This window comes from Aristolochia californica, unplaced genomic scaffold (genome assembly GCF_029961685.1).
Source record: "Aristolochia californica isolate CCGP_79_NKW_82.1479 unplaced genomic scaffold, dmAriCali1.0.hap1 SCAF_8, whole genome shotgun sequence".
NCBI classification, from domain to species: Eukaryota; Viridiplantae; Streptophyta; class Magnoliopsida; order Piperales; family Aristolochiaceae; genus Aristolochia; species Aristolochia californica.
In genome coordinates this window covers 18,972,651-19,044,739 of record NW_027182279.1, presented here as the reverse complement: position 1 = coordinate 19,044,739, position 72,089 = coordinate 18,972,651, and the positions used below count along the sequence as shown (strand labels likewise).

General features: G+C 36.5%; 1 pseudogene; it reads right to left on the bottom strand.

The window, feature by feature from the left end:
* Nucleotides 1-47,512: 47,512 nt before the first annotated feature.
* Nucleotides 47,513-48,521, bottom strand: LOC137938336 (E3 ubiquitin-protein ligase AIP2-like; annotated as a pseudogene).
* Nucleotides 48,522-72,089: the final 23,568 nt, after the last annotated feature.

Genomic DNA, 72,089 nt, shown 5'->3' with positions numbered 1-72,089 from the left:
TTATCGTTAGCTCAACTTTTTGTAAATAGGCAAAACAATGGCTTGTTTGACTATGGTAAATATCCCACCACACGTTCACTGGAGAATTTAATGTTATTCTCTTTAAAAGTTTTTGATCCAAAGGGCATTTGCATCTTTAACATGTTTCAAGCATGGATATCGATTTTTTAAAACATGTGTAGAAAAATCACTTTCTTATAAAATTCCAAGCTTTTAGGGTTGAACTAGTGGAATTTCCCAAACATGGATAACAAAACTTTTGTGTTCATTTTTGGTGTGTGAATAAATTTTCTTTACTTACATTTGTTATTGCTTGAAATGTTTTCCATACATAAACTCTAAAATTTTCATTTTGTTGTAATCTATTTGCCTTTTATCTCTTTTTTTGTTTACGAGATGAACGAAAAGTGAAAACTCAAGTTTTGATTTAAGAAAAAAAGTACACATCTAAAATGGAAATTCAAAATGCACAAATGTAGAGAGTCATAATGCCAAAAAGAATCTGTAATTTTTAGAGATTGTAAACTCTTTTTAGTTTTTATACATCAGGTTTTACGATCGTCAGGAAAAGGGGGAGGCGGGGGATTTTTAACCGAGTGTTGACTCCAAATCCACCGGTCATTCCTGTAAAAATATATCCCATTAAGCATGATAAATCACTTTACAATCATCAATGATCGTTTGGTCAGATTTTTCTAAATGGACAAACTAATGACTTCTTTGACTCGAGTAAATTTCCTACAACACGTTCACTTGAAAATTTAATGTTATTCGCTATAAAAGGTTTGGGTCCATAGGTCATTTGCATCTTTAACCTGTTTCAAGCATGCATTTCCATTTTTTAAAACATGTGTAGAAAATCTCTTTCTTATAAAATTTCAAGTTATTAGGGTTGAAGTAGTGGAATTTCCTAAACTTTGATAACAAAACTTTTGTGTTCATTTGTGGTGTGTGAATAAATTTTCATTACTTACATTTGTTATTGGTTTAAATTTTTTCCATACCTAAACTCTAAAATTTTCTTTTTGTTGTGATCAATTTTCCTTTTATCTTTTTTTTTGTGTGTTTATGAGATGAAGGGAAAGTGAAAACTCAAGTTTTGATTTAAGAAATAAGTATACATCTAAAATGGAAATGCATGATGCCCAAATGTAGAGAGTGATAATTCCAAAAAGTGTCAGTAATTTTTAGGGATTGTAAACTCTTTTTAGTTTTTATATATTAGGTTTCACAATCGAAGGGAAAAGGAGGAGGCAGGGGATTTTTAACCGAGTGTTGACTCCCAATCCATAAGTCATTCCTTACAAAAACATAGCCTGTTTCACACGATAAATCACTTTACAATTATCTATGATCGTTGGGTCAGCTTTTTGTAAATAGGAAAAATAATGGCTTGTTTTACTTGGGTAAATATCCCACCGCACGTTCACTTGAGAATTAAATATTATTCTCTTTAAAAGGTTTAAATCCACAGGACAATTGCATCTTTAACATGTTTCGAGCATGCATATCCATTTTTAAAAACATGTGTAGAAAAGTCTCTTTCTTATAAAATTCAAGCTATTAGGGTTGAACTAGTGGACTTTCCCAAACTTGGATAACAAAACTTTTGTAATCATTTGTGGTGTGTAAATAAATTTTCTTTACATACATTTGTTATTGCTTTAATTTTTTTCCATACATAAACACTAAAATTTTCATTTTGTTGTGATCTATTTGGCTTTTATCTCTTTTTTTGTTTATGAGATGAAGGGAAAGTGAAAACACAAGTTTTTATTTAAGAAAAAAAAGTAAACATCTAAAATAGACATGCACAACGTACAAATGTAGGGAGTGATAATTCCAAAAAGTGTCTGTAATTTTTAGGGATTGTAAACTCTTTTTAGTTTTTATATATTAGGTTTTGCAATCATCGGGAAAAGGGGGAGGTGGGGGATTTTTGACCTAGTGTTGACTCCCTTTACTTAAATCATTCCTTAAAAAAATATATCCCGTTACGCATGATTAATCACTTTACAACCATCTATGATCGTTTGGTCAGCTTTTGTGAATGGGCAAAATAATGGCTTGTTTGACTTGGGTAAATATCCCACCGCACGTTCACTTAAGAATTTAATGTTATTCACTTTAAAAGGTTTGGATCCATATGCCATTTGCATATTTAACCTGTTTCAAGCAAGCATTTCCATATTTTAAAACATGTATAGAAAAATCTCTCTTATAAAATTCCAAGCTATTAGGGTTGAACTAGTGGAATTTCCGAAACTTGGATAAAATTTTTTTTTTGTTCATTTTTGTTGTGTGAATAAATTTTCATTACTTACATTTTTTATTGGTTTAAATTTTTTCCATACCTAAACTCTAAAATTTTCTGTTTGCCTTTTATCTTTTTTTTTTTTGTTTACAAGATGAAGGGAAAGTGAAAACTCAAGTTCTGATTTAAGAAAAAAGTATACATCTAAAATGGAAATGCACGATGGACAAATGTAGAGAGTGATAATTCCAAAATCAAGTCTATATTTTTTAGGGATTGTAAACTCTTTTTAGTTTTTATATGTCAGCTTTTGCAATCAAAGGGAAAAGGGTGAGGCGGGGGATTTTTAACCGAGTGTTGACTCCCTATCCATAAGTCGTTCTTCATAAAATATATCCTGTTACACATGATAAATCACTTTATAATAATCTATGATCGTTAGGTCACTTTTTGTTAATGGGCAAAATAATCGCTTGTTTGACACGGGTAAATATCCGACCGCACGTTCAGTTGAGAATTTAATGTTAGTCTGTTTAAAAGGTTTGGATCCATTGGTCATTTGCATCTTTAACATGTTTCAAGCATGCATTTCCATTTTTTAAAACATGTGTAGAAAAGTTTCTTTCTTAACAAATTCCAAACTGTTAGGGTTGAACTAGTGGAATTTCCCGAACTAGGATAACAAAACTTTTGTGTTCATTTGTGATGTGTCAATAAATTTTCTTTACTTACATTTTTTATTTCTTTAAATTTTTTCCATACATAAACTCTAAAATTTTCATTTTTTTTTATCTATTTGCCTTTTATCTCTTTTTTTGTTGACAAGATGAAGGGAAAGTGAAAACTCAAGTTTTGATTTAAGAAAAAAAAGTACACATCTAAAATGGAAATGCACGATGCACAAATCTAGAGAGTGATAATTCCAAAAAGTGCCTGTAATTTTGAGGGATTATATACTCTTTTTAGTGTTTATATATCAGTTTTTGCAATCATCGGGAAAAGGGGGAGGCAGGGGATTTTTAATCGAGTGTTGACTCCCAATCCATAGGTCACTCCTTACAAAAATATAGCCCGTTACACATGATAAATCACTTACAATCATCTATGATCGTTAGGTCAGTCTTTTGTAAAGGGGTAAAATAATGGCTTGTTTGACTATGGTAAATATCCCACCACATGTTCACTTAAGAATTTAATGTTATTCTCTTTAAATGGCTTGGATCCATAGGTCATTCGCATCTTTAACATGTTTCAAGCATGCATTTCCATTTTTTAAAACATGTGTAGAAAAATCTTTTTTTTATAAAATTCAAAGCTATTAGAGTTGAACTAGTGGAATTTCCAAAAATATGATAAAAAAACTTTAGTGTTCATTTGTGGTGTGTCAATAAATTTTCTTTACTTACATTTGTTATTACTTTAAATATTTTCCATACATAAACTCTAAAATTTTCATTTTTTTGTGATCTATTAGCCTTTTATCTCTTTTTTTTGTTTATGAGATGAAGGGAACGTGAATACTCAAGTTTTGATTTAAGAAAAAAAAGTACAAATCTAAAATGGAAATGCAAAACGCACAAATGTAGGGAGTGATAATTCCAAAGAGTGTCTGTAATTTTTAGGGATTGTAAACTCTTTTTAGTTTTAAAATATTAGGTTTTGCAATCATCAGGAAAAAGGGGAGGCAGGGGATTTTTAACCGAGTGTTGACTCCCAATCCAAAAGTCATTCCTTACAAAAATATAGCCCTTAACGCATGATAAATCACTTTATAATCGTCTGTGATCGTTAGTTCAGCTTTTTGCAAATAGGCAAAATAATGGCTTGTTTGACTCGAATAAATATCACACGTTCTCTTTAGAATTTAAAGTTATTCTCTTTAAAAGGTTTGGATCCATAGTCATTTTCATCTTTTACATGTTTCATGCATGCATATCCATTTTTTTAAACATGTGTAGAAAAATCTTTTTCTTATAAAATCCCAAGCTATTAGGGTTGAACTAGTGGAATTTCCCAAACTTGGATAACAAAACTTTTGTGTTCATTTTTGGTGTGTGAATAAATTTTATTTACTTACATTTGTTATTAATTTAAAATTTTTCCATACATAAACTCCAAAATTTTCATTTTGTTGTGATCTTTTTGCCTTTTATCTCTTTTTTTGTTTACGAGATGAATGGAAAGTGAAAACTCAAGTTCTGATTTAAGAAAAAAAGTACTCATAAAAAATTCAAATACACAACGCACAAATTTAGAGAGTGATAATTCCAAAAATTGTCTATATTTTTTATGGATTGTAAACTATTTTTTGTTTTTATATATCAGGTTTTGCAATTGTCGGGAAAAGGGGGTGGCGGGGGATTTTTAACCGACTGTTGACTCCCAAACCATTGGTCATTCCTTACAAAAATATAGACCATTGCGCAAGGTAAATTACTTTAGAATAATCTATGATCGTTAGGTCAGCCTTTTGTAAATGGAAAAAATAATGGCTTGTTTGATTCTGGTAAATATCCCACTGCACGTTCTCTTGAGAATTTAATGTTATTCTCTTTAAAAGGTTTGGATCCATTGGTCATTTGCATCTTTAACATGTGTCAAGTTTGCATATCCATTTTTTAAAACATGTGTAGAAATGTCTTTTTCTTATAAATTCAAAGCTATTAGGGTTGAACTAGTGGAATTTCCCAAACTTGGATATTAAAACTTTTGTAATCATTTGTGGTGTGTCAATAAATTTTCTTAACTTACATTCGTTATTGCTTTAAATTTGTTCCATACATAAACTCTAAAATTTTCATTTTGTTGTGATATATTTGCCTTTTATATCTTTTTTTTTTTTATGAGATGAAGGGAAAGTGAAAACTCAAGTTTTCATTTAAGGAAAAAAAGTAAACATCTAAAATGGAAATGCACAACGTACAAATGTAGGGAGTGATAATTCCAAAAAAGTGTCTGTATTTTGTAGGGATTGTAAACTATTTTTTGTTTTTATATATTAGGTTTTGCAATCGTCGGGAAAAGGGGGAGGCGGGGGATTTTTTACTGAGAGTTGACTTCCAATCCATAAGTCATTCCTTACAAAAATATAGCTCGTTACGCATGATAAATCACTTGAACTAGTGGAATTTCCCAAACTAGGATAACAAAAAATTTGTGTTCATTTGTAGTGTGTCAATAAATTTTCTTTACTTACATTTTTTATTGCTTTAAATTTTTTCCATACATAAACTCTAAAATTTTCATTTTGTTGTCATCTATTTGCCTTTTATCTCTTTTTTTGTTTACGAGATGAAGGGAAAGTGAAAAGTCAAGTTTATATCTAAGAAAAAAAAGTGCACATCTAAAATGGAAGTGCACAACGCACAAATGTAGAGAGTGATAATTCAAAAAAGTGTCTGTAATTTTTAGGTAATGTAAACTCTTTTTAGTTCTTACAAATCAGATTTTGCAATCGTCGGGAAAAAGGGGAGGCGAGAGATTTTTAATTGACTACTGACTCCCAATCCATAATTCATTCCTTACAAAAATGTATCTCTTCACACATGATAAATCTCTTTACAATCATCTATGATCGTTAGGTCAGCTTTTTGTAAATAGGCAAAATAATGGCTTGTTTGACTCGGGTAAATATCCCACCGCACGTTCACTTGAGAATTTAATGTTATTCTAGTTAAAAGTTTTGGATCCATAGGTCATTTGCATCTTTAACATATTTCAAGCATGCATATCCATTTTTTAAAACATGTGTAGAAAAATATCTTTCTTATAAAATTCCAAGCTATTAGGGTTGAACTAGAGGAATTTCCCAAACTTGGATAACAAAACTTTTGTGTTCATTTGTGGTGTGTGAATAAATTTTCTTTACTAACATTTGTTATTGCTTTAAATTTTTTCCATACATAAAGTCAAAATTTTCATTTTTTTGTGATCTATTTCCCTTTTATCTCTTTTTTTTTTTTTACGAGATGAAGTGAAAGTGAAAACTCAAGTTTTGATATAAGAAAAAAAAGTACTCTTCTAAAATGGAAATGCACAATGCACAAATGTCAAGAGTGATAATTCCAAAAATTTTCTATAATTTTTAGGGATTGTAAACTCCTTTTAGTTTTAATATATCAGGTTTTACAATCGTCGGGAAAAGGGAGAGGTGGGGGATTTTCTTAGGACATTTCTTATAAAAATATAGCCCGTTACACATGATAAATCACTTTACAATCATCTATGATCGTAAGGTCAGCCTTTTTTAAAGGGAAAAATAATGGCTTGTTTGACTATGGTAAGTATCCCACCGCACGTTCACTTGAGAATTTAATGTTATTCTCTTTATATGGTTTGGATCCATAGGTCATTTGCATCTTTAACATGTTTCCAGCCTGCATTTCAATTTTTTAAAACATGTCTAGAAAAATCTCTTTCTTATAAAATTCCAAGCTATTAGGGTTGAACTAGTGGAATTTCCCAAACTCTTATAACAAAACTCTTGTGTTGATTTGTGGTGTGTCAATAAATTTTCTTTACTTATATTTGTTATTGCTTGAAATTTTTTCCATACATAAACTTGAAAATTTTCATTTTGTTGAGATCTATTTGCCTTTTATCTCCTTTTTTTTATGAGATGAAGGGAAAGTGAAAACTCAAGTTTTGATATAAGAAAAAAAAAGTTTACATCTAAAATGGAATTGCACAATGCCCAAATGTAGAGAGTGATAATTCAAAAAAGTGTATGTAATTATTAGGGATTTTAAAAAATTTTAGTTCTTATATATAGATTTTTGCAATCGTAGGGAAAAGGGGGAGGCGAGGGATTTTTAACAAACTGTTGACTCCCAATCCATAAGTCATTCCATAAAAAAATGTAGCACATTTTGCAAGATAAATCTCTTTACAATCATCTATGATCGTAAGGTCAGCTTTTTGTAAATGGGAAAAATAATGGCTTTTTTCACTCGGGTAAATATTCGACCGCACATTCACTTGAGAATTTAATGTTATTCACTTTAAAAGGTTTGGATCGAAAGGTCATTTGCATCTTTAACCAGTTTCAAGCATGCATTTCCATTTTTTAAAACATGTGTAGAAAAATCGCTTTCCCAAACTAGGATAACAAAAATTTTGTGTTCATTTGTGGTGTGTGAATAAATTTTCATTACTTACATTTGTTATTGGTTTAAATTTTTTCCATACCTAAACACTAAAATTTTCTTTGTGTTGTGATCTATTTGCCTTTTATCTCTTTTTTTTTATGAGATGAAGGGAAAGTGAAAACTCTAGTTTTGATTTAAGAAAAAAAAGTACACATCTAAAATGGAAATACACGATGCACAAATGTAGAGAGTGATAATTCCAAAAAGTGTCAGTAATTTGTAAGGATTGTAAACTCTTTTTAGTTTTTATATATCAGATTTTGCAATCGAAGGGAAAAGGGGGAGGAGGGGGATTTTTAACCGAGTGTTGACTCCCAATCCATAAGTCATTCCTAACAAAAATATAGCCCGTTATGCTTGATAAATCACTTTATAATCATCTATGATCGTTAGGTCTGCTTTTTCTAAATGGGCAAAAAAATGGCTTGTTTGACTCGGGTAAATATCCGACCGCACGTTCACTTGATAATTTAATGATATTCTCTTTAAAAGGTTTTGATCCATAGGTCATTTCCATCTTTAACAAGTTTCAAGCTTGCATATCCATTTTTTAAAACATGTGTAGAAAAGTCTCTTTCATATAAAATTCAAAGTTATTAGGGATGAACTAGTGGAATTTCACAAACTTGGATAAAAAAACTTTTGTAATCATTTGTGGTGTATGAATAAATTTTCTTTACTTACATTTGTTATTGTTTTAAAATTTTTCCATACATAAACTCTAAAATTTTTATTTTTTTGCAATCTATTTGCCTTTTATCTCTGTTTTTGTTTTTGAGATGAAGGGAACGTGAAAACTCAAGTTTTGATTTAAGAAAAAAAAGTACACATCTAAAATGGAAATGTACAATGCACAAATATTGAGATTGATAATTCCAAAAAGTGTCTGTAATTTTTAGGTATTGTGAACTCTTTTTAGTTTTTAAATATTAGGTTTTGCAATCATAGGAAAAAGGGGGAGGTGGGGGATTTTTAACCGAGTGTTGACTCCCAATCCATAAGTCATTCCTTATAAAAATATAGCCCGTTGCGCATGATAAATAAATTTACAGTCATCTATGATCATTAGGTCAGCTTTTTGTAAATGGGCAAAATAAAGGCTTGTTTGACTCGGGTAAATATCCTGTTGTACGTTCACTTGAGAATTTAATGTTATTCTCTTCAAAAGGTTTGGATTCATAGGTCATTTTCATCTTTAACATGTTTTTAGCATGCATATCCATTTTTTAAAACATGTGTCGAAAAAAAATTCTTACAAAATTCAAAGCTATTAGGGTGTAACTTCTGGAATATCCCAAACTTGGATAACAAATCTTTTGTGTTCATTTGTAGTGTGTGAATAAATTTTCTTTACTTACTTTTGTTATTGCTTTAATTTTTTCCATAAATAAACTTTAAAATTTTCATTTTGTTGTGATCTTTTTTCCTTTTATCTCTTTTTTTATTTACGAGATGAAGGGAAAGTGAAAACTCAAGTTTCTATTTAAGAAAAAAAAGTACTCGTCTAAAAGGGAAATGCACAACGCACAAATGTAGAGAGTGATAATTCCAAAAAGTGTATGTAATTTTTAGGGATTGTAAACTCTTTTTAGTTTTTATATATGAGGTTCTGGAATCGTTGGGAAAAGGGGGAGGTGGGGGATTTTTAACCGAGTGTTGACTCCCCATCCATAAGTCATTCCTTACAAAAATATAGCCCGTTACACATGATAAATAACAATACAATCATCCATGATCTTTTGGTCAGCTTTTTGTAAATGGGAAAAACAATGGCTTGTTTGACTCAGGTAAATATCCCAACGCACGTTCACTTGAGAATTAAATGTAATTCTCTTTAAAATGTTTGGATCCATAGGTCATTTGCATCTTTAACATGTTTCAAGAAATCATTTTCATTTTCTCAGACAAGTGCAGAAAAATCTCTTTCTTATAAAATTCCAAGCTATTAGGGTTGAACTAGTGGAATTTCCAAAATTTTGATAAAAAAACTTTTGTGTTCATTTGTGGTGTGTGAATAAATTTTCTAAATTTTTTTTTTGTCGTGATCTATTTGCCTTTTATCTTTTTTTTTTTTTTGTTTACGAGATGAAGGGAAAGTGAAAACTCATGTTTTGATTTAAGAAAAAAATTACACATCTAAAATGGTAATGCACAATGCACAAATGTAGAGAGTGATAATTCCAAAAAGTGTCTGTAATTTTTAGGGATTGTAAACGCTTTTTACTTTTTATGTCTGAGGTTTTGCAATCGTCGGGAAAAGGGGGAGGCAGGGGATTTTTAATGGAGTGTTGACTCCCAATACATAAATCATTTCTTACAAAAAATAGACCCCGTTACGCATGATAATCATTTTACAATCATCTATGATTGTTAGGTCAGCTTTTAGAAAATGGGGAAAATAAAGGCTTGTTTGACTCGGGTAAATATCCCACCAAACGTTCACTTGACAATTTAATGTTATTCTTTTTAAAAGGTTTTGATCCATAGGTCATTTGCATCTTTAACATGTTTCAAGCATGCATATGCCTTTTTTAAAACATGTGTAGAAAAGTCTCTTTCTTAAAAAATTCCATGCTATAAGGGCTGAACTGGTGGAATTTCCCAAACTTGGATAAGAAAACTTTTGTTTTCATTTGTGGTGTGTGAATAAATTTTCTTTACTTACATTTGTTATTGGATTAAATTTTTTCCATACATAAACTCTAAAATTTTCATTTTGTTCTGATCTATTTGCCTTTTATCCCTTTTTTTTGTTTACAAGATGAAGGAAACGTAATAACTCAAGTTTTGATTTATGTAAACAAAATACTCGTCTAAAATGGAAATGCAGAACACACAAATGTAGAGATTGATTATTCCAAAAAAGTGTCTGTAATTTTTAGGGATTGTAAACTCTTTTTAGTTTTTATCTATCCAGTTTTGCAATCGTTGGGAAAAGGGGGAGGCGGGGGATTTTTAACCGAGTGTTGACTCCCAATTCATAGGTCATTCCTTAAAAAATTATAGCCTGTTAAACACGATAAATCACTTTACAATCATCTATGATCGTTAGGTCAGCCTTTTGTAAATGGGCAAAATAATATCTTGTTTGACTCGGGTAATTATCCCACCGCACGTTCACTTGAGAATTTAATGTTATTCTCTCTAAATGGTTAGGATCCAAAGGTCATTTCCATCTTTAACATGTTTCTAGCATGCATTTCCAATTTTTAAAACATGTGTAGAAAAATCTCTTTCTTATAAAATTCCAAGCTATTAGGGTTGAACTAGTGGAATTTCCAAAACTATGATAACAAAACTTTTGTGTTCATTTGTGGTGCATCAATAAAAAATTTTTACTTACATTTGTTATTGCTTTAAATTTATTCCATACATAAACTCTAAAATATTCATCTTGTTGTGATCTATTTGCCTTTTATCTTTTGTTTTTGTTTACGAGATAAAGGGAAAGTGAAAACTCAAGTTTTGATTTAAGAAAAAAAAAGTACCCAACTATAATGGAAATACACAACACACAAATGTAGAGAGTGATAATTCGAAAAAGTGTCAGTAATTTTTAGGGATTGTAAACTCTTTTTAGTTCCTGTATCGGGTTTTGCAATTGTCGGGAAAAGGGGGAGGTGGGGGACTTTTAACCGAGTGTTGACTCGTAATCCATAAGTCATTCCTTAGAAAAATAAAGCCCATGACGCATGATAAATCACTTTACAATCATCTATGAATGTTAGGTCAACTTTTTGTAAATATGCAAAATAATGGCTTGTTTGACTCGGGTAAATATCCCACCGCACGTTCACTTGTGAATTTAATGTTATTCTTTTTAAAAGGTTTGGATCCATAGGTCATTTGCATCTTTAACATGTTTCAAGCATGCATATCCATTTTTTAAAACATGTGTAGAAAAATATCTTTCTTATAAAATTCCAAGCTATTAGGGTGTAACTAGAGGAATTTCCCAAAATTGGATAACAAAATTTTGGGTACATTAGTGGTGTGTTAATAAATTTTCTTTACTTACATTTTTTATTGCTTTAAATTTTTTCTTTCCTAAAATCAAAAATTTTCTTTTTGTTGTGATCTATTTGCCTTTTTCCCTTTTTTTTTTTTGTTAACGAGATGAAGGGAAAGTGAAAACTCAAGTTTTTATTTAAGAAAAAAAAAGTTCATATCTAAAATGGAAATTCACAATGCACAATTGTAGAGAGTGATAATTCCAAAAAGTGACTGTAATTTTTAGGGATTGTAAACTTATTTTTGTTTTAATATATCAGGTTTTGTAATCGTCGGGAAAAGGGGGAGGTGGGGAATTTTTAACCGAGTGTTGACTCCCAATCCATAAGTCATTCCTTACAAAAATATAACCTGTTACACATGATAAATCACTTTACAATCATCTATGATCGTTTGGTCAGCTTTTTGTAAATGGGCAAAATAATGGCTAGTTTGACTAGGGTAAATATCCCACTATACGTCACCTGAGAATTTAATGTTATTCTCTTTAAATGGTTTGGATCCATAGGTCATTTCATCTTTAACATGTTTCAAGCATGCATTTCCAATTTTTAAAACATGTGTGGAAAAATATCTTTCTTATAAAATTCGAAGCTATTAGGGTTGAACTAGTGGAATATCCAAAACTTGGATAACAAAAGTTTTGTGTTCATTTGTGGTGTGTGAATAAATTTTCTATACTTACATTTGTTGTTGCTTTAAATTTTTCCCATACATAAACTCTAAAATTTTCATTTTGTTCTGATCTGTTTGCCTTTTATCTCGTTTTTTGTTTACAAGATAAAGGGAAAGTGAACACTCAAGTTTGGATTTAAGAAAAAAAGTACACATCTTAAATGGAAATGCACTATGCACAAATGTGGAAATTGATAATTCCAAAAAGTGACCGTAATTTTTAAGGATTGTAAACTCTTTTTTTTTTTATATATCTGGTTTTGGAATCGTCGGGAAAATGGGGAGGCGGGGGATTTTCAACCGAGTGTTGACTTCCAATCCATAAGTCATTCCATACAAAAATATAGCCCGATACGCTTGATAAATCACTTTACAATCATCTATGATCGTTTGGTCAGCTTTTTGTAAATGGGCAAAATAAGGGCTTGTTTGACTCGGGTAAATATCCGACCGCACGTTCACTTGAGAATTTAATGTTATTCACTTTAAAAGGTTTGGATCGAAAGGTCATTTGCATCTTTAACCTGTTTCAAGCATGCATTTCCATTTTTTAAAACAAGTGTGGAAAAATCTTTTTCTGATAAAATTCGAAGCTATTAGGGTTGAACTAGTGGAATTTCCCAAACTTGGATAACAAAAATTTTGTGTTCATTTGTGGTGTGTGAATAAATTTTCATTATTTACATTTGTTATTGGTTTAATTTTTTCCATACCTAAACACTAAATTTTTCTTTGTGTTGTGATCTATTTGCCTTTTATCTCTCTTTTTTTTTACAAAATGAAGGGAAAGTGAAAACCCTAGTTTAAGAAAAAAAGTACACATCTAAAATGGAAATGCACAATGCACGAATGTAGAGAGTGATAATTCCAAGAAGTGTCTGTAATTTTCAGGGATTGTAAACTCTTTTTAGTTTTTATATATCAGGTTTTGCAATCGAAGGGAAAAGGGGGAGGAGGGGGATTTTTAACCGAGTGTTGACTCCCAATCCATAAGTCATTCCTAAAAAAAATATAGCCCGTTATGCTTGATAAATCACTTTATAATCATCTATGATCGTTTGGTAATTTTTTTGTAAATAGGCAAAATAATGGCTTGTTTGAGGTGGGTAAATATCCCACAACGCGTTCACTTGAGAATTTAATGTTATTCTCTTTAAAAGGTTTGGATCCATAGGTCATTTGCATCTTTAACATGTTTCAAGCATGCATTTTCGTTTTTTAAAACATGTGTAGAAAAATCTCTTTCTTATAAAATTCCAAGCTATTAGGGTTGAACTAGTGGAATTTCGAAATTTTGGATAATAAAACTTTTGTGTTCATTTGTGGTGTTTGAATAAATTTTCTTTAACTACATATGTTATTGCTTTAAATTTTTTCCATACATAAAGTCTAAAATTTTCATTTTGTTGTGATCTATTTGCCTTTTGTCTCTTTTTTTTTATGAGATGAAGGGAAAGTGAAAATTCAAGCTTTGAGTTAAGAAAAAAAGTACACATATAAAATGGAAGTGGACAATGCACAAATGTAGAGAGTGATGATTCCAAAAAGTATCTATAATTTTTATGGATTGTAAACTCTTTTTTAGTTTTTATATATCATGTTTTGCAATCGTCGGGAAAAGGGGGAGGCAGGGGATTTTTAACCGAGTGTTGACTCCCAATCCATAACTCATTCCTCAAAAAAATATAGGCCGTTGCACATGAGAAATCACTTTACTATCATCTATGATCGTTAGGTCAGCATTTTGTAAATGGGCAAAATAATGGCTTGTTTGACTCGGGTAAATATCCCACTGCATGTTCACTTAAGCATTTAATGGTATTCTCTATAAAAAGTTTGGATCCATAAGTCATTTGCATCTTTAAAAAGTTTCAAACTTGCCTATCCATATTTTAAAACATGTGCAGAAAAATCTCTTTCTTATAAAATTCCAAGTTATTAGGGTTGAACTAGAGGAATTTCCCTAACTTGGATAACAAAGCTTTTGTGTTCATTAGAGGTGTGTGAAAAAAAATTTACTTATTTTTTTATTGATTGAAATTTTTTCCATACCTAAACTCTAAAATTTTCTTTTTGTTGTGGTCAATTTGCCTTTTATCTCTTTTTTTCTGTTTACGAGATGAAGGGAAAGTGAAAACTCAAGTTCTGATTAAAGAAAAAAAAGTACACATCTACAATAGAAATTCACAATACAAAAATGTAGAGAGTGATAATTCCAAAAAGTGTCTGTATTTTTTAGGGATTGTAAACTCTTTTTAGTTTTTATATATGAGGTTTTACAATCGTCGGGAAAAGGGGAAGGCGGGGAATTTTTAACCAAGTGTTGACTCCCAATCCATAAGTTATTCCTCACAAAAATATAGCCCGTTACGCATGATAAATCACTTTACAATCATCTATGATTGTTAGGTCAGCTTTTTGTAAATGGGCAAAATAATGGCTAGTTTGACTCGGGTAAATATCCCATCGCACGTTCACTTGAGAATTTAATGTTATTCTCTTTAAAAGGTTTGGATCCATAGGTCATTTGCATCTTGAACATGTTTCAAGCATGCATTTCCAATTTTTAAAATTCGTGTAGAAAAATCTCTTTCTTATAAAATTCCAAGCTATTAGGGTTGAACTAGTGGAATTTCCCAAACTAGGATAACAAAAATTTTGTGTTAGTTTGTGGTGTGTGAATAAATTTTCTTTACTAACATTTATTATTGATTTAAATGTTTTCCATACATAAACTCTAAAATTTTCATTTTGTTGTGATCTGTTTGCCTTTTATCTCTTGTTTTGTTTACGAGATAAAGGGAAAGTGAACATTCAAGTTTTTATTTAGGAAAAAAAATTACACATCTTAAATGGAAATGCACGATGCACAAATCTAGAGATTGATAATTCCAAAAAGTGTCTATAATTTTTTGGGATAGTAAACTCTTTTTATTTTTTATATATCTGGTTTCGCAATCGTCGGGAAAAGGAGGAGGCGGTGAATTTTTAACCGAGTGTTTATTCTCAATCCATGAGTCATTCCTTACAAAAATATAGACCGTTACGCATGATAAATCACTTTACAATCATCTATGATCATCAGGTCAGCTTTTTGTCATTGGGCAAATTAATGGCTTGTTCGACTCGAGTAAATATCTCATCGCATGTTTACATGAGAATTTAATGTTATTCTCTTTAAAAGGTTTGGATCCATTGGTCATTTGCATCTTTAACATGTTTCAAGCATGCATTTCCGTTTTTGAAAACATGTGTAGAAAAATCTCTTTCTTATAAAATTCCAAGCAATTAGGGTTGAACTACTGGAATTTCCCAAATTTGGATAAGAAAACTTTTGTGCTCATTTGTGGAGTGTGAAGAAATTTTCTTTACTTACATATTTTATTGCTTTAATTTTTTTCCAAACATAAACTCGAAAATTTTTATTTTGTTGTAATCTATTTGCCTTTTATCTCTTTTTTTGTTTACGAGATGAAGGGAAAGTGAAAATTCAAGTTTTGATTTAAGAAAAAAAGTACACATCTAAAATGGAAATGCGAAATGCATAAATGTAGAGAGTGATAATTCCAACAAGTGCCTGTAATTTTTAGGGATTGTATACTCTTTCTTAGTTTTTATATATTTGGTTTTGCAATCATCGGAAAAAGGGGGAGGCGGGGGATTTTTAACCGAGTGTTGAATCCCAATCGATAAGACATTCCTTACAAAAATATAGCTCATTGAGCATGATAAATCACTTTACAATCATCTATGATCGTTAGGCAGCTTTTTGTAAATCGGCAAAATAATGGCTAGTTCGACTCAGATAAATATCCCACCGCACGTTCACTTGAGAATTTAATGTCATTCTCTTTAAAAGGTTGGGATCCATATGTCATTTGCATCTTTAACATGTTTCAAGCATGCATTTCCATTTTTTAAAACATGTGTAGAAAAATCTTTTTCTTATAAAATTCCAAGCTATTAGGGTTGAACAAGTGGAATTTCCCAAATTTGGATAGCAAAATTTTTGTGTTCATTTGTGGTGTGTGAATAAATTTTCTTTACTTACATATGTTATTTCTTTAAATTTTTGCATACATAAACTCTAAATTTTTCATTTTGTTGTGATCTATTTGCCCTTTATTTCTTTTTTTGTTTACATGATGAAAGGAAAGATAAAATTCAGGTTTTGATTTAAGAAAAAAAGTTCAAATCTAAAATGGAAATGCAGAATGCCCAAATGTAGAGAGTGGTAATTTCAAAAAGTGTATGTAATTATTAGGGATTGTAAACTCTTTTTTAGTTTTTATATATCAGGTTTTGTAATCGTTGGGAAATGGGGGAGGCAGGGGATTTTAATCCAAGTGTTGACTCCCAATCCATAAGTCATTCCTTATAGAAATATAGCCCGTTATGCATGATAAATCACTTGATCCATGGCAAGGGAAGAACCTAACATATTCACGCCTTCCATCACAGCATGCTAAAATTTTTGTGCGTATTTCTACCAATGCTAAAAACCTTGCACTTATTTCTCCCAATAGATTGAGTATGGCTAGACATTTTTCTCGGGATGAAGAATCACTCATTGTGTTCCCGCTCTGATATCAAATGTTAAGCACCTAGCCAATACTTACCAAAAGACCGATCTATTTGGTAGCAAAAAGCCAAGTACTTAACCCCAGGATCATAACAATAGTCCCACCATTATGAGCCAACATCCTCAGTGGCCCACTCTAGCAACACTGGTCCGACCCACTTTTTGAGCCTACCAGTAATTTTAATCTGGCATCTAGGTCGCCCCCTCTGGGATTCGAACTTGCAACAACGGTATATCTCTAATACAAAGTTGTTATGGTCCCTTGCTTTGGTAACTCGGTGTGGGATTGGTGAATCCAGAGTTGTAAGAGAGTTGCTGCTCTCAATTGGAAGGAAAAGAGCTTCCTTTTTTCAGCTATGCTGCTGTTCTTGGTAAGAGGATGGGAAGCCCTTGCTGCTCTCGGACAGGAGGGGAATGGCCCCTTGCTGCTCACGACTGAGAGGGTTAGGACCCTTCCAGCTGCTGTCCGGGTTAGGGGCTGAAAAGACTCTAACTTGGGCAGTCCACGGATGAGAGGTTAAGAGTCCCTAACCTTGCTGCTCTCTAGTTTAGTGGTTGAAGAACCTCTAGCCTTTGCTGCTCTCGGTATAGTGGCTGGAAAATGTCTATCTTGGCTCAAAAAGAGAGAGGGAGAGAGATCCTCTCTTGCTTTTGCGCACTGATTAGAGGCTAAAGGCCTCTTGTTGAGCTCGGAAAAGAGGAAGAAATCTCTCCTTGTTTTTGGTGAAGAGGAAGGTAAAACAAAAAATCAAAGAGAGAAGAAAGAAATTCATATTCAAGAGGGAACTTGATTCTAGAGCTCGTCAAGGAGAACTCTGAACTCTGTTTAACCTAATTCAAGACTTGCCTTTTCTCATTCTCCTTCCCCTCTAAGTAGGGTTGAAGGCAACATAATTTTAGGGTTTAATTTTAAAATTCTGCCCCTATGGCAATTTAACTTAAATAATGCATAAAAACGAATTTAAAACAATATGGAAATAAAGCAATTAACTCAGTGACTCAATGAGCCTCCTTTGGATGACTCGGTTAGTTTTAAAAAGGATAGTCCCACATACATTAGTAAGTATAAAGATCTTGCATTTATTAGTTGACAGAAGAGGTTTCCTAAGTGGCTAGTCATTTTGAGATAGGGCCTTCAATCCAATTTAACATGGTATCAGAGCAAGGTTCTCATATGTGGGCATCCACCCAAATTATCCACGTGCCGCCACATGAGGGCCTCTTCCCAAAATATCCATTTGCCTACACGTGAGGGGGAGATTTCAAAAGGATAGTCCCACATACATTAGTGAGTATAAAGATCTGGCATTTATTAGTTGGCAGAAGATGTTTCATAAGTGGCTAGTCATTTTGGGATAGGGCCTTCAACCCAATTTATCAGTTAGCTATTGAGTCCTCAACATTTTCTTGATGAAAATTCTTTCCAAGAAAAATTTTTGGTATAAATTTTTTTGTTGAAACTAATTACTTTCTACAATCATAAGGCTTTGTTAGTGCATTTTTTCAAAAAACGCTAGAAATTATTTCTTGTAAAAATATATCTTCAGGGTCCATTAGTGCCTCATTTATCTCTCAAACACTTTTACAATTGAGAATTTTTATCAGGAAAATTTTGAAGAAACATTAAAATTTTGAAATTACTTTCTACAACTATAAGGCCTTCTTTGTGCATCTTTTGAGGAAACATTGGAAAAATATTTCTGGGAAAATTTTTTACTAGATAGTGTATGTTTACAAAAAATGTGAAAATTTTCTAGATACACTTTTTAAGTTGAAAATTTTACTAGGAAAATTTTGCTGAAATAAATCACTTTCTACAACAATCAGGTCTTGTTAGTGCATGTTTTACAGAAAATTTTGAATAATATTTCTTTCTAAAATATATCTCATGGGACCATTAATACCTCATGTTCCCTAGAAACACTTTTCTAGCTGAAAATTCTTACCAAGAAAACTTTTTGGTTAGGCAATTTTTTGTCGAAACAAATTGGTTTCTAGAACTATAAGTCCTTGTTAGTGCATTTTTAGGAATTTTTGTTAAAGTATTTCAAGTAAAAATATGTCTCTGAGGAACATTAGTGCCTAATGTTTCCTAGAAACACTTTTCAAGACGAAAATTCTTACTAGGAAAATTTTGTGGTAAAAAAATTTTTGCATAAACAAATTACATTTTACAACTATAAGGCCTTGTTAGTGCCTTTTGTTTCAAAAAAGGTTGGAAACATATTTCTTGTAAAAATTCATCTCGTGGGATCATTAGTGTTTCATGTTTCCTGGAAACATTTTCCAGCTAAAAATTCTTACCTAGAAAGTATTGAGTTAAGGCAATTGTTGCTGAAACAAATTAATTTTTAGAAATGTAAGTTCTAGTTAGTACCTTTTTTTTAGGAAACATTGGAAATGTATTTCTCATAAAAATAGCTCTCCAAAGACCATTAGCGACTCATGTTTCTTGGAAACACTTTTCTAGCTTAAAATTCTTACCAAGTAAATTTTGAGTTAAGGTAATTTTTGTAGAAACAAACTACTTTGTATAACTATAAGGACTTGTTTGTGCATTTTTTAGGAAACATTAGAAAACTATTTCTAGTAAAAATATGTCTCCAATGACCGTAGTGTCTGAGGTTTCTAGGAAACACTTTTCTAGCAGAAATTTTTTACATGAAAAATTTTGAGGTAAGGGAATTTTTGCTTAAACAAAATACATTTTACAACTATATGGCCTTTTTATGCCTTTTTTCATGAAACGTTGGAAAAACATATCTAGTAAAAATACATATGTAAGGACCATTAGTGCCTTATGTTTCCTAGAATAATTTTTCTAGCAGAAAATTCTTACAATAAAACTTTTCTGCTTAGGCATTTTTTTAAACAAATTACTTTTTATAACCGTGATCCCTCAATAATGACTTTTTTCAGGAAACATTGGAAATAGTATTTCTAGTAAAAATATGTCTCCAGAGACCTTTAGTGCCTCATGTTTCCTAGCATTTCTTACTTAGACAAATTACTTCTTAAAACTATAAGGTCTTGTTAGTGAATTTTTTTTTGGAAACATTGAAAAAACGTTTCTAGGAAAAAAAAATGTCTCTAGGGCCCATTAGTGAATCATGTTTCCTGGAAACACTTTTCAACTTGGAAATTCTTACCAGGAAATTTTTGTGGAAATCCTATTTTTTATGAAACAAACTACTTTTTACAACTATAAGGCATTGTTAGTGCTTTTTTTAAGGAAATGTTGGAAAAGTATTTCTAGGAAAAATCCATCTCCAGGGAACATTAGTGCCTCAGGTTTCCTTGAAACCCTTTTAAAACTAAACATTCTTACCAATTGTAAGGCTTCGTTACTAAAAAGTTTGCGGTAACGATTTTTTTGCAGAAAAAATTACTTTCAACAATTGTAAGGCCTTGATAGTCCTTTTTTCAGGAAACGTAGGAAAAGTATTTCCAATAAAAATATGTCACCAAGGACTATTAGTGCCTCAAGTTTCTAGGAAACACTTTTCGAGATAAAAAATTTTACCAAGAAAATTTTCTGGTTTTGCAATTTTTTCTAAAACAAATTACTTTCAGCAATTATAAGGCCTTGTTATTGCATTTTTTTAGGAAACGTTGGAATAATAATACTAGTAATAATACATATCCATGGGCCATTAGTGACTCATGTTTCTTGGAAACACTTTTCTTGCAGAAAATTCTTCCCAGTAAAATTCTGTGGTATGGCAATTCTTTTCTAAAACAACTTATTTCAATAACTAAAAGGCCTCGGTAGTTGCTTTTTTTAGGAAACATTGTCCAAGTATTTCTAGAAAAAAAATGTTTTCAAGGTCCACTAATGCCTCATGTTTCCTAGAAACACTTTTCTAGCAGACAATTCTTACCACGAAAATTTTGTGGTAAGACAATTATTTCCAAAACAAATTACTTTCTAAAATTATAAGGCCTTGCTAGTTTTTTTTTTTCAAGCAACGTTCGCAAAGTATTTTTTTTTAAAAAAATACATCTCCTAGGACTATTATTGCCTCATGTTTCCTGGATACACTTTTCTAGCTGAAAATTCTTACCAAGAAATTTTTTTGTAATGCGTTTTTTGCTTAAACAAATTATTTAGTAAAACTATAAGGCCTTGTTAGTTCTTATTTTTTTTCTAAAAACATTGGAAAATTATTTTTAGGAAAAATACGTCTTATAGGACCATTAGTGCCTCATGTTTCCTGGAAACACTTTTCAACCTAAAAATTCTTACCAGGAAAGCTTTGAGGTTAGGCAATATTTGTTGAAACAATCTACTTTCAACAACTATATGGTTTCATTAGTGCATTTTTTTAAGAAATGTTGGAAATTTATTTGTAGTAAAAATATGTCTTCGGGCACCATTAATGTCTCATGTTTCCTGGAAATTCTTTTCAAACAAAAATTCTTACAAGAAAAATTGTGATAAAAGAAATAACTTACTACAACTATATGGCCTTGTTAGGGAATGTTTTTAGGCAACGTTGCAAAAATATTTTTAGTACAAAATAAGTATCCAAGGACCATTAGTGCCTTATGTTTCCTAGAAACACTTCTCTAGCTAAAAATACTTACAAAGAAAATTTTTAAGGTAGGCAATTTTTTGTGAAACGAATTAGTTTCTACAACTTTAACGTTTTCTTAGTGCAATTGATTAGGAATGTTGGAAAGTATTTATTTTAAAAATATGTCTCTAGGCACCATTGGAGCCTCATGATTCCAGAACACACTTTCCTAGCTAAAAGTTCTTACCTAGAAAATTTTTTGGTAAAACTATTTTTGCTGAAACAAATTAAATTTAACCACTATGAGGCGTTGTTATTGCGCTTTTTCAGGAAATATTGGAGAAATATTTCTAGTAAAAATACATACCTTGTTAGTGGCTCATTCAGGAAATATTGGAGAAATTATTTCTATGAGCCTCATGTTTCCTGAAAACACTTTTCTAGCTAAAAATTCTTATCAAGACAATATTATCGGAGCCAATATTGTCTGAAGCTAATTACTTTCTAGAACTATAAGGCCTTGTTAGTGCCTTTTTCAGGAAATGTTGGAAAAAAAATTTCTTGTAAAAATATGTCTCCAGAGACCATTTGTGCCTCAAGTTCCCTGTAAACACATTTCTAGCTGAAAATTCTTACAAAGAAAATTTAGTGGTAAGTCAATTTTTGATGAAACAAATTACATTTTTCAACTATAAGGCCTTGTTAGTTTCTTTTTTTTCAGGTAATGTTGGAAAAGTATTTCTTGTAAAAATACGTCTCCACGGACCATTAGTGCCTGATGTATCCTTGAAACACGTTTTCAGCTAAAACATCTGACCTAAAAATTTTTGTGATAAGGAATTTTTTGTTGAAGCAAATTAAATTTTACAAATAGAAGGCCTTGTTAGCGGCTTTTTTTAGGAAAGTATTTCGTAAAAATACGTCTATAGGGAGCATTAGTGCCTCATGTTTCCTAGAAACACTTTTCTAACAAAAAATTCTTATGAGAAATTTTTTGAGGTAAAGCAATTTTTGTTGAAACAAATTTGTTTCTAAAATAATAAGGCCTTGAAAGTGACTTTTTTTGGGAAACATTAGCAAAGTATTTCTAATAAAAATACGTTTTAAGGGACCATTAGTGCTTCATGTTTCTTGGAAACACTTTTGTGGTAAGGCTTTTTTTTAAAGAAATTATATTCCACTACTAGAAGACTTTATGTATGTATTTTTTAAGGAAATGTTGGAAAAGTATTTCTAGTAAAAATATATCAGTAGAGATAATTAGTGCCTCAAGTTACTTGGAAACACTTTTCAAGCAAAAAAATATTATGAGGAAAATTTTCGAGTCAGACAATTTTTGCTGAAACCAATTACTTTCTACAACTATGAGGCCTTGTTAGTGCATTTTTTTTCAGGAAACTTAGGAAAAGTATTTCTAGTAAAAATACCACTCCAGGGACCATTAGTTCCTTATGTTTCTTGGAAACACTTTTCTAGCTAAAAATTCTTCCCTTGAAAATTTTGGGGTAAGACAATTTTTTTCTAAAATAACTTACCTTCTACAACTATAAGGCCTATCAGTGTCTATTTTTAGGAAAATTTGGCCAATATGTCTAGTAAAGAAACATCTATGGAGACCATTAGTGCCTCATGTTTCTTGGAAACACTTTTCTAGGTGAAAGTTCTTACCATGAAAATATTGTGGTAAGGCATTTTTTTGCTGAATCAAATTACGTTCTTCAACTATAAGGCCATGTTAGTGATTTTTTTTTCAAAAAATGTTGGACAAGTATTTATTTTAAAAATAAAAATACGTCTCAAGGACCATTAGTGCCTCATATTTCCTAGAAACACTTTTCTTGCAAAAAATTCTTACGAGAAAAGTTTTGAGGCATGCTAATGCCATTTTTTAGGAAACGTTGAAAACTATTTCTAGTGAAAAAATGTCTCCATGGACCATTACTAGCTCATGTTTTCTTAAAACACTTTTCTAGCTAAAAATTCTTACCAGGAAATTTTTTTGGTATGGCAATTTTTGTTGAAACAAATTACTTTCTAAAACTATAAGGCCTTGTTAGTGCATTTTTTGCAGGAAACGATGGAAAAGGGTCTCCAGTAAAAATATATCGCTAAAAACCATTAGTGCCTCTTTTTCTTGGTAACAATTTTCTAGCAAAAAATTTATACCAAGAAAATTTTGTGGTAAAGCAATTTTTGTTGAAACAAATTAATTTCTACAACTATCAGGCCTTACTAGTGCCTTTTTTTCAAACATGTTGGAAATGTTTTTCTTGTAAAAATACATCTCTTGGGACTATTAGTGCCTCATATTTCTTGGAAACACTTTTCTAGCTGAACATTCTTACCTGGAAAATTTAATGCTAGGGTATTTTTTCTAAAACAAATTACTTTCTACCACTATAAGGCTTGGTTCATGCATTTTTAGGAATCTTTGGAAAAGTATTTTGTATAAAAATACGTCTCCATGAACCATTAGTGCCTCAAGTTTCTTGGAAACACTTTTCGAGAAAAAAAAGTCTTACCAGAAAGATTTTGTGGAAAAGCAATTTTTGGTGATACAAATTACTTTCTTCAACTATAAAGCCTTGTTTTTGTATTTTTTTTTAGGAAATGTTGGAAATGTATTTATAGTAAAAATACTTCTCCAGGGATAATTAGTGCCTCAAGTTTCTTGAAAATACTTTTCTAGCTAAAAAATTATTACTAAGAAAATTTTGTGGTGGGGCATTTTTTTCTAAAACAAATTACTTTCTACTACTATAAGGCCTTGTCATTTCATTTTTCTAGGAAATGTTGGAAAGTTATTTCTCATAAAAAATACGTATCTAAAGACTATTTGTGCATGATGTTTTATGCAAACACTTTTCTAGCTGAAAATTCTTACTAAAAAATTTTTGTGGTTAGGGATATTTTAGTGAAACAAATTCTTTCAACAACTATAAGGCCTTTTTAGTGCCATTTTTAGGAAATGTTGGAAAATTATTTCTAGTAAAAATACATCTCTAAGGATCATTAGTACTTCATTGTTCTTGGGAGCACTTTTCTAGTTGAAAATTCTTACCTGAAAAATTTTGTGGTCAAGCAATTTTTGATAAAATAAATTACTTTCTAAAACTATAATGCCTTGTTAGTTGCTTTTTTTGAAATCATTGGCAAAATATTTCTAGTAGGAATATGTCTCTAGGTACCATTAGTGCTTCATGTTTCCTGGAAACACATTTCTAGTTGAACATTCTTACCAAGAAAATTTTGTGGTAAGACAATTTTTTAAACAAATTATTTTCTAAAACTATAATGCCGTTTTATAGAATTTTTTCAGAAAATGTTGGAAATATTTTTCATGTAAAATACATCCCTAGGGACCATTAGTTCCTCATGTTTCCTCTGAACGCTTTTCATTCTAAAAATTCATTCCAGGTAAATTTTATGGTCAGGCATTTTTTGTTGAACCAAATTGCTTTCTACAACTATAAGGCCTTATTTGTGCATTTTTAGGAAACATTGGAAAAATATTTCTAGTAAAAATACATCTATTGAGACCATTAATGCCTCATGTTTCTTGGAAACATTTTTCTAACTAAAATTTCTTAGCGGGAAAATTTTGTGTTCAAGCAATTTTTGCTGAAACAAATTACATTCTATGATCAGGAGTCATACAAATACGTCTTGAGGGACCATTAGTGCCTCCTGTTTCCTGGAAACACTTTTCTAGAAGAAAATTATTACCAAGAAAATTTTGTGGAATAGTAATTTTTGTTGAACCAAATTACTTTCTACCACTTTAAGGCCTTGTCCGTGTATTTTTATGAAAAATATTGGAAAAGTATTTCTAGTAAAAATACATCTCAAGTGACCATTAGTGCCTCTTGTTTCCTAGAAACACTTTTCTCGCTGAAAATTCTTTCTAGGAAAATTTTGTGGTGAAGAAATTTTTGGTTCAACGACTTACTTTTACAACTGTACGGCCTTGTTAGTGCATTTTTTCAGGAAATAATGGAAAATTATTTCTTGTAAAAATACATCTGTAGGGACCACTAGTGCATCATGTTTCCTTGAAACACTATTCAAACTTAAAATTCTTACTAGGAAAATTTTGTGGTAAGGCAATTTTTTCTAAAACAAATTATTCTACAACTATAAGGCTTTGTTAGTGCATTTTTCGCTAAAAGTTTAAAATGTATTTCTAGTAAAAATAAGTCTCCAGGGATGATTAGTGCCTCATGTTTTCTTGAAACACTTTTTTAGCTGAAAATTCTTATAGGGAAAATTTAGTGGTAATGCAATTTTTGCTGAAACAAATTTCTTTCAAAAACTATAAGGTTTTTTTAGTAAAACATTTCAAAAAAAGTTCGCAATATATTTCTTGTAAAAATAAAACTACAGGGACCATTAGTGCTTCTTGTTACCTCAAACACTTTTCTTGTTAAAAATTCCCAAAAATAAATTTTTGTGGTAAGACAATTTTTGGTGAATGAAATAAATTTTTATAACTATAAGGCCTTGTTAGTGCAGTTTTTCAGGAAACGTTGGAAAAGTATTTCTGGTCAAAATACATCTTTAGAGACCATTAGTGCCTCATGTTTCTTGGAAACATTTTTCTAGCTAAAAATTCCTACAAGGATATTTTTTTAGTAAGGCATTTTTGGTTGAAACAAATTACTTTTTAATAATATAAGGCCTAGTTAGGGCATTTTTTAAGGAAAATTTGGAAAAATATTTCTTGTAAAAATGTGTCTCTAGGGACCATTAGTCCCCAATGTTTCATGGAAACACTTATCTAGCTTAAAATTATTTTAAATAAAATTTTGTGGTAAGGCATTTTTTTCTGGAACAAAGTACTTTCTACGTCTATTAGGCTTTGATAATCCATTTTTTTAGGAAACATTGGAAATTATTTCCAGTAAAAATTCATCTTCTGGAACCATTAGTGCCACATGTAACTGGAAACATTTTTTAACTTGAAAATTCTTACCAGGAAAAATTTGTGGCAAGGCTTTTTTTCTAAAACAAAATTACTTTCTACATCTATAACAACTTGTTAGTGCATTTTTCAAGAAGCGTTGGAAAACTATTTGTAGTAAAAATTCGTCTCCAAAGACCATTAGTGCCTCAAGTTTTGAGGAAACACTTTTCAAGCTGAAAATTCTTACCAGGAAAATTTTGTGGTTAGGCAATTTTTAATGAAACAAATTACTTCTTACAACTATATGGCCTTGTTAGTATATTTCTTAGGGAAACATTAGAAAAGTATTTCTAGTAAAAATATGTCTATAGGGACTATTAGTTCCTTTTTTCAAGAAACATTGTCAAAGAATTTCTTGAAAAAATACGTCTCCAGGGACCATTAGTGCCTCATGTTTCCTGGACACACTTTTCTAGCTGAAAATTCTTACCAAGAAATAATTGTGGAAATTTTTTTTTTCTGAAACAAATTAGTTTCTATGACCATAAGGCCTTGTTTGTGCCTTTTATCGGGAAAATATGGAAATGGCTTTCTTGTAAAAATACGTCTCCAGGGACCCATAGACCTCATATTTCCCGGAAACACTTTTCGAACTGAAAATTCTTACCTGGAAAATTTTGTGGTATGACAATATTTGTAGAAACAAATTAATTTCTACAACTATGAGGCCTTTTTTAGTTCTTTTTTTTTCCAACAAACATTAGAAAAGTGTTTCTAGTAATAATACATATCCAAAGACCATTAGTGCTTCATGTTTCTTGGAACACTTTTCTAGTTGAAAATTCTTACAAGGACAATTTTGTGGAGAACCATATTTTGCAGAAACAAAATACATTCTACAGTTAAATGGCCATGTTACTGCATTTTTTAGGAGATGTTGGAAAAGTATTTATAGTGAAAATACGTCTCCAGGGACTATTAGTGCCTCATGTTTCCTGGAAACATCTTTCTAGCTGAAAATTCTTACGAGGAAAATTTTATGGTGTGGCAATGTTTGCTGAAACATTTACTTGCTACAACTATAAGGCCTTTTTATTGCCTTTTTTTAAAGGAAATGTTTCAAAAGTATTTCTAGTTAAAATAAAGCTCCAGGGACCATTAGTGTCTCAAGTTGTTGGGAAACTCTTTTCAAGAAAAAAATTCTTACAAGAAAATTTTTATGGTGAGACATTTTTTGCTGAATCAAATAACTTTTGACAACTATAAAGCCTTGTTACTGCATTTTAGGAAATATTGGAAATGTAGTTATAGTAAAAATACATCTCCAAGGTCCATTAGTTCCCCATGTTTTTTGGAAACAATTTTCAAGCTGAAAATTTCATCCCACAAAAATTTTATGTTAAGATATTGTTGTTGAATCAAATTACTTTCTACAACTATTTGGCTTTGCTAATGCATTCTTTTCTGAAATGTTGGAAAATTATTTCTACTAAAAATTAGTCTATAGAGACTATTAGTGCCTCGTGTTTCTAGGAAACATTTTTCAAGCAAAAAAATCTTACCAAGATATTTTTTTGAAGAGGCAATTTTGGGTGAAAGAAGTTACATTCTACTACTCTAAGTCCTAGTTACTACAATATTTCAGGAACCATTGGAAAAGTGTTTCTAGTAAAAATATGTGTCCAGGGACCATTAGTGCCTCATATTTCCAGGAAACACTTTTCTCGTAGAAAATTCTTACGAAAAAATTTTTGTGGAGAGGCTATTTTTGCTAAAACAAATTACATTCTGCTACTATAAGTCCTTGTTAGTGCAATATTTCAGGAACCATTGGAAAAGTATTTCAAGTAAAAATACGTCTCCAGGGACCATTAGTGCCTCTTGTTTACTAGAAACACTTTTCTCATTGAAATGTTTTTTTTCCAAAAAAATTGGTGGTAAGGCATTTTTGCTGAAACATATTACTTTCCTCAACTATATGACCTTGTTAGTGCCTTTTTTTTTGGAAATACTGGTAATATATTTCTTTCAAAAATATGTATCTAAAGACCATTTGTGCCTCAAGTTTCCCGAAAACACTTTTCAAGATTAAAAATGTTAATCGAAAAATTGTGGTAAGGCAACTTTTGCTAAAATAATTACTATCTACAACTATAAGACCTTGCTAGTGCATTTTTCTGGAAACGTTGGAAAAGTATTTCTAGTAAATACACTTCTATAGGGACCATTAGTTCCTCATGTTTCCTAGAAACAATTTTCAAGATAAAATTTCTTACAAAGATTTTATTTTTAATGTGGCAATATTTTTGCGTAACAAATTTCTTTCTACAACTAGAAGGACTTGTTAGTGCATTTTTTTAAAAACTTTCAAAATTTATTCCTAGTAAAAATACATCATTAGGAACCATTAGTGCCTCATGTTTCCTGGAAACACTTTTCTATCAGAAAATTCTTACCAGGAAAACTTTGTAGTAAGGCAATATTTGTTGAAACATATAGAGGCCTTGTTGATTCATTTTTTTTTTTTTTTGGGAAGTGTTAGCAAAGTATTTGTAGTAAAAATGTATCTCCAGAGACCATTAGTGCCTCATGTTCCTGGAAACATTTTTCTTGTTGAAAATTCATATCAGGAAAATTTCGCGGTAAGGCATTTCAAGAAAAATACATCTCCAGGGACCCATTAGTGCCTCAAGTTTCTTGGAACCACTTTACAAGGTGTAAATTTTTTTCTAGGAAATTTTTATTGTAAGGCAATTTTTTATGAAGCAAATTACATTCTACAACAATAAGGTCGTGCTCTTGCAACAAATTTCTTTCTACAATTATAAGGCTTTGTTAGTGCATTTTTTCCAGGAAAACCATGGAAAAATATTTGTTGTAAAAATATGTCTCCAGGGACCATTAATGCCTTATCTTTGGTGGAAACACTTTTCAAGTTGAAAACTCTTATCATGAAAATTTTGTGGTGATGCAATTTTTGCTGAAACATATTACTTTATACAACTATAACAACTTGTTATTGCATTATTTTTAGGAAATGTTGGAAAAATATTTCCAATAAAAATGCATCTCTTGGGATCTTTAATGCCTCATGTTTCCTAGAAACACTTTTCTAGCTGAAAATTCTTTGCAAGAAAATTTTGTGGTAAGGCAATTTTAGTTGAAACAAATTACTTTCTACAACTATAACGCCATGTTAGTACCTTTTTTCAGGAAACATTGGAAATGTATTTCAAGTCAAAATATGTTATGGTCCCTAACCATAGACCTCGTCACTCGATGAAGGGAAGGATGACCAAGGGGAACAGGGGATGAACCAGGCCTAACGGACTTACCTGGTCAACCTATGTTGCCGAGAATGGGAGGGAGTGAAGGAAGGATTGGAGATGTGGAGTCAGACTCGTCGAAGGGATGCCTGAACCTTGGATTCTCAAGGAAAATGCCGATCCAGGGTTCCTTAGAGGAGAATCCCGATCCTGGTTAGGTTGAAATCATTCTTGCCTAATTTCATTTCGTGAGCTCCCTTAAAGCAATTCACGCTAAGGGCCCAATTGAATGTTTTTACAATCCTGCCATTGTGGATTACATGCTAACGACTTATGAAATAAAATAGACATATACATGCTAACAACTTATGAAATAAAATAGACATATAATCCTATGGTACTTGGTTGTTCCACTGAGTCACCAGCTCGTCCGCATCGCCTATGGATGACTCATCCTACTATAGAGTCCATAACATCACTCCCCCCTTGGAGAAAGAGCTTGTCCACAAGCTCGAACGTAGGGTAGACGTGCTAGAAAAAATCTAGGTCTTCCCAAGTGGCTTGTGGCATCTGTGTGTGTCCACTAGACTAGGACTTCTTTGCGCTCATGATTCAGTCGAGCACTTAATATTTTGGCAGGAGTGAGAGAAACTTTACCGTCTTCAATAGGTGGTAAGGTGGGAATAGATTGGGGGTGGGACCCTTGAGCGGCTTGAGTAAGGAGACATGAAAGACATTGTGTAGCTTGGACTTTGGAGGAATTTGTAGCTTATATGCAACCTGCCCAATACGTTGGATAATTTTGAAGGGGCCAAAATATTTTGGAGAAAGCTTGTGATGAGTGCTTGCAATAGAATTTTGACGATAAGTTTGACGGTAGAGCCATACAAAATCATCCGGATTGTACTGAATATCGTGGTGTCCCTGATCATAATAGTGCTTCATGCAGGCTTGAGTTGTTCGAAGGTGTTGGACAGTAAATTTCAACAATTGACCACGAGTTATAAGAGCTTGGTCCACTGCATCCACTCTGGTAGTCCCACGAGCATAGGAGAGCAAGTGAGGAGGATCCCTGCCATATAGTATATTGAATGGTGTTGCATGTAAAGTCTTGTGGAAAGAAGTGTTGTAGCAGTACTCCACCCAAGGAAGGCAATCTACCCACTTTTTAGGACTGTCCCCCACAAAACACCGCAAGTACATCTCAATTGTGCGGTTGACCACCTCAGTCTGGTTGTCTGTTTGAGGGTGATATGTGGAGGAGTATTTGAGTTTGGTACCACAAAACTTGAAAATGTCCTTCCAAAAGATACTAGTAAAGACCACATCTCGATCACTGACGATGGATTCCGGAATACCATGGAGGTAGACAATGTTGGCAAAGAAAACTTGGGCTACAGTGGCTACTGTATATGGATGCTGCACAGGGATAAAGTGTGCATATTTAGAAAAATGGTCTACCACCACCAAGAGAACAGATTTGCTCGAAGTTTTCGGAAGCCCTTCAATGAAATCCTTAGAAATGTCTGCCCATACCTGCGTGGGAAGAATGAGTGGTTGTAAGACGCCAGCTGGACTCAAATGATCAGCTTTGTTCCGTTGACACACCAGACACTCAGCCACATACGTTGCAACTGTGGATTTCATCCCTGGCCAATAAAAATCTTCTCGGATGCGCTAAAGAGTTTTCTGTAGCCCTTCATGTGTGCGGTCATGATAAGAAGAGAGAGCCAGTGCTACCAACGGTGAAGTGGATGCTAGATATACTGTTTATAGTGAATAATGTGGTCATGAATGGACCAATGGGCTGACTTAGTGCCTACAGCAATCCGTTGTGACAACTCCTATAAATTTGGTGTGTGCTGGTGTTCCTCTCTGATGGAATCTAGTAAGATAGAAGTGGTGTGTCTGATGGTAGCCAAATGAAGTTGGTCTTCGGTACGATAGGAGAGGGCATCAATAGCTTTATTCAGAGTACCCGTTGTTGAAAGATAAACTCAAGCCCACACGACCAAGGAAGGCCCACATATCTAAGATTATTATAAGATGGGCCACACGGCCAAGGAAGGCCTACAAGATGGGCCCAAGCCCATAAGAAGTAGGATCCACAATGATTACCATGATCTGGCATCCTTATCACATCATTTGGAAGATCAAGGACTCACAAAAGTATCTTTATCTTAGACCAAGAAGAGTTTTTGTTTGAGTTATGTTTGTGTTTTATCAATATTGAGTTATTTAATTGTGTTAGGACTTATCTTTAAGTGTTAGAGTTTGGGTGTAATTGGGACAAGGGTAGTTTTATTTTAATTGGACTCTACTACCTTCCTCTATTATAAATAGAAGTTCATGTACTCTAATTACAACAAGTTATTGATGTCAATGAAGTATTTCACTTTTCCATAAATTCAACATGGTATCAGAGCAGGTTCTATGATTCAATGTGATCCTTTTCTCTAAACCCTAAACCCTAAGTCTAGGTTCATAGTTATTTTTTTCAGTCCCTATACCCATAGATTTCTTTGCGGTTTTTACCTCTATACGAAGTTTTTCATATTGCAAATTATATATTGACGGAAATATATTTGATTCTACTTTCTAAGGAAAAATGATTTGTTCCAATCGGAGTTATCTACAGAGAGATGTTGATATTTGAATGAGCGCAAGTCAGATTGCAAAAAGGTTCGAGCAACAACAACAATCTTCAGATTCTGAGGTATTTTTTGCTATCAATAACTAGACTTTATATTGAGAAATATATAGCAAAAGAAATATCAATACATCTATTCTTTTAACCATTCAACAAATTTCTTATCTGAGTTATCTACAAATAGAAATCGATATTTGAAACAGAAAAGGTCAGATTGAAAATGAGGTTCGAGCGGCAGCAGAAAGCTTCAAATTCTGAGGTATTTTATGCTATCAAGAAAGATACTTTATATGGAGAATTATATATCAAAAGAAATATCCATAAGTCTATTTTCTTACCAACTCAACCAATCCTCGGTATGATCTTTTTATAAGGAGATATTGATCTTTGAAGAATCAATGGTCATTCTGGAAAAAAAAAGTAGAAACAGTGCTTCATTCGTCCAAATGATAGAGACTAAAATATATCAGATTATTTATCTTCTTAAAATTATATTTTATGAAATGAAGTTATACTTGTATGAAATATATTTAATTCTAGGTTCAGACGAATAAAATCTCTTATCAATCTGAACTATATTTAAAGAAATATTCGCATTGCAAGAATCAAAGGTCATGCTAGTATTCTATTGTATTGAAAAATCCGAATTCATGCCCATTGTTTTGCATCACTTTTTGAGTGGATATATCAGAAAAATATCTCACTTATCCCTGGTTTGAGGACTTATCTATGCATATATGTTATATGGGCTTATTTCTACATCAATGATATTTGGTTCAGCTTGAGGGGGAGATTGTGCATCTAAGAAGAAATTTTTATATCGGATTATTTCATGGGTAATTTTACAAAGTTTATTATTTCGTTCGTGTTATATGTGTTGGAAGATGGTCGTGTTATATTCAGCTGCAACTATTATGTCTCTTTGGGGACATTATTATAGAAGAAGAGGTGGCCTCATGTCATCATTTATTTTACCCCATCAAAAAGATGAAAATAATTAGTGGTTGGGAATCCATGACGGAGGAACTTCATCCCTGTCAAAAAGATCAAAATTATTTGTGGTTGGAAGTCCATGACGGAGGAACTTCATCCCCATCAAAAAGATCAAAATTATTTGTGGTTGAAAGTCCATGATGGAGGAACTTATAATTACATATATGTTATCCCTCCCCCCCCCCTGTAATGGTTTTTATTTCTCCTACCACTTGAGAGTCGTTGTCCTATGGAGGGACATGGTGGTGGACACTTTAGAGCAATGCCGATAGACACACTACCGATAGAAGTGGAGTGTGTCCTATATCTAGCATTAAGACTGGAGTATGAAGCAATGGCTTACCGGCTAGGAGTGATTTTCATAAGGCATCAATAAAGGACGCAACAACGTGAGGGGGAGTATTGGAAGATGAAGGCATATTGGAAGATGTGCCATTTTATACAAAAATATTCTATACATCATTTGCAGCAAGTTAGGAGTTCATGTTGTTCTCTCACCCCCAGCTTGAGGGGGAGTGTTGAAAGATAAGCTCAAGCCTACACGACCAAAGAAGGCCCACAAGCTCATAAGAAGTAGGACCCACAATGATTACCATGAGCTGACATCCTTATCACATTAGTTGGAAGATCAAGAAGGGCTCACAAAAGTATCTTTATCTTAGGGTCATGACCAAGAAGAGTTTTAGTTTGAGTTATGTTTGTCTTTGATCAATATTGAGTTATTTAATTGTGTTATGACTTATCTTTAAGTGTTAGAGTTTGGGTGTAATTGGGACAAGGGTAGTTTTATTGTAATTGGACTCTACTACCTTCCTCTATTATAAATAGAGGTTCATGTACTCTGATTACAACAAGTTCTTGATGTCAATGAAGTATTTCACTTTTCCATAAATTCAACACCCGCTTTATGTTCCACCTAAAAATCAAAGCCCATTAACTTGCTAAGCCAGTGTTGTTGGGGAGAAGTTGATATGCGTTGATTCAACAAAAACTTCAAACTATAGTGGTTTGTGTGGATAAGAAAAAAGCATCCCCATAAATAAGGTCGCCAATGGCGGACGGCCTTGGCTAAGCCAATGAATTCCCATTCATAGGCTGGTAGCTTATGATGGTGAAGTCGGAGTTGACGGCTGAAATAGGCAAAAGGGTGCTTGGATTGTTGAAGCACCACCACAATCCCTCCTCCTAAGGCGTCACATTCTACTAAATCTTTGAAATCTCGTAACTGCTGCATCGGAACTGATGCTAGAGCTTGCTTGAGTGCTTGGAATGATTTGCAGTGCTATCATGCCAGTGGAAGGTATTGCGGCGGAGAAGATTGGATAGAGGAGCAGCTAGTGGTGCATAGTTGTGGATAAACTTTCTGTAATACCCGGCTAAGACCAGAAATCCTCTCAATGCTGAAATATGGTACGGTAGTGGCCAATGCACAATTGCTTCAATCTTTTCCGGATCCACTGTTTCCCCTATGGCTGTAATAAAATGACCAGATAGGCCACCTGATTGGTACCAAATGAGCACTTGGAACGTTTTAATTATAAATGATGTGTCCGAAGAAGTTGGAACACCATACGTAAGTCTCTTAAATGGTGACTCCAAGACTTGTTGTAGATCAAAATGTCATCAAAGAATACTAACATAAATTTTCGGAGATAGTCATTAAATACCTCGTTCATTAGTGCCTAAAATGTAGAAGGGGCGTTGGAGAGACCGAAAGGCATGACGATGAACTCAAAGTGACCTTGGTGAGTACGGAATGCGGTCTTCTCTATATCCAGAGGGTACATTCTGACTTGGTGATACCCCGAGCGCAAGTCTAACTTTGTGAAAACTTTTGCTCCAAGCAATTAGTCTAATAACTCATCCACAACTGGAATAGGGAACTTGTCCTTAATGGTCTTAGCATTTAACTCATGGTAGTCCACACAAAAGCGCCTAGTACTGTCATTTTTCTTTACCAATAAAACTGGCGAGGAGAAAGGGGACTTACTTGGCCGGATGAAACCCCATTTCAGCATGTTTCGGCATTGACGTTCAATTTCATCCTTTTGGAGGTGGGGGTACCTATATAGTCTCACAACCACCACTTCAGACCCAGCCTTCAAAGTGATCCAATGATGACAATGTCTCAATGGCGGTAGAGTAATAGGTTCCAAAAATAAGTCCTGGAAGTGATTCATCAAGTTGTCTAAATTGCTGTCCACCGGGGTGTGTTGCTGAAGTCCATGTAGATGCACTGGCACCTCAGTTTTACATCCTTGTAGTGTAACCTTGTAGTTGCCAACTTCAAAGCTCATCATCAATGCTGAAAAGTCCCACAAGATGGGCCCTAATGTTTGGAGCCACATAACCCCCAAAACCATATCGAATCCTGCCAGTGGGATGATAAAAAACTCCGCAGAAAATTGTTGATTATCAATAGTAAACCTGACTTTTTGCTGATCCCATAAGTAGGCACATTTTCCCCATTTTCAACAGAGACTGAAGCTACATGCCACGTTTGAATTGGAAGCTTTAAAAACTTGGCAGCCGTGAAACTCAATAAATTATGAGTGTTGCCGGAGTCCACAAGACTTAAAAGGGGTTGCTCGTTGACTAAGGCACAAACTTGCATGGTTGTGGTAGACTGGAGGCCTGTGATTGTGTGCAAAGAAATGGCAGGCTCTTCAACCTCGAGCTGCTCTACTTCTGAATTTTCTGCTCATCCTTCACTTCTAACCAGAATAGTTTCTTACACTGGTGGCTGAATGTGTACTGCTCATCACAATTATAACATAACCCCTTCGGTCTACGTTCTTCCATTTCAGACCGATTTAATTTCCAGATGAATGCTGGAGTGGATGGAGGAGGTTTAGGTGTTGTAGAAGTAGTGGTAGCAGTATTACTTTGCCACAATGATGCTATGGTAGGCACTGCCGAGCTGTTCTTTCCCCCTTGCCAGACAGGTCTTCGAGTTTGAAATTTCTGTTTGGTTTCCAAGGCTCTAGCCAAATTCATTGCTCTTGTCAAATCCGTAGGCCCAAGTATTTCCACTTCTAAATGGAGGGACTCAGTGAGGCCAGCCGTGAACAAACTGACATGTCAGTCCACTCGTACCACTTTGCTGGCTCATGCTAATTTCTCTTGAAATTGCTTTTGGTACTAGGCGACATTACCCGTCTGTCATAATAGTACTAAATCGCCCAAAGGATTGCTTTGAGCAGGGGACCCAAACCGTATGGTGCACAATTCTTTAAATTCATCCCATTCTATGCCAGGATGTTCCAACTCAAGTTGATGGCCCCATAGTTGCACTTCATCGAGCATGTGGAATGCGCCCAACCCAACTTTGTCTATTTCAGCCGTTCGTTGATTGTAAAACAAAATTTCACAGTGATATAACCAAATTAAAGGGCCGTCAACCCCATTGTAAACCGGAAAATAGAGTTTAGTGTACCTTGGGACCGCCCAATTGCTTGGACTGAAATTTCCCCCATATCCAGTGTGTTATGTGCGTCCAATGTGATGTGCTCCTTGTCCAATTGTTGGTGCCCTCTCTCGAGGTTGGTTTTTTTTCCTGAAATCATCTTATACTTGAGAGAGTCAACTATCCAGCAATGCTACTAGTCGGCCCTCAGTCTCCTCCGGTCTGGTGTAAACCATTTCCGAGACTCTTACCAAAAAATCCTCATGGGTCAAAGACTCCCCCATATTTACCTGCTCTGATACCAACGTGTTGTGGTCCTTGACCATAGATCTCGTCACTCGACGAAGGGAAGGTTCGCCAAGGGCAACAGGGGATGAACAAGGCCTAAAGGACTTACCTGGTTGACCTATGTTGCCGAGAATGGGAGGGAATGAAGGAAGGATTGGAGATGTAGAGTCAGACTCATCGAAGGGATGCCTGAACCTTGGGTTTGTCAAGGAGAACGCCAATCTTGGGGTCCTTAGAAGAGAACGCTGATCCTAGTTAGGTTGAAATCATTCTTGCCTCATTTCATTTCGTGAGCTCCCTTAAAGCAATTCACGCTAAGGGCCCAATTGAATGTTTTTACAATCCTGCCATTGTGGCTTACATGCTAATGACTTATGAAATAAAATAGACATATAATCCTACGGTACTTGGTTGTTCCACTGAATCACCAACTCCTCCACGTCGCCTTTGGATGACTCGTCCTACTATGGATTCCATAACAAAATACATCTCCAGGGACCATTAGTGCCTCATGTTTCCTTGAACCATTTTCCAAAATTTAAATTCTTACCAAGAAAATTTTGTGGTTAGACAATGTTTAATGAATAAAAATTACTTTCTACAACTATAAGGCATTGTTAATGCAATTTTCCGGAAATGTTGTAAAAATATTTTTAGTGAAAATACATCTCTAGGGAACATTAGTGCCTCATGTTTCTTGGAAACACTTTTCAAGCATAAAATTCTTACCAGGAAATTTTTCTGGAGAGGCAATTTTTCATAATCAAATTACTTTTTACAACTATAAGGTATTATTAGAGGCATTTTTTTAGGAAACATTTGAAAAGTATTTCTTATAAAAATACGTCACATGTGAAAATTTGTGCCTCATGTTTCCCTTAAACAATTTATAATAAAAAAATCATTCTAGGAATATTGTTATGGAAGGCAATTTTTTAAACAAATAAGGCCTTGGTGGTGCATTTGTTAAGGAAAATTGCAAAAGTATTTGTAGTAAAAATACGACTCCAAAGACCATTAGTTTCTCCTATTTCCTGGAAACATTTTTCTTGATAAAAATTCTTAGAAGGAAAATTTTGTGGTAAAGCAATATTTGCTTAAACCAATTACTTTCTACAACTATAACACCTTGTTAGTGCCCTTTTTTAGGAAACATTGGAAAATTATTTCTAATAAAAATAAATAACAGGAGACTATTTGTGCCTCGTGTTTCTTGGAAACACTTTACAAACAAAAAAATCAATCTAGGAAAATTTTATTGTAATGGTGTTTTTTAAAAAATTACTTTCTAAAACTATAAGGCCTTGCTAGTGCATATGTTAAGGAAACATTGCAAAAAGTATTTTTAGTAAAAATACTTCTCCAGAGTCCATTAGTGCCTCATGTTTCATGGAAACACTTTTTAAGCTACCAGGAAAATTTTGTAGTTCTGCAATTTTTGCTAAAATAAATTACTTTATAAAACTATAATGTCTTGTCATGTAGGAAATGTATTTCTACTAAAAATACATCTACAGGGACCATTAATGCCTTATGTTTGGTGGAAACACTTTTCAAGTTGAAAACTCCGATATGAAAAATTTTGTGGTGAGGCAATTTTTGCTGAAACATATTACTTTATACAACTATAACAACTTGTTAGTGCACTTTTTAAGGAAATTTTTGAAAAGTATTTCTAGTAAAAATGCATCTCTTGGGATCATTAATGCCTCATGTTTCCTAGAAACACTTTTCTTGCTGAAAATTCTTTACAAGAAATTTTTGTGGTAAGGCAATTTTAGCTCAAATAAATTACTTTCTATAACTATAATGCCATGTTAGTGCCTTTTTTCAGGAAACGTTGGAAATGTATTTCAAGTAAAAATACATCTCTAGGGACCATTAGTGCCTCATGTTTCCTTGAACCACTTTCCAAAATGTAAATTCTTACCAAGAAAATTTTGTGGTTTGCCAATGTTTAATGAAGAAACATTACTTTCTACAACTAAAAGGCCTTGTTAATGCATTTTTTTGGAAACGTTGGAAAAGTATTTTTAGTAAAAATATGTCTCTAGAGAACATTAGTGGCTCACGTTTCCTGGAAACACTTTTCAAGCTGAAAATTCTTACGAGAAAATTCTTTTTTGGAAAGCATTTTTCGGTATAACAAATTACTTGCTACTACTATTTTGTCTTTTAACAAGAAACTTTGGAAAAAAAATATTTCTAGTTAAAATACGTCTACAGGGACCATTAGTGCCTCATGTTTCTTGGAAATACTATTCAAGCAGAAAATTCTTACTAGGAAAATTTTCTGAAGAGGCAATTTTTTCAGAATCAAATTACAATTTACAACTATAAGGTATTGTTACAGGCATTTTTCAGGAAACAATGAAAAATTATTTCTAATAAAAATACGTCACATGTGACAATTTGTGTCTCATGTTTCTTGTAAATAATGTATAAGAAAAAGATCGTTCTAGGAATATTTTTATGGTAAGGAATTTTTTTAAAACAAATTACTTTCTACAACTATAAGGCCTTGGTGGTGCATGTGTTAAGGAAATGTTGCAAAGTATTTGTAGTAAAAATACATCTTCAGAGTCCATTAGTGCCTCATGATTCCTAAAAACATTTTTCTTGCTGAAAATTCTTACAATGAAAATTTTGAGGTAAGGCAATATTTGCTTAAACCTATTACTTTTTACAACTATAACACCTTGTTACTGCCTTTTTTCAGGAAACATTGGAAAATTATTTCTAATAAAAATACATCACATGCGACTATTTGTACCTCATGTTTCTTGGAAACACTTTCCTAGCAAAAAAAATATTCTAGGAAAATTTTATGGTAAGACGTTTTTTTAAAACATTATTTTCTAAAACTTTAAGGACTTGCTAGTGCATTTGTTAAGGAAACATTGCAAAAAGTATTTTTACTAAAAAATACGTCTCCAAAGTCCATTAGTGCCTCATGTTTCCTTAAAACACTTTTTATGCTACGAGGAAAATTTTGTAGTTGTGCAATTTTTGCTAAAACAAATTACTTCATACAACTATAAGGCCTTGTCTGTGCATTTCCTCAGGAAATGAAGGAAATGTATTTCTAGTAAAAATACCTCTCTAGGGACCATTAGTGCCTCATGTTTCCTGGAAACACTTTTCTTGCTAAAAATTATTACAAGGAAAATTTTGAGGTAAGGTAACATTTGCTCAAACCAATTACTTTCTACAACAATAAGGACTTGTTAGTGCCTTTTTTTCAATAAACATTGAAAATGAATTTCTAGTAAAAATACATCTCTAGGGACCAATAGTGCCTCATGTTTCCTTAAACCACTTTTCAAGATGTAAATTGTTACTAGGAAAATCGTGGTAAGGAATTTTTTGTTGAAAGAAATTATTTTCTACAACTAAAAGGCCTTGTTAAGGCATTTTTTTAAGGAAAAGTGAGAAAAATATTTCTTGTAAAAATACATGTCTAGGCACCATTAGTAGCTAATGTTTCCAAGAAACAATTTTCAAGTTGAAAATGCTTACCAGGAAAAACTTGTCGTAAGGAAATTTTTGCTTAAACAAATTACTTTCTACTACTATAAGGCCTTGTTAGTACCTTTTTAAAGGAAATGTAGGGAAAGTATTTCTTGTAAAATTACGTCTCAAGGGACCATCCGTGCCTCATTTTTGTTGCAAACACTTTTCTTGCTTAAAATTCTACAAAGAAAATTTTGTGATGTGGCCTTTTTTTAAAACAAATTACTTTCTAAAACAATAAGGCATTATTAGTGTATTTTTTAGGAAATGCTGGAAAATTATTTCTAGAAAAAATACGTCTCCAAGGAAATTTAGTGCCTCGTGTTTCCTGGAAACATTTTTCTAGCTGAAAATTTGTACTTGGAAAATTATATGGTGTGATAATTTTATCTGAAACAACTTACCTCCTACAACTATATGGCCTTGTTAGTGGATTTTTTCAAGAAAATAGTGGAAAACTATTTATAGTAAAAATACATCTCCAGGGATCATATGTTTACTGGAAACACTTTTCAAGCTGAAAATTCTTTGTAGAAATTTTTTGTGGTAACACAATTTTTTTCTTAAACATATTACATTATACAACTATTAGTCTTGGTTAGTGCATTTTTTTTACGAAACGTTGGAAAAGTATTTCTATTAAAAATATGTCTCCAGGGACCATTATTGCCTCATGTTTCATGGAAACACTTATCAAGAGGAAAACTCTTAGTTGTAAAATTTTGTGATGCCTTTTTTACAACATTAATTCCTTCTTAGAGCCTTTTTTTATGAAACGTTGGAAATGTCCTCTTAGCCAATGCATTTATTTATAGCTTTACAGTGCCCTTAGGACTACAACATGATAAAAGAAGAGACATAAAAGGAACATGTATTTACATCTTTATGCCATCTTTATCGAAAGCATCTTATTTTACCCATATGCCACCACTTAGATGTGTGGACTTACTATCCTTGATCTTGTGGACTTGAGCCCATCTTCCAACAAGGGACATCTATTGATCAAATAGGCAGCGGTGCTAATAGCTTTCGACCAGAACATCTTTGGCAATCATGAATGTAATCTCATGCTCCTAGCATGCTCGTTTTGAGTTATGTTCATCCTCTCAGCCACACAATTCTTTTGAGGTTTTCCAGGAATGTTCTTCTTCATCTTGGTATCATTATCGGCACAATACCACTTGAAATCATCATCTATGTATTCTCCCCCATTATCTGACTGCAGACACTTCACCTTCAAATATATCTCATTCTCAACCATTGCTTTTAATCTCTTGAATGTATCAAAGACATCAGATTTATTTTTTAGGAAATAAACCCATGCCTTTCTGCTTGTATCATCAATAAATGTCACATAGTAGTTAGAACTACCAAGGGAAGTAACAGTTGAAGACCCCCCCACATCTGTGTGAACCAACTTAAATTTTGCTGTCTTTTGCTCATTTCTAGCCTTAGAAATGCTAACCCTTTTCTGCTTGCTGAAAATACAACCTTTACAAATACTATTATTTACAGTTTTCAACCTTGGTAGTTTCCCTTGTGACTGAAGCACTTTCATTCTCTTCTCACTCATGTGATCGAGCCTATAATGCCACAAGTTAGAATTAGCAAGAGCATTAGCAACTGCAACCATGTCTCTGCAACTGGAAGTGATGTAAAGAGTTCCAGTTTTAACTCCTTGTATAACAACCATGGCTCCCTTATTGACTTTCCAGGTAACACCATTAAAAGTCACATTATGACCTTCATCGTCAAGCTACCCTTACTGAAATCAAATTATGCATAGGTTTTGGTACATGTCTCACCTTGTGAATTTTCCACACTATCCCATTTCACATCCTTAAACTGACATTACCAATATCGACAATATCCAAATGTTCTCCATTAGCAAGATATAGCTTCCCATGATCTCCAACAACATAATTCTCCATGATCTCACAATGTGCAGTGGTGTGAAAAGAAACTCCTGAATCAAACACCCAAGAGTCAATAGGGCTATCAATCAACAAGAGTAAAACATCTTGTATTTATTTAGTTACCGAATTTGCAGCATTGTTTTTATTTTCATTTTCTTCGATGCTCTGCAGTTTTTCTCTATGTGACTTGACTTTCTAAAATGCATGCACTCCACATTCCTTCCGAATGTGGACTTGCTTCTTCCATTCCTTGACTTCTCGCTACCATTGCCCTTGATGGAATTCCTCTCGAAGTTCCTGCCACTAGTATTGACACTTAAGGCAGAATTAGATGTCGACGATTCTCCAGAGTCCTTTCTACAAACTTCTGTTATGAAATCAATAGCAAGCTGACTCATGCAGGGATGCCATGGCTGAGTCAGTTACTTAGTCATTAAGTTACTTAGTTTTTAATTTACTTAGTCAGTAAGTTAAGTCAATTACTTAGTCATTAATTTTATTTACTTTAAATGTTGTGGAGGGGAAAATCTATAATTTTCTCTTGAACCTTTTTTATGTGATGTCTATTTAGGGGTGTAAGGAATGGAAAAGTGACAAGTCTGAATTTAGGTTAAACAAAGGGTTTTGAGTTCTCCTAAAGGAGCTAGGGTGTGTGTGTTATCCTTAATGAACCTAGGGTTTTCACGTTTCCCTATGCCTTTATTTTCTTTTCTTCTCTTCTTCTTCCCTAGGAATCGTTGTGTTAGATTCGGGATCTTAACAACGTGGTATTAGAGCGGGAACACAATGAGTGATGTTTTGTCCCGAGAAAAATGGCTTGCCATACTCGACCTATTGGGAGAAATACACACAGGGGTTTCAACATTGTGGAATGAAATGTATGAGTCTTCCAGTATAATGTCTGAGCCATTTCTAGAAATCGAGAAGCATCACGTTAAGGCCTCAGAGGGGAAGGTCACCACTCTAGAAGATTAACAATTGCTGCCCATCGTTTGACCTCAAATCGCATCAGAACTGCCAAATTTGGGTTCAACCTCAAATCTCCCCTATTCACGGAAACTTAACCTTCTTTCAGAAATTGAGACTGGAAATTTTTTAGCAGAGGAACCCCATGCTAAATTTTGGCTATGACTTGCTGCTACTCACCGAAACAGGCCAGGCTCTCCTTCGTCATGAGGCATAAAAATCTTCTCCCAGTAGTTTTGATTGTTCATCATTAGCAGTTTATACGAACAGGAAGGTAAAACAAATCCAGAGATTTTCATTTCGAAGTGGAAATTTTTACCGTGGCGGAAGGAGAATCCGAAGCGAGCTTGAGTGAAAGAGCAAAGACGAAGAGCTTCGGGACTCAGGACTTTCCTTGGGGTCGATTGATTCTGTGACCCATAGAGACCATAATGTCCTCGATGCCAGCACACCCAATTTTTTCAGAAAATACAAGCTCGGCAGGCTCATTGGCCAGGGACCCTTCGCCAAGGTTTATTACGCCAAGTTTGTCATTGATGGCACGACGTTCCCTATCAAGGTCATCGACAAGAAGATCTTGGATGAGATCACCATGGTTCCAAGAATCCTCTGTGAGGTCTCCATCATTCAGGACTAGGACTTCAACTCTACTTTCCAAAATAATTAGAGATTGAAGTTCGAAAGCCCTATTAGCTTTAGGGGTACCTCATATTGTGACTTATATGAAGCAATAGCGAAGCTCCTTCCCAAACTTCTCGAACAGCTGACGGTTTCTCTTATTCCGGCTAACTACAGAGCGGATAAAAAATTGGAGAAAAGGAAATGGCGACCACAATGGGAGAAATGGCATCGACAGTAGGATTTGAAATCAGGAACAGAGAATTCCAAAAAATTGCATATTGCATTTGGGTTTCTGGCAGCGAATGTTTTCTCAAAGGTACAAGCTGTTTCAATTATTGGCTATTTGTGGGTCTTTGGATCAGAATGTTGAGCACCTAGCCGTTGCTACCCAAAAGACTAGCATGTTATGAGCTGAAGGCATAAGTACTTAACCCACGACCATAACATCACACCTACCTTCATGAGCCAATGACCACGGCGGTCACACACTAGCGACGACCCACTCTAGCGACGGCCCACTCTAGTTTCTGCTAGGTCGCCCCCTCCACTTAGGACTCACGCCGCGGGGATTCAAACTCGTGACGTAGCACATGCTCTGATACCTAATGTTGAGCACCTAACCAATACTACCCAAAAGACTGGCCTGCTAAGAGCGAAAGGCAAAGGTACTTAACCCAAGACCATAACACATGACTCCTGGGAGGCTTTCTATTTCAATTTTTTTTTTTTTTTTTTGACAATACAAGCTTCTCAAGAGACTGGGTTTTAGTGATGGAGAATATCCTTGGTTTTTCTCTATACCGAGGTCTATATGAGTTTGCACAGCATGCCTTTATTGGAAATTCTGTTGGAATTTTTGGAATGCGTTGGAGGGATCTGAATGACATTAATAATGGGATCAAAGAAGTTTTAACTATTATTTTTAATGAAATGTCTGAAAGAAATGTGGGTTCTTGGATTAGGAGGATTACAGGGTATGCTCAAAAGGGGCAAAGAGGCTTATGGCCAGTTGAAGGTGTTAACCTAGATGGGGTTGATGTTGTTTCAGTCCTCTCAGCTTGTGCTCAATTAAAGGTGTACATACAAGTTAATTGTTTCAAAGAGGCTACTGCTGTCAGCATTTTTGTCAACTTTATCCTTGCTGCCTTGTATGGCATTGCAGTGGCAGCTCTTGGAATGTTGGACCACCATTGTTACTTGTGTGGCCATTGATGCATATGGTCCCATTAGTGACAACGCTGGAGGTATTGCTGAGATGGCTGGCATGAGTCATAGGATATGCGAAATAATTATTGCCCTTGAGGCCGTTGGAACCACTACTGCTGCTATTGGAAGAGGGTTTTGTTATGCACGAGATAACATTATTATTTTAGTTGTTTTATTTAATTTACTTTATTTTATTTCAGTTTTAGGCCATAGGGGTATTTTTGGAATTATTTATTAATAGGGATATTTTTGAAATATTTTATTCATAGGGATATTTCTGTAATATTTGATTAAACCCTAACAGGGTGAACCCTATTTAAGGGGTAAGAGTAATGAGAAAAGGGAGGATTGAAGTATTAAGAATTAGGTTAAATCTAGCATAGAGAGGCTTAAAGTTCTCCTCAACGAGCTCTAGGGTTTTCAAGCTTCCCTTAGGCTTGATCTTTCGTTTTCATCTTCCCCATATCTTCCTACTACCCCTACAGTAATGCCTGGAAGACCCGTAACCCATGGCAGACCACAGATCCTCCCAAAGAATCCTTGTGTCAGATCCGGGACCGTAACAATTGGTATCAGAGCGGGAACACAATTGGTTATTCTATATCCCAAGAAAGATGGATTGCTATGGGTAAGGAATTGGAGGAAATACGAGCGCGGTTAGATGCTTCAATTGAACGTTCGGCAAGGGAGGCTCCCACAAAAAAGGTCATACGACCTGAAATCTCTGATTATGGCATATGCATAGAAGAGGCAGTTGCTGCCTTGGACGAGCAGAAAGGCCAAGGGCCGGGAACTCCAACGACGACGACATCGGAATCTGGGGATTCCGAAACACCAAAAACGGCTGCACTGGAAATTTCGACGGCACTCGAAATCTTCGAGCAAGCGCAAAACTTCTGAAATGCCTCCAAGGGCTACGATTTGCCTCCAAGAGGTGCGATTCGCCGCCGGAGTAGTAGGTGACTCAGTCGCGTCCCTCGGGTCCGTCGGCAAACTACCCGAGAGCCCTCTGTCTCAGAAAAATTCCAAGCAGCGACACCTCTGCGGGCTTCTCGTCGCCACCGGCAAAGCAGGATAGTTCGTCGGTGCCGTAAGCAACTTTTCCGCAAGGGATCTCGGTTCCGGGGGGCTGAGCAACGACGATTCACGAGTTTCTAAGACCCCTCTGTCTCGAAAACTATCCAGGTGGCGAAGCCCCGATGGGCTACTATTCGCCACCAAAAAATCAGGCGATTCCGTCGGTGCCAGGAGAGAGGAAGGAGACGCCCATCGCCGGACTTTGTCGGTGCCGTGAGGAACGGAACCGCCGGCCGTAGAGTTCGGGAGCTGCCGAAGGAAGAAGACGACTCCCGATTAAATTTTCCTAACTTAGGAAAATTTAATCGGCCCGGTCCGCTATGTCGCACGCCGGACCGGGTTCCTGAACCGAGTCAACCCAGGTTAACTCGGACTGGCCCACCCCCCAAAAAAAAAAAAAAAAAAGTGGGCAAACAGAGGGAGCGTCATAGCTATTGCGGATGCTACTTCAGCACCTGTGAAGACGTTGACATACAGACACTACTTCCGAGCTTGAGGACAAGCTCGTCTTCCAAGGGGGGTGTAATGTTATGCACGCAATAACATTATTATTTTAGTTGTTTTATTTAATTTAATTTATTTTATTTCAGTTTTAGGCCATAGCGGTATTTTTGAAATTATTTATTAATAGGGATATTTTTGGAATATTTTATTCATGGGGATATTTCTATAATATTTGATTAAACCCTAACAGGGTGAACCCTATTTAAGGGGTAAGAGTAATGAGAAAATGGAGGATTGAAGTATTAAGAATTAGGTTAAATCTAGCGTAGAGAGGCTTAGAGTTCTCCTAGGGTTTTCAAGCTTCCCTTAGGCTTGATCTTTGGTTTTCATCTTCCCCATGTCTTCCTACTACCCCTACGGTAATGCCTGGAAGACCCGTAACTCGTGGCAGACCCCAGATCCTCCCAAAGAATCCTTGTGTCAGATCCAGGACCGTAACAAAACCCGTAGGTTCGTTAAGGAGAAAGCATACCCCCGAGCTCATATAGGAGAACTCAAAACCCTCTGTTTAATCTAAATTCAGACTTGTCTCTTTTCCATTCCTTACACCCCTAAACAGGGATCACGTCAATATGGTTCAAGAGAAAATTATAGATTGCCCCTCCGTGGAATTTAAAGTAAATAAACTTAATGACTAAGTAATTGACTTAACTTATTGACTAAGTAACTTAACATGTAAGTAACTTAATAACTAAGAAACCGACTCAGCCAAAGTAATTGACTCAGCCATGATATCTCTGCATGATTCGGCCTGCTATTGAGTTCATAACATTACACCCCTCCTGGAGAAAGAGCTTGTCCTCAAGCTTGAAGATCGGGATGCTTGCCAAAATGTTGCCATATCTCCCCAAGTAGCATCTATGGCATCCGCGTCAACCCACAGGATGACATAAGTGGTGTAAGCGCTGCAATGTAACACCCCAGACTGAGAGATTGTGGTATTTGAAACCCTCCACTAGCTCCCCCAGTTGGCAAAAAGTTTCCTCTGAAAATTAACAATTTTTTTTTATCCAAGTACTATACTGTGGTAGAAGCACCAATAGTATTCAACATATATTCTCCACCTCGGAGTGCATTTTTTGCTCCTTTCCTTTCTTCTTCAGCCTCATTTTCACGTTCTTTCCAACTCTCATATGCATGGTTTTCTGTTTGTAGCTCATGCCTACAGATCGAGCACGAATTATACTCATCCAGCCATTGGAAATAAATTCTTGCAAGGCAACTCCAGCATCTTGTCATCTATAACCAAGTTCTCCCTGCAAAGTGCACATTTTGTCTCTCTCCCTAGCATCACCCAGATTTCAGGTGTGACTGTGATGACTGGAAGCCTTGCAACCATCTCTTTTGAGGTTGGAGGTGGCTTCTTTGGTCTAGCACCAATTTCCTGTAGTGAAGCTTCAATGACAGAATGTATGTCCTGCAAACCACTGATTTCTTGCATAGTTTTTACCAACTCTTCCAACATTGCAGAAGTAGCATCGGGACCAAAATCGTTTGTTCTATTACTCTCCCCATGGGATTGAGAAGACTCAATAGCACTAACCTGCTCCTGTGTGGTAGCAAGAGTTGTAAGTAAATTATGTGCCACGAGCCATCCAGGTGGCCAGGGCTCAAGTCCAACTGTTAAATGTCCTTCAAACAGAAATATATAATCTCTGTGCAGAGTATTTGGTGTGGAGTCTGAGGCCTGGTGTCTATTCTCTGCCTCATCTAAATGTTCAAGAGCCCTAGCAATGCATGCTCCCAGGTGCTCCTTTTGTGAAGACTCAGCAACAATGCGTTCTGCATCTTCAAAAAGCCTCAAACCTGCATGCCAGAATCCCATTGGTGTACATCTAGTCTGCAAGATCGTTGCTGCCCGAAAAATTACAGAATAAATGAATTTATGAAGTTACGGAGAAGTAGAAGAATAGGTCTCAAGAAGAATGGATTGGATCAAAGACACGGCTTCTTCAAAAGTCTGTTTCTTCCCTAGCTGTTTCTGCAGCTCTTGCAATTTCTGCTGCACAGAATCTTCGGACGCCATTAGTTTTAGCTCACTTCTCCTTCTTTCTTGTAGCTTCTCTAGTGTCTTAGAAAGGGAAGTGAAATTCCAGAGAATAAGAAATGCATTTCCCGCACTCTTCATGGTCACAGCGGAGAACCAGTATGGAAGCATTGCACCCACAATCAACCCAGTGAAGACTTAAGGTGTCAAAACATCCACTGTGGAAATTTCAGCACGGCTCACAAAGGCACCAAAGAGAGCCAAAGACACCAAGGCGGCTGAACCAATGGCAAACCTGTTACGGTCCCGGATCTGACACAAGGATTCTTTGGGAGGATCTGGGGTCTGCCACGGGTTACGGGTCTTCTAGGCATTACCGTAGGGGTAGTAGGAAGATATGGGGAAGATGAAAACGAAAGTTCAAGCCTAAGGGAAGCTTGAAAACCCTAGAGCTCGTTGAGGAGAACTCTAAGCCTCTCTACGCTAGATTTAACCTAATTCTTAATACTTCAATCCTTCCTTTTCTCATTACTCTTACCCCTTAAATAGGGTTCACCCTGTTAGGGTTTAATCAAATATTACAGAAATATCCCTATGAATAAAATATTCCAACAATATCCCTATTAATAAATAATTCCAAAAATAACCCTATGGCCTAAAACTGAAATAAAATAAAGTAAATTAAATAAAACAACTAAAATAATAATATTATTGCGTGCATAACAGGTTTTCAAGCTTCTTTTTGGCTTGATATTCTTTCCTTCTCTACGAATCATTGTGTTAGATCCGAGATCGTAACAGCTTCCCCCTGCAAGAATGGTATCCCAAACATCATTAAAGATCAATTTTACATTACTTGCATAGGGTCTGACCACAACCCTCACAAGTTCCCAACAATTTGGCAGAGATGCCAAAAGATTTAATGCATGAACCTTATCATCAAATTTAATTTGAACGGAGGTCAATTGATTGACAATCATGCTAAACTCTTTTAAATGTTATGCTACTAATTTTTTTCTATCAAATTTAAATTGAAGAATTTTTTTCGTTAGATGTACCTTATTATTTGTGGAAGGCTGCTCATACATTTCGGACATAATCTTCATCATCCCCTCTGTGGTTTTCTCCGATGCCATGTTTAGAGCAATGTTCTTTGACAATTTTAATGGGACTACTCCCAACACTTGTCTATTGAGGAGATTCCATCGATCATCCTTCATACCGTCTGGTTGCATATCCAGAAGTGGTGCGTGTAGCTTTTTACTATAAAAATAATCTTTGATCTGCATCCTCCAGAATACAATCCATACCATCGAACTTGTTGATTCCAAGTGTCAATCCTTCTCCGCCAGCCATTTCTTTCAATCACAAACCAAACCTCTGATACCACTTGTTAGGAATTAGATGCACTAATTCCAAACTAACGAGAGCAATAATAATAAACACGAAAAAAATAAAAGCAAGCAATGAAAATTAAAAACAAGATTTATACAGGTTCTTCTAGAGGTGAGACTACGTCTTGTCTTCCGCCGCTACAGTAATCAACTATGAAGATGAAATAGTTTACAAAGAGAAACCACACACACTTACATGTGCTTTTCTCTAACCTCTCAAGCTACAATTCCAGATGCTCCTCAAGATGATGATACTCATCAAAATGATAAAACCCTAACAACGACGACCCCATATATAAAAAGAAAATAGGGCAATTGGATTACAAGTGTGAAATTCCCACACTACCCTTAATGACACATCAGTCAAAATATCGTGTAAGAGGGTAAGATTTAATTAAGCTCCACAACTTAACACGCATGGCATGAAATATTTTCCAAAATATAGGCCTAGAGATGAACCGATGGAGTGGGAGCATATATGTCTAATTTTTTTCCTTTTCAACTGTCAAAAGATGGGCCCAAGCCCACACGACCAAGGAAGGCCCACACATCCAAGAGATATGGAAGATTGGCTCAAGGCCCATAGACCAAGGAGAAGGCCCACATACCTATACAATAATGGAAGGATGGTAAATAAAGAGTCGTCTCATAAAGATGGCACTGATGTAATTAGTTTAAGTACCAGGGGCATAATTATAATATTATAGGATTATTAATATGTAAATTGAGTTTTAGGGGAAGGGTTAGGAGACAAGTCCATAACCTCTTTTTCCTCCTATTTTCTCCCAATATGCGTCTCTCCTTTTTTCCTTGAGCTAAACCCATGGAGTCCTGAAAATCAATATGGTATCAAAGCATGATTTTTAGGACTATTGCTATTGTTTTTAGAATTCTCATTTTTTTTGGGCGCATGATTCTGTGTCTTCTCCTATTTTTTTTTTTTTATTTTAAAAGCTCACAATCTCATTTACTCTATGGAGTTTTCCCCTTACGTGATTATTCAAAGTTTGTTGTTGTTTGTCTTTGCTGTTGATAATTCTTTGCTTCTGTCCTTGGCGAATTCTGATTCTGAATCTAGTGGTCTATCTCAAGTAGGCAAGGTTCATATATTTTCTGTGTGATTTAATATTGGATATCTCTAGGCTCCTTTCCATTGTTTTTTTTTTGGTTACTGGTTGCTTGGTAACATATATAATTCTGAGTCTTTGTTAATTGACGTAACCACTTGAACTGCAAGCTAGAGAATCATTGTGCTCCAATTTTGGGTGTCCACATGACGCAGATAGGTTCTGGTTTCTGGTGCTTACTGGTTTGTTTCTATGACGTGGATATGGATTGCTGGTTTTTACGAATCCTTGGCAGTCGTTGTCTCTGATTATTGGTTCCTCAGAATCTTTACTGATTCTATCTCTGATTATTGGTTCCTAAGAATCTTTACTGATTCTGGTGGCTGATTTTGTTACTCTGTGCAACAGTCATTGGATAACAGTAGAGTAAGAGAATATTTTTGCTGTAGTTAGTCTCCACGTATTCATCTACTACTGATTATATTGCGAAATGCTTTTATGCATTAGAGTGTGCATGGTACTCATTATTCATCAGTTGTTGTAGTCTTCATGTAACAAAGCAAAGGGAGTAGTAATCTCGGTAGAGGGAGCAATAATTTTTTTGCAGTATGGTATGTGGTGGTCTTGACGTAATCTGTTATGGTCCCGGATCTGACACAAAGATTCATTGTTAAGGTTCCGGTTTGGTCATGGGAAATTGTAGAACAACCTGGTAGAATTGTAGAGAGACATGGAGAGGAAGATAAAAATCAATTGAAAACCCTAGAGCTCGTTGAGGACAGCTCTTAGTCTGTTTAACCTAAATTTAACCTAAAATCAATGCTTGTCTTTCTCATTACTCTTACCCCTTAAATAGGGTTCCCCCTGTTAGGGTTTAAGATAAAATATTACAAAAATACCTCTATAAATAAAATATTCCAAAAATACCCTTATAATTAAAATATTCCAAAAATACCCATGTGGCCTAAAATGAAATAAAATAATGTAAATTAAATAAAAATAATTAAATATTAATATTATTGCATGCATAACATTACACCCCCCTCAGAAGAATGAGCTTGTCCTCAAGCTCGTAACTAGGGTCTGTACGCCGACGTCTCCTCTTGGGGCCAAGTAGCATCCGCGATCGCTATGTCTGCCCTCTGGATGCCCAAAACTGGAGCACTCCCTCTAGCAACTTTCTTTTTTTTACGCTTGACTGTAGGGATGCATGTTGAATGTCGCTACATCTCCCCAAACAGCATCTCTGCCCTTCCTCAGTCCTGGACTGGTGTGAAACAGCCCCCCATTGGCCAGGTTGCACTGCCTACACTTTGCCAGCCTGGCAGCAACAACATCAAGACCAGCCCCTTGGGATGGAGAAGAATCAGCAGCACTAACCCCCTCCATTTGCTGCACCTTGAAACACTCAAAGGCCGGAAACCATCACTGATAACAGGTTCAGCAGAAGCAATAGATTCAGCATCACCGAAATGATACAGCCTGTGTCCAACACTCTGGGTTAGTGCCTTGATTGCATGCCAATAGCCCTCTGCATCCACAAGAAGCACCTCGGCTGGGCTGGCTAGCAGCAGTGTATGCTGGACTGTCACAGCAGTCTTGTTGGCTTGGCTGGCTGTTAGCAGAGTATGCTGGACTGCCACAGCACTCCACTGGGTTAAGAGAGCCTTTGCTAGGTGTAAAGAACTCCATGGAGTGGAACTTCCTCTCTGCCCATAAACACTGCCATACCGCTTGCCTAAATATGGACCGATTAGTTGTGTTGTTTCCCATTGGTGTTCACCGAACTAGACAGCATTAATCACTGCGGCATGTCCCTGAATCACATCAGCTATAGATGCACCCTGTGAGTCATTTCCATTTTGGTCTACATATTCCAGGTGTTGCTCATCTGCATCACTTCGACCCGGTGTTATTTTTTCTGCTGACCCCATTGCTGCAGTGCCACCACAGTAGCAATTTGCAGGCCACTGTCCAAGTCAGGTGTGCATGAAGCTATGTCCCATTCATGGTTCTATCTCTGTACACAATATGGAACTGCATTATATTTTTCAGGTTGTCGTTGCTGCTGGGGTGCCCTTATCTGCACTACAATAACAGCAGCAACATGAGATAGCCTCTTTGGCTCCAACTCAAAGCTAGAGGTGAAGTCTACATAACTAGACTCCATTGCACCAGATCAATGGTCTTTAGAACTGATGTGCCTGTTACAATATCACTAATGTCGACTACATCAACAATAGGAATCTGGGTAGCATCTTCCAGAACTTCCATCCCAAAGATAGACATGTCAAATCCATAGACATTTTCCCATAATGGAACGCTAGGTCCACCTCTCCCAACTCCAGGACCAAACATAGTTGTCATATCAGGGAGAATGGTCCCTGCTTTAGTAGCAAATAAAATCAGTATTCCAGTACCACAACCAACATCCAGAACTGTTGCATGGCTCATGAGAGAAGGATTATTCAGAATAGCTGCCCTATAAGAATCTGTCCTCACCATCTCGCTGATCATCTCTCTGTGACTTCCAAAAGAACTGTATGCCCCAAAATAATTCTCGTTTACTTTCTTGACTTCTCTGGCAGCAACATTTGCAAAAGAACCCTTCAAACTTTTATCCTTCCTTTCCCGTGCAGGAAATCTTCCAAGCTCACCCCCGGGCATGCCATTTCCAGCAATAACATTTTGGGCCTTGTAAGCAACAATTGGAAATTCATGAACATCTTCATGTACCTTCTTAAAGGGTCCATGAACATAATCAAATTCAGATAAAACAGCATCAAGAACATTCTCATCCGCCAAGCAAATTCCAGCAAAATCTTTGAAGTTGTCCACCTCCCTCTGGAATTCCTCTCTATCAACTGTTGGGTACATTCATCTCGGTCATCTTCGTCCCCGCCAAAACTATGCAAAAATGCATCCTCCGACATGAATGGTTTCAAATCTAATGTCTTCCCTTCAGGGATAGAAGCACAAGCAGTGCTAATAGTGACAATATGGAAGGACACTTCTGCTGAATTGCCTCCAAATTCCAATACTGGGGCTGTGAAGAAAATTACCTTATAGTCTTTCTTGGTGAGCCACACAAGGAATGGAGATTTTTCCAACTGTTCCATATACTCCAGTTCATTTTTTTCTTTGTCATCCAACGTTAAGCTGGGCAATGTGGAAGTGTTGTTGGAAGCATATTCTGCATCATTAAACATATAACTGAATAACTCCATGCAGCTCCTCAAGCCAGGTAGTAAGTTCCTAGCTATAAGGCAACTATTTCTTCCAAAATTCTCAATTCCTTTCATGTATAACTCCTTCTCAATAGGAGACCAACTGTTTTCAGCAACATCTGCTTCTAATTCTCCCTTGCCTGAATAGAAACTTTGCAGTGTAATAGGAACTTCAATCGCAATGTTTGGGTGGACTCCTGATATACTTTCATCCATTTTTCCCTCCACAAGATCAGAAGCTGCCTCTGGGCCGTCCACTGTTTTCTGTTTGTTAGTTATTGAAGAAATAGATGTTTCATTAGTGGCCAACACGCTATAGTTTATAGCATTAGGCTTCCCCATATTTTTAGGACTTGTTATCTCTTCAAATTTTGTAGTTACATCCTTTTCTATGGAAGCCATATTGCCTATCAACCCAAAGTGTTTGGACAAGGGCCTCAGCTACATAACGGCTAGTCTCCTCCAAAAAAACTTCAACTTGAACCCCACATCCAAAAATTTGAAGACTCACAGCCGCACAGATATTGTGCTCATCCACAGAAAAACAAAGCCCCTCAAAAAAAATTCAGCATTCTCTGTAAAATTATTTCTATGAATCCAGGCAGCCCCAGAAAAAATTACATGTCAAAATTCATACACCCAAAATTTCTCTGCTTCTTAGAACAGAAACACACCAAGCCAAAATTTTGAATTGGAAGTTTGTGGCTGAACAGCATACATGGGATCCCAAAAATTAAACAGAAAACCCCTCTGTTTCGCAACACTAAAATTTTCACGGAACAATTTTGATGCCATTGGGAAGGAATTATGTAAAATATAGATGGATTTCAGAAAAGAGAAGATGACATTTTGGAAAATTCGTCGCAGGAGTTTACCCCAGATTTTGTGGAAATTCGTTTGCCGCTATGCTGCCAAGACCGAGTTTGAGCGGAAATTTCACCGACGGACCCGACGGAGTCTCCTGCTTCTCCGGTGGCATATCGTAGCCCGTTGGGGCTTCGCCATTTGGGAGTTTTCCATGTCGACGGTGAAGAACCGACCTTCTGCCGGCCATGATAATGAATATTGGGAGTCAAACCCAAATCAACTTTTATTGACGAGATTGTGTCTGCATACCCTTCCGATTTCGGATTTCTAGTGTCCTTGGAGATTTTTAAGGCCCCCGTATTCGGATTTGGGTTCGCACCAGTGTTGTCCACGACCGATGACGTCTTGGCAGAAAACCCTGCCGAGTGTCCCAAATAGTGGTCCCCGCTGTGCGGCTTTGGCTCTCCCTGGGCTGAAATTTTGAAGGTTTCCAAGACATGGCTTTTCTGTCCATCTGGATTTGTGGTTTCCCCCGAATCTTCTGCAGGGCCTTCAGCCGGCAAACGGCACAAATTTTTTTTTTTTTCTAGGTCGTGGCCTGTTGCTCCGACCAAGACAACTTCTGCTGCTTTCCCTTCTCATATATCCTGCTCGGGGATTTCAAGTCGTATGAATTTTTCGATGGCAAAGTCAGCAGAAAATACTTCTCATGTTGTACGCAATTCTTTGTCAATTGCTCTATACCGTGCATGTCTTTCTTCCCATTGATCATTCATGGCAATCCTTTTTTCTCGGGACATAGACGGGTTCATAGTGTTACCACACTGATACCAATTGTTATAGTCCCAGATCTGACACAAGGATTCATTATTAAGGTTCTGGTACGGCCATGGGGAATTGTAGAACAACATGGCAAAATTGTAGGGAGACATGGAGAGGAAGATGAAAATCAATCGAAAACCCTAGAGCTCTTTGAGGAGAGCTCCAAGCCTGTTTAACCTAAATTTAACCTAAAATCAATGCTTGTCTTTCTCATTACTCTTACCCCTTAAATAGGGTTCAACCTGTTAGGGTTTAAGATAAAATATTACAAAAATACCCCTATAAATAAAATATTCTAAAAATACTCCTATAATTATAATATTCCAAAAATACCCCTATGGCCTAACTGAAATAAAATAATAAAAATTAAATAAAAATAATTAAATATTAATATTATTGCATGCATAACATAATCGGAGTAGACGAAGCATTGAATCACCATCGTTGCAGTCATTCCTTGCTGCTGCAAAGGCAAGATGGAAGTGGCAAGCTCAGACACATCCGTTTCTGAGGAAACTTACCCACATTGGTGAAGCAATTAGCGACCTATTCAGATTCCATATCACAATCTCTGGTCTGTGTCGTTGCTGCTGTTTAAGGGGCGTTACAACAAGAATTTTGGTTTGGAATTTCTATTTAAGGTGTGTTCCAGATTTCCCGCTAGTATTGTTGTTTGGACATCTCATTAACAGAAAATACACATCCTTTTAAGAAGCATAATTTTTGGTTTGGATTTTTGTTTGGATATCTGCATCTCATTAGCAGGAGATACATATCCCTTCAGCAACAGATCAAGGCTTTGTCAGATTTTTTTTTCAGCAACAGAGGCAGCTTCGTCTTCGTTGGTATGGCTTATACAAGCTGCTGATTTACCGATTGATTTCCAGAAACTTATCTTGATCTTACTGCTGATTTTCTGGAAAATCCTCTAATCAGTACCTTGAATTTAATGTACCGGGAAGAGAGTCTTTGTTTTTAATCAGAGTTCTCTGCTAACTTTTGAAGATAGAATCGTATCTTCCTGCTATCAAAATCTTCTAGCTGGTTTACTGAGCTGACTCTAATCCTCCTTTGCTTGGCAATCACCAGCACCACAGTGTTACCATTTCTGGCTGAAGATGCATCTTTTGATCCGAAGGTTTCTGCTTCGTATGAATCTGAGTTTATTTATGTAAGATATCTTGATTTTTTATTGTCACCTACTGCTGTTAATCTAAAGAAAATGTTGTCGAGTTTCTGATTATAACTGTCACGTTCATTGTTGCTGCTTCATTGGCAGATCATACTGCTGTTTTTAGGACCACTTGCTCATCATTGACAGCCGCAACAATACCTCTCTAGTCTCTCTGGTTTTCTGCTGTGTTCGGAAGTGGGGAAGACGATAAATAAATTAAATTTTCAATTTAGGTGTGTTGGATGATATCGTGGACTGCTATTTTATACAGGAAAATCTTATACACCATTTGCAGCAAGCTGGGCATTCATGATGTTTTATCACCCTCAGCTTGAGGGGAAGTATTACAAGATGGACCTAAGGCCACATGACTAAGGAAGACCCACACATCCAAATGTTTTAAAATATGGGTTCAAGCCCATAAGACCAAGGAAGGCCCACACATCCAAGAGATGCGAAAGATGGGCTCATATAGTGATGGTAGGATGGTAAATAAAGAGTCATCTCATAGATATTGCATTGATGTAATTAGATTAAGTTCCAGAGCATAATTTTAATATTGTAGTTTCATTAATCTATAAATTGAGCTTTAAGGGAAAGGTTAGGACACAAGTCCATAACCTCTTTCTTCTTCCTATTTTATCCCAATATATCATCTCTCCTTTTCTCCATGAACTAAATGCATGGAATTCTGAAAATTAACACGGTATCAGAGCATTGATTTTCAGGACTCGTAGCTATGATTTTTAGGATTCCAAAAACCCTTTTATTTGTCATATTGATGGTTCATTTTTTATAGTTCTTTTTATGTCATCTCCTTCAGCTTTATGATTATTTTATTTCTTTGGCTTTCTTTGCATCATTCTTGAGAGGAGAATCTCCACCATCTGAGTGTTGAATCCTTTGCCTTCTGACATCACTTGGCTCTAGTTCAATCATCGGTCACTAGCCATACACTGATAGTTTTATTACTAAAAAGAGTAGTACCAATGTCAAAAAATGAAGAGGTGTTTGTGATGCCGAGAAGACTAAAAAAACTTGTATTGTGGTCTTTATATCAGAGTTGTATATGGTATTAGTATTACACCTTTGGTCCCTATCGACGAGATGGAGTGCGAGGAGACGATGAAGAAGGCAGGGAAGGAGGTGCAAGTGCTATACAACTTTGGTCTCGGGCACTGATTCTACTTGAACAAAATTTACATCGTCTCCATCCCCATCCAATCCACGTCCACATGCATTTTCTACCACTCTTGTCAATTCATCTAAACTAGAGTAACCGGCTCAGAAAAGGAGAAAGTAGAAAGCTTCGGATCCGATAAGTAGAAGCAGAGGAGTGTTACAGCATCCACAACAACTGCGATTCAAGTGCCAGTGATGGAGCTAGTGAATAGCAGACAATATTATACTCTTCTAGTTGTTGTCTGGTTGCATGCTTTCCTCCTATAGCCATTGCCTTTGTCATCGTATCACGACGACACCAGTTTGTAGCTGAATAGCTATTCTTCACTAGATTATTTTTCTCTATCACAAAAAGAGGTTTATGCCAAGAATACATTTTCTCTTGCTGCTATTTCCTTTTTTGGAAAATTCCTTGGCTCATCTCCTTGCATCAGGCCCATTACCATTTACAGAGACTCATTAGTTGTTGTTGTTATATCTATTTTTCAGAATGTCTCGTGACTGTATCCCTTTGTGTTGCCATTTTTGGATGACAACTCTAATTATTTCAGAATCTCCTTGTTGGTCCTCTACTGTTTAAGTAACTTCTAAAGATAGAGTTTTTTCTGCTAGCCTTTCCTGCCCCAGCTAGATTGCCATTTTGGGAGGATGAAGATGATAGCTAGATTGATTTCACCAACAAGTCTCGTAGCTGTCTCACCATTTGATATGCCGAGCTTCAATCACGGCTTGAAGATTTTCTAGGATATTTCTAGAAGATGACTGCTCCATTGTGATGTTTAGGGATGATGACTTCTTGAAAAATTAAATGTTTATTAAGTTAGGAAACTTGTTTTCATCCAACACTGATTTAGCTTCAAGCCCAACTCAGACCAGACCTTGTCGGGTCAACCCACCGACCCGAGAATCATTGCGTGCCGCTTGGGTTAACCTAGTGGGTTGGGTCAACTCAAACTGAATCAACTCAGTTCAGATCAACCTGACTCAGCCACTTGTTTTCCTGCCTCGGTTAGACAGGTCCGGGTCCTGAGTTTTATACCCATTTCTTCCGTGACTCAACTACTGTTACGGTCCCGGATCTGACACAAGGATTCCTTGGGAGGATCTGGGATCTGCCACGGGTTACGGGTCTTCCAAGCATTACCGTAGGGGTAGTAGGAAGACATGGGAAAGACGAAAATGAAGATCAAGCCAAAGGGAAGCTTGAAAACCCTAGAGCTCGTTGAGGAGAACTCTAAGCCTCTTTACTCTAGATTTAACCTAATTCTTAATACTTCAATGCTTGCTTTTCTCATTACTCTTACCCCTTAAATAGGGTTCACCCTGTTAGGGTTTAATAAAATATTACAAAAATATCCCTACGAATAAAATATTCCAAAAATATCCCTATTAATAAATAATTCCAAAAATACCCCTATGGCCTAAAACTGAAATAAAATAAAGTAAATTAAATAAAAAAACTAAAATAATAATGTTATTGCGTGCATAACATTACACCCCCCTTGGAAGACGAGCTTGTCCTCAAGCTCGGAAGTAGTGTCTGTATGCCGATGTCTCCACCGGTGCCGTAGTAGCATCCGCGATAGCTATGACCCCCTTCAGGACGCCATTTTTTTTTTTTTTTTTTTTTTTTAATGGCGTCCTGAAGGGGGTCATAGCTATCGCGGATGCTACTACGGCACCGGTGGAGACATCGGCATACAGACACTACTTCCGAGCTTGAGGACAAGCTCGTCTTCCAAGGGGGGTGTAATGTTATGCACGCAATAACATTATTATTTTAGTTGTTTTATTTAATTTACTTTATTTTATTTCAGTTTTAGGCCATAGGGGTATTTTTGGAATTATTTATTAATAGGGATATTTTTGGAATATTTTATTCGTAGGGATATTTCTGTAATATTTTATTAAGGACAAACTATCCAAGATGTTATTGACTCAATAACACTGAGTCATCTACTTTACTTTTATTATTTATGTTGCTTTTAATTTCGAATTTTATTGATTTGTAATAAGACTTAAAGGTAGGGGTAGAATTGGGTTTTATAACCCTAACCTATGTTGATGTTAATTACCCTATTTAAGGGGTAAGGATGGAGAAATAAAGCAAGTTCGGAATTAGCATAAACTAGGGTAATTTAGGTTCCTTCTAGGCTCTCTATTCTAGGGTTCTTGGTGTGAACTCTCTTGGGGGTTTGCTGCATCCATTGGGGAGTCTTTGAGGAGATCTTGGAAGGAAAAGGAAGAGGAATTACCTTTCTCTTTCCAGCTGCAAGACAAGGTCATCTCTTCCACAAAAAATCCAGAAAAGGAGAGGTCTTGACGTGAGTCTACCCAGGAAGGAGGACGGGTTCTTGTTGCTGGTAGGGAGTTCCGAATTCTGGGCAGAGGAGTTCCGAATTTTGGGCTGAAGAGGAGTTCCGAATCTGAGCTGAGGAGGAGTTCCGAATTCTGGGCAGAGGAGTTCCGAAATTGGTGCTGAGGAGGAGTTCTGAATTCTAGGTAGAGGAGTTCCGAATTTTGGGCTGAAGAGGAGTTCCGAATTTTGGACTGAAGAGGAGTTCCGAATTCATTCAAAGAGGTAACTTGAGATTCTATTTTCTTAAGTACAGTAGGTTAGAATTCTGTTTTAATTTACCTGTGTGATTAGTGGTTAAATCCATACGTTAGACAAAAGGGATTCTATTTCAACTTACCTGCGTGAACAGTGGTTGGAGACGAGATTCTTGGTTCCTTATAGTGTTCAAAAACTTTGTAACGTGATGGATTCATCCGTATCTCGCCGAGTTACTAGATCCATGGCTAGGGACCATAACAACTTGGTATCAGGTTAGAATCTTCTTAAAATAAGCTGGAACACAATAGAGAGCCTAGAAGGAACCTAAATTACCCTAGTTTATGCTAGTTTAACCTCATAGCTATCGCGGATGCTACTACGGCACCAGTGGAGACATCGGCACACAGACACTACTTCCGAGCTTGAGGACAAGCTCGTCTTCCAAGGGGGTGTAATGTTATGCACGCAATAACATTATTATTTTAGTTGTTTTATTTAATTTACTTTATTTTATTTCAGTTTTAGGCCATAGGGGTATTTTTGGAATTATTTATTAATAGGGATATTTTTGGAATATTTTATTCGTAGGGATATTTCTGTAATATTTTATTAAACCCTAACAGGGTGAACCCTATTTAAGGGGTAAGAGTAATGAGAAAAGCAAGCATTGAAGTATTAAGAATTAGGTTAAATCTAGAGTAAAGAGGCTTAGAGTTCTCCTCAACGAGCTCTAGGGTTTTCAAGCTTCCCTTTGGCTTGATCTTCGTTTTCGTCTTTCCCATGTCTTCCTACTACCCCTATGGTAATGCTTGGAAGACCTGTAACCCGTGGCAGATCCCAGATCCTCCCAAAGAATCCTTGTGTCAGATCCGGGACCGTAACAACCAGGGGGATGACTCGTAAATAAGACAAGGAAGACGAGCTTGTCCTCAAGCTCGGAAGTAGTGTCTGTATGCCGATGTCTCCACCGGTGCCGTAGTAGCATCCGTGATAGCTATGACCACCTTCAGGACGCCATTTTTTTTTTTTTTTTTTTTTGGGTCTGTCCGAGTTAACCTGGGTTGACTCGGTTCAGGAACCCGGTCCGGTGCACGACCCCCCTTCTGGACGCCAATTTTTTTTTTTTTTTCGGGCCGGTCCGTGTTAACCTGGGTTGATTCTGTTCAAAAACCCGGTCCGGCGCACGACTCAGCGGATCGGGCCGATTAAATTTTCCTAAGTTAGGAAAATTTAATCGGGAGTCGTCTTCTTCCTTCGGCTCCCGAACTCTGCGACCGGCGGTTCCGTTCCTCACGGCACCGACAAAGTCTGGTGACGGGCATCTCCTTCCTCTCTCCCGGCACCGACGGAATCGCCTGATGTTCTGGTGGCGAATCGCAGCCCGTCGGGGCTTCGCCGCCTGGATAATTTCCGAGACAGAAGGGTCTCGGAAACTTGTGAATCGTCGTTGCTCAGCCTCCAGGAACCGAGATCCCTTGCGGAAAAGTTGCTGACGGCGCCGACGAACTATCCTGCTTCGCCGGTGGCGACGAGAAGCCCGTTGGGGCTTCGCCGCTGGGAGCATTGCCGAGACAAAGAACCTCTGTTTCTCAGCCCCCCGGAACAGAGCCCAGCGGAAATTCCATCGGAAATTTCGCCTACGGCACCGACGGAATTTCCTATTCCCCTCTGATTTCAGATTTTCGGTCATCCCAAAATCCTCCGGTGCTGACGATTTCGGGATTTCCTCTGTTAGGAAATCACCTCCCCGCTGCAACTTCGGTTCGGAGATACGCACGGCGTCCATTGGGAAAGGGTGATCCTCTTCCGTTTTTGAAATTCTGGTGTATCCGCCGTCGGATTTTGGATTTTTGGAGAGCTTTCTCGAGACAGTCTTCTGTTCTTCCGAGAGAGCTTCTGCGTCTTCTGTGCCACTATCGTGCTCGGCAAATTCAGGTCGGGTGACCTGTTTTGCGGCCGCGCGTGACTCCCTTGTCCAGCATTCCATGAAAATTTCATATAATGCTCGTGCTTCTCCAAATTCTTTGCATAGTTTGTCCGCGGAATTGTATACCTTCTCCATGCGAGCTTGTGTTCCTTCTTGAGATATAGAATAATTCATTGTGTTCCCGCTCTTAACAACTTGGTATCAGAGCAGGGTAACCCGGCAGAGAGAAGCACCAATGAATACTTTTAATTGCTTGAAAGAAAATTTGATAGTGTCCTAGAGAGGTTCTCAAAAATTGATATCGATATGGAGACCTTGAAGGGAAAGATGGATAGCATGGAGAATGGTCTAACTAATGGCAAGAAATTTGCTGCATTGGAGGAGAAGTTCACTCTCAGTTTGGAAATCCAAGTTCAGCCTGGTGTTTCGGAAAAATCCAAGATTCTAACTTGAGGTGTCCCCCCGGAATGAAGGGTCCTTGCTGACCCGAGAAACTCGTGTGTCTAGTAAATTCATCTCCCCCTCTGATCTACGAATGGTCTCCCGGAATTGAGTTCTTGCCAGTGCTCAGACCAGTCTCCATGCTATCCATCCTTCCTTTCAAAGTTTCCAAATTGAGAGTGAACTTCTCCTCCAATGCAGCAAATTTCTTGCCAGTAGTTAGACCATTCTCCATGCTATCCATCCTTCCCTTCAAGGTCTCCATATCGATATCAATTTTTGAGAACCTCTCTAGTACAATATCAAATTTTCTTTCAACCAATTCAAAGTATTCATTGGTGCTTCTCTCTACCGGGTTACCCTGCTCTGATACCAAGTTGTTAGGAACACAATGAGAGCGGGAACACAATGAATTATTCTATATCTCAAGAAGGAACACAAGCTCGCATGGAGAAGGTATACAATTCCGCGGACAAACTATGCAAAGAATTTGGAGAAGCACGAGCATTATATGAAATTTTCATGGAATGCTGGACATGGGAGTCACGCGCGGCCGCAAAACAGGTCACCCGACCTGAATTTGCCGAGCACGACAGCGGCACAGAAGACGCAGAAGCTCTCTCGGAAGAACAGAAGACTGTCTCGAGAAAGCTCTCCAAAAATCCAAAATCCGACGGCGGATACACCGGAATTTCAAAAATGGAAGAGGATCACCCTTTCCCAATGGACGCCGTGCGTATCTCCGAACCGAAGTTGCAGCGGGGAGGTGATTTCCTAACAGAGGAAATCCCGAAATCGTCGGCACCGGAGGATTTTGGGATGACCAAAAATCTGAAATCAGAGGGGAATAGGAAATTCCGTCGGTGCCGTAGGCAAAATTTCCGATGGAATTTCCGCTGGGCTCTGTTCCGGGGGGCTGAGAAACAGAGGTTCTCTGTCTCGGCAATGCTCCCAGCGGCGAAGCCCCAATGGGCTTCTCGTCGCCACCGGCGAAGCAGGATAGTTCGTCGGCGCCATCAGCAACTTTTCCGCAAGGGATCTCGGTTCCGGGAGGCTGAGCAACGACGATTCACAAGTTTCCGAGACCCTTCTGTCTCGGAAATCATCCAGGCGGCGAAGCCCCGACGGGCTGCGATTCGCCACCAGAACATCAGGCGATTCCGTCGGTGCCGGGAGAGAGGAAGGAGATGCCCGTCACTGGACTTCGTCGGTGCCGTGAGGAACGGAACCGCCGGCCGCAGAGTTCGGGAGCCGAAGGAAGAAGACGACTCCCGATTAAATTTTCCTAACTTAGGAAAATTTAATTGGCCCGGTCCGCTGAGTCGTGCGCCGGACCGGGTTTTTGAACAGAATCAACCCAGGTTAACACGGACCGGCCAGAAAAAAAAAAAAAAAAAAAAAAAAAAAATGGCGTCCAGAAGGGGGTCATAGCTATCGCGGATGCTACTACGGCACCGGTGGAGACATCGGCATACAGACACTACTTCCGAGCTTGAGGACAAGCTCGTCTTCCAAGGAGTTCTGATGTTATGCACGCAATAACATTATTATTTTAGTTGTTTTATTTAATTTACTTTATTTTATTTCAGTTTTAGGCCATAGGGGTATTTTTGGAATTATTTATTAATAGGGATATTTTTGGAATATTTTATTCGTAGGGATATTTCTGTAATATTTTATTAAACCCTAACAGGGTGAACCCTATTTAAGGGGCAAGAGTAATGAGAAAAGCAAGCATTGAAGTATTAAGAATTAGGTTAAATCTAGAGTAAAGAGGCTTAGAGTTCTCCTCAACGAGCTCTAGGATTTCTTGAGACAGTCTTCTGTTCTTCCGAGAGAGCTTCTACGTCTTCTGTGCCGCTGTCATGCTCGGAAAATTCAGGTCGGGTGACCTGTTTTGCGGCCGCGCGTGACTCCCTTGTCCAGCATTCCATGAAAATTTCATATAATGCTCGTGCTTCTCCAAATTCTTTGCATAGTTTGTCCGCGGAATTGTATACCTTCTCCATGCGAGCTTGTGTTCCTTCTTGAGATATAGAATAATTCATTGTGTTCCCGCTCTGATACCAGTTGTTACGGTCCCGGATCTGACACAAGGATTCTTTGGGAGTATCTGGGATCTGCCACGGGTTACGGGTCTTCCAAGCATTACCGTAGGGGTAGTAGGAAGACATGGGAAAGACGAAAACGAAGATCAAGCCAAAGGGAAGCTTGAAAACCCTAGAGCTCGTTGAGGAGAACTCTAAGCCTCTTTACTCTAGATTTAACCTAATTCTTAATACTTCAATGCTTGCTTTTCTCATTACTCTTACCCCTTAAATAGGGTTCACCCTGTTAGGGTTTAATAAAATATTACAGAAATATCCCTACGAATAAAATATTCCAAAAATATCCCTGTTAATAAATAATTCCAAAAATACCCCTATGGCCTAAAACTGAAATAAAATAAAGTAAATTAAATAAAACAACTAAAATAATAATGTTATTGCGTGCATAACAACTACATTGGTCTATTACTTAACTCAGCTTGACACGGTCCCTTGTCTTCAGCATGATATTATGTAGAATTAACTGACAACTTATTCCTTGATCAACATATTATTTGGTGCACAACGTTCTAATGATCTCTGAGCGGATTATTTTATGGGTCCTTGGATTTTCATTAATTGGTACGTGTTATTGGGCTCATGCCCATTTCATCTGTTACTATTGTGTCTCTTTGGCTGAGACATTATTATTGAAAGACTTGTCAGTTGCTGACTGTTGTCAGCATTGGTTATTTCATGACGTAGAAAGCATATGGTGGCCCCAAAATATTATCTTTCTATTACCTATTACACTCCTTAATTGGAATTTATTACTCTTGCCTATGGAGGGACATGATGATGGAGGAGTTTGATTACACTTGTAAGCAATTCCTATAGACCCACTACCTACAGAAGACAGGAGTTTGCCCAACATCCAACATGAGTTATTTGACTAGAGTATGGAGCGATGTCTTACGGCTAGGAGTGATTTTACTCTCACTTATATTATGCCAATTGGGCCAATTAGAAGAGACCACCGGATTGAGGGGGAGTATCGAAAGATATGTTGAACTACCATTTTATACATGAAGATCCTATACGCCATTTGCAGCAAGCTAGGCGTTCATGTTGTTCTCTCACCTCCAGCTTGAGGGGGAGAGTTGGAAGATGGGCCCATAAGACCAAGGAAGTCCCACCCATCCAAGAGATGTGGAAGATGAGCTCAAGGCTCCTAGACCAAGGAGAAGGTCCATAGGCCCATATAGTGATGGCAAGATGGTAAATAAAGAGTCATCTCATAGAGATGGCATTGATGTAATTAGGTTAAGTTTTTGGGGCATAATTGTAATACCATAGTTTCAATAATCTATAAATTGAGCTTCAGGGGAAGGGTTAGGACACAAGTCCATAACCTCTTTATTCCTCTAGTTTCTCCCAATTTGTCATCTCTCCTTTTTTCCATAAGCTAAATCCATGTATTCCTAAAAATCAACAAGGTGTTGTAGAGATTTTATTCTGTCGAGTGACCCGAACCGGGTTTGTTCTGTTCCACATGGTAAACCCAATGGGCGAGCGCCAGACTCATTCTGTTCCGCTTGGGTTAACTCAGTGGGTTGGGTCAACTCGGTCTAGGTCAACCCGACTATGCCCTCTTGTTTATTTTCCTATGTTATATGTGTTTGGGTCATGAGTTCTCTATTGATTTCTCTTGCGACTAAGTAATTTGGTCTGATATTTGACTCGGCTCAACTTGGTTCCTTGTCTCTGGCTGGATTATTATTTTAAAGTTTTGGCAGCTTATTCCTTGGTCAGTATATTATTTTGTGCACAAACTTACAACAAATTATTTTTAAGGATAATTTTTTTAGTATTTTTATTATTTGGTACGTGTTATTGGGCCCAAGCTCATTTTATTTGTTGTTAATATGTCTCTTTGGCTGAGACATTATTATTGAAGGACTTCTCACTTGATGATTTTTGTCAGCATTGGTTATTCTGATGAAAAAAAAAAGCACATGGTGGCCCCAGAATATTTTCTTCTGGGTGATTACTCGTTACCCCTCCTTAATTGGTATTTTTTATTCCTACCATTTGAGACTCGGTGTTTTGTGGAGGGATACAGTGGTTGAGGTGTTTTATTACACTTCAGAGCAATGCCTATAGACCCACTACCTACAAAAGATAGGAGTGTACCCAACATGTAGCATGAGTTATTTGACTCGAGTATGGAGCGATGTCTAATAGCTAGGAGTGATTTTGTTATAGTCCCAAATCTTACACGGTGATTCACAGGGGGAGAAGATGAAGGAAGAAGAAAATCAAGCCAAAGGGAAACTTGAGACCCGAGGTTTGTTGACCTGAACGCACATCCCTTAGCTCGTTTAGGAGAACTCAAAAAATCCTTTCTTTAACCTAAAATCAAAACTTCTCTTTTCCATTCCTTTCACCCCTTAAGTAGGGTTCAAGAGTACAAAATTACAAATATGCCCCTCCATGCCATTCAACTTGAAAAGTAAATAAACTTAATGACTTAACTTAATAACTAAGTAACTTAACAACTAAGTAATTTAATGACTAAGTAATAGACTCAGCCACGTCGCCTTTGAATGACTCGGCTTGCTATTGACTCCATAACATTACTCCCCCCTGGAGAAAGAGCTTGTTCTCAAGTTCAAAGGCAGGGTAGGCTTGGCGGAGCGTCTCCATGTTCTCCCGTGGGCCAGTCCTGTCATTCGTGGCATCTGTTGGGAGATTTTGTTCCTCTTCTTGTTTGATGTTGTGAATATTATGATGTTTCTCGTCTACAGAAAGTTGGTTGATGTCATCTTGCACTACTTGGGAAAACCAATTTTCACACACTTCCATGCTTGTTGGACTATGTGCTCCATCCAAAAAGAAAATGAGACCTCCAAATTTACAACTACCCTCACTCTGTGTAGTAGCATGTGGGCAAGATTAGCCATGGACCAAAAGTGTGCGAACTTGGGACTGATATCAGATATAGTCAACATTTCATTAAAACACTTGTGGCCCTCTGATATTAATCTTGCATGAATATAAGCATAGAATAGACCAATAAAGGTAATTTCTGTGGTCAACACATTTTCTTTGATGTTGCCTTGGCACCCATTTTTTTACTGAAACTTTGTCCCACCTTTGCCACAAGACATCCATGAATACAGTGTCCCAACATCATTGCATTCCAACAATTTAAATTCCTCTGTGAGATTTGGTCAAAAACTCTTCTAGTATCATCCACCTAAAGTACCTTGACAAGCATGTCATGAAACTGGTTAGCAACATCATACACCCTACATACCAGTGGTTGGGCAGTTTCAAATTGACACACAAATCTGATTTTTGAAATCCAAATAGGATTCAATTGATTCATAATTACTTCTGTCCACCCCAGTTCTTTCAGTGTAGCATATCTTTTCTTTGCATAAACTATTGCCCTAGGATCCCCCAATTTCTAGTGACCTTTAGTCAGTGCATTCCATGCTAGTAAAACTTTTTGGTCCATTCTATCAAGTACATAATGAACAATCTTGATTTCTCCACATTTGGCATACATGTAAATAAGACATGTTACAACAAACACCTCATATAACAAACCAGTCCATATAGTTCTTCCTGGAATTACCATTCCTTGTCGCATAGATCCTAAGTGGGATAAAGCAGGGAGAAGGCTTATAATAGTACCCTGATTTACTAGTATGCCTTCAGACTTACCCAGAACATGGAAAGCTTAATTGCCCCATCAGCAAGCCCATTCTTTGCAAAACCAGTGAGGATAGTGTTCCATGACATCACATCTTTTTGGCAGAATCCTACTCTCATGGTGTGCCAAAGTACCCACATCTCGAAAGGGCATTTCATCAATTGTTTGGTAAGCACTAGGAATATCCCCGAACTTGGAATACATATGCATCAGAGAAGCGACCACAAACACATCTCCACACATTTCATAATCATCCACAATAGCATTCCCACAACCCCCACCTGGTCAAAGAATTTCAACGAATAAGTGTCCTAGCGGACACTACATCTCCGCAGGCTGAATACATGTGACCCAAAAAATCCCCATCACAAATTTTTGACACTAGAGCCTGAACTCCTTCCAAATCACTAGTGGAAGCCAATATATCAACAAGCAACACATAACGTTCAAGCTTATGCGAGTAACCTTTCTGGTTCTCAGCCCAACTGAACACCCTCAACACCATTGTAGAGTTTTTTCTTACAAAGTCTAGGGACTTGAGAATGGACAAGACAAAATTTGGAGAAAATCGGTTTTGAAACTTGCCACAAAATTCGGTCAAGTTGGTTTCCAGCTTGGAGGCCGAGAACGAGAGTGAGAGGCTGCAACTCGATGGTCATAATTTCAGATCAAAACCAACAAGTCTAGACTTCTCATCTTCCGCCAAGGCAACTATTTCCACTCCGAAATCAAAATTTCAAGATTTTTATGCCCCCTAATGAAGTTGAGCCTGATCTGTTGCCGATGGTGAACAACTAAAACAAGGGGCTTCTCCGCTCGAAAATTTTTTGTCTCCAATTTTGGGAGAAGTTTAGGTTGCCTTGAATAGGGGAGATTTGAGGTTGAACCAAAATTTGGCTGTTCTGACGCGATTTGGGGTAGAATGATGGGCAACAACTGTTCATCTTTCGGAGCGGCGACCTTCCCTCTAAGGCCTTAACGCGATGCTTCTCAATTTTGGCCAAGCTCAAGTCTTCTACCCTTCAATCTAGGGGTGGATTTCTTCCAAACATCATACCCCACATCCTATTGATTTTTTGGTCGATTCTTTTCATTCTTTCCTCACTTTCTGCCCTCATTGCTACATATTGCACCTCTTTGGCAATTGCTCGAATCTTGTAACTCCTGGACGAATCACCCATGTTCAATCTCTTATACCAAGTTGTTACGGTTCCGGATCTCACATGATGATTCACAGGGGGAGAAGATGAAAGACAAAGAAAATCAAGCCGAAGGGAAGCTTGAGACCCTAGGTTCGTTGAAGAGAACGCACACCCCAGAGATCATTTAGGAGAACTCAAAAATCCTTTGTTTAACCAAAAATCAAGACTTCTCTTTCCCATTCCTTTCACCCCTTAAGTACGGTTCAAGAGTACAAAATTATAGATATGCCCCTCCACGACTTTCAACTTGAAAAGTAAATAAACGTAATGAACTAACTTAATAACTAAGTAACTTAATGACTAAGTAACTGACTCAGCCAAAGTAATTGACACAACCATGTCACCTCTGAATGACTCAAGCTACTATTGAATCCATAACAGATTTTACTTTCACTTATATTATGATAGTTGGACCTCTTGGAAGAAACCACCAGCTTGAGGGGGAGTGTTGGAAAATATGGTGGACTGCCATTTTATACAAAAGATCCCATACAACATTTGCAGCAAGTTGGGCTTCCATTATGTTCTATCACCCCCAACATGAGGGGGAGTGTTGGAAGATGAGCCCAAACCCACATGACCAAGGAAGGCCCACACATCCAAGAGATGTGGAAGATGGGCTCAAGGCCCGTAGACCAAGGAGAATGCCCACAAGCCCATACAATTATGGTAGGATGGTAAATAAAGAGTCATCTCATAGAGATGGCATTGATATAATTAGTTTAAGTACCATGGGCTTAATTATAATATTGTAGGTTTATTAATCTATAAGTTGAGCTTGAAGGGAAGGGTTGGGATACAAGTCCATAACCTCTTCTTCCTCATGTTTTCTCCAATATGTCATCTCTCCTTTTCTCCATGAGCTAAATCTATGGAGTCCTAAAAATCAACATCAATAAACTGATGAAAACCAAAAAATTCTTCTAGCTTCTTTCCATCTAGAAGGAGATATGTGTGTTGGTTCGAAGAGAACAACCACACCAGTCCTCTTATCACTTGGCATGTGTTTGTACAAGATCTATGCATATGATTTGGGCCAACCAATATCAAGATTGTGATTATCTTCTCATAAAGCTCAAGCAAAGTGGCTCAATCAAAGAGTACCAAACAAAGTTTGAATGCATAGTCAATTGAGTCAATTGGCTCAAGTTGGTAGCTTCATTGGAGGCCTTAAACAAGAAATACCGAGGTAAGGTTATACATTCTAGAATCCCTATTGGAGAAATTTACTAAGCTCACATACAAAAAGAAAAATTACCCCTCCTATGTTTCAAACTTAAGTGTTCTATTATGGACTCAATAGTAGGCCGAGTCATTCAAATGCGCCGTGGCTGAGTCATTTAGTTATTCAGTTAATTGCTTTTTTTTTAAATTTGCTTTTACTTCATTTTTATTTCGATTGCAGAGTTAATATGCCATAGGGGAATTATTTTAATTCTTTCTCTTGAACTCTTGTTGGCACCAAATCTACTTAAGGGGGAACGAGGAATGGGAAAAGACAATTCTAATTTTAGCCTAAATAGGGATTTAGAGTTCTCCTCAACAAGCTCTAGGGTTGGAGTTATCCTCAGCGAACTCAAATGTCCAGGTTCCCTTTTGAATTTTACTTCTCTTTTCTTCTTTCTCTTTTCCATTTTCCAAAACCAAGAGTGACCTTAGCCGTGCTGAACCCGTCCCCAAAACTCTAGATTACCCTTTCTAGCACCGTATTACAAGATCCATATCCCGGGACCATAACAACTTGTTATTAGAGCAGTGTAACATGGGTGATATGTCTAGCAATGAAGAGCTGAGAGCCATGGTTAGAGAGATGCAGGACGCAAAGGCCAAACAAGAGGTGAGAATGACAAATTTCGGCCAGCAGCTAGAACAAATTCCAAGTATTATCCTACATGTGGAGATACTCTCAGGTATGGTTTCAGATCTTTTGGCTGCAAGAAACCCAACCCCAGACCGAAGGGGGGGAGGACAACTCGCACAGTAGAAGGGGGGAGCATCATGCACGGTGCATTGGTGTCCATGCACAGTAGGGTGGAGGTACAATACCCAGGTATACAAA